The 60948-nt window shown below is 37.0% G+C and overlaps 5 protein-coding genes across 6 annotated transcripts; 4 read left to right on the top strand and 1 right to left on the bottom strand.

The window, feature by feature from the left end:
* Window positions 1–456: 456 nt before the first annotated feature.
* On the top strand, window positions 457–5290 carry gpbar1 (G protein-coupled bile acid receptor 1). Its single transcript, XM_056271480.1, has 2 exons — window positions 457–629; window positions 3733–5290. Exon 2 carries the CDS (start codon window positions 3796–3798, stop codon window positions 4822–4824), a length of 1029 nt encoding a protein of 342 aa, XP_056127455.1. The 5' UTR covers window positions 457–629; window positions 3733–3795; the 3' UTR covers window positions 4825–5290.
* An 11664-nt stretch (window positions 5291–16954) lies between these two features.
* zgc:92380 (uncharacterized protein LOC445086 homolog) lies at window positions 16955–24887 on the top strand. 2 transcript variants are annotated; one of them, XM_056271477.1, is made up of 8 exons: window positions 16955–17388; window positions 18321–18403; window positions 18568–18724; window positions 20362–20526; window positions 21188–21313; window positions 22325–22563; window positions 23061–23095; window positions 24454–24887. In XM_056271477.1, exons 1-8 carry the CDS (start codon window positions 17038–17040, stop codon window positions 24729–24731), a joined length of 1434 nt encoding a protein of 477 aa, XP_056127452.1. In that variant the 5' UTR covers window positions 16955–17037; the 3' UTR covers window positions 24732–24887. The 2 variants fall into 2 exon arrangements, with proteins under 2 accessions (XP_056127452.1, XP_056127453.1); XM_056271478.1 differs by lacking the exon at window positions 23061–23095 and having other exon boundaries at window positions 24454–24622.
* A 721-nt stretch (window positions 24888–25608) lies between these two features.
* Window positions 25609–38021, bottom strand: arpc2 (actin related protein 2/3 complex, subunit 2). The gene is made up of 10 exons (XM_056271482.1): window positions 37804–38021; window positions 35308–35342; window positions 34965–35077; window positions 32396–32441; window positions 32125–32311; window positions 31568–31661; window positions 29673–29799; window positions 28219–28319; window positions 27345–27445; window positions 25609–25959 (listed from the first exon to the last, which is right to left on the bottom strand). The coding sequence occupies exons 1-10, from the start codon at window positions 37875–37877 to the stop codon at window positions 25938–25940; spliced, it is 900 nt and encodes a 299-aa protein (XP_056127457.1). The 5' UTR covers window positions 37878–38021; the 3' UTR covers window positions 25609–25937.
* A 6888-nt stretch (window positions 38022–44909) lies between these two features.
* LOC130105469 (C-X-C chemokine receptor type 1) lies at window positions 44910–47100 on the top strand. Its single transcript, XM_056271479.1, has 2 exons — window positions 44910–45199; window positions 45818–47100. Exons 1-2 carry the CDS (start codon window positions 45193–45195, stop codon window positions 46909–46911), a joined length of 1101 nt encoding a protein of 366 aa, XP_056127454.1. The 5' UTR covers window positions 44910–45192; the 3' UTR covers window positions 46912–47100.
* An 8370-nt stretch (window positions 47101–55470) lies between these two features.
* Window positions 55471–59514, top strand: cxcr2 (chemokine (C-X-C motif) receptor 2). Its single transcript, XM_056271481.1, has 2 exons — window positions 55471–55555; window positions 58338–59514. The coding sequence occupies exon 2, from the start codon at window positions 58360–58362 to the stop codon at window positions 59383–59385; it is 1026 nt and encodes a 341-aa protein (XP_056127456.1). The 5' UTR covers window positions 55471–55555; window positions 58338–58359; the 3' UTR covers window positions 59386–59514.
* Window positions 59515–60948: the final 1434 nt, after the last annotated feature.

The following is a 60948-nucleotide window of genomic DNA, read 5'->3' as shown; positions in this document are numbered from 1 at the left end:
TGTCACAGAACAAGTAAACAATAACCTAGTTAAAAGAACAGCTCGTTCATTTTTCCTAACAACTCATTTTGTGTTTCACAGAAGAAAAAAAAGAAATTACAGGGGTTGGAATGACATAAGGATGAGTAAATGACAAAATTTTCCTTTTTGTATGAACTAACAAATTAATTTCATTAAAAAAAAAACACTTAAATGTTAGAGTATATTCTACTGCAAAGTAATAGTACAAATGTTGTGCAACACTCTCTTTTTAGTTTACTAGTTGTACAAACTACCCCTTCAATGTAATTAAACTATTTTTATGATAGAAATATACAATTAGATATCAGCATCGCATGTTTCCATGCCTCCCACATCTATCTCATAAATCGAGTGTAAACTGTTGCTTCCTGAGTTGAAATACCTCTCTTGTGATGCTTCACGGCCGAAGTCAGAATGAGGTCACTGTCTCTTTAAGAAGCATCCTGCTGACTACTGTGAACAACTCAGATCTCCGTCCGCAAATGCTGGTGAGAGGAGAGGAACACAGAAGAGTTCACATGTGAGAGAACCTCACAGGATCACTGATTCACACATGGCTGGAACATCTCATGCAAGTCTACTGTATGAAGATTAACATTATTTGTGAGGTAAGTATTTGAAAGACATGTTTCTTTTAGTTTCACTGCCTCATTTCAAGTGCACTGGGAAACAAAAGTCTGATTTCACTACTTAAATTGCTTTTTTTATTCAAAAGAAAATTTTGCATTACAAATTACTAGGGATTCACGATATATCGGGCACCATATCGGTATCGGCTGATATATGTTCTTTTTTTAATGTTATCGTTGTCGGGCCGATAAGAAAATGCGGCCGATATATTAAAGCTGATAAATAATAAATGATTTCCCTCAGCTAAGACAATTCAGATGCGCACTGTTCACCATGATGGTTTTGAATTGCTTGAAATATGATTGGGATCACTTCAAAAAAGAAAATACTGTGAAGTGCAACATGTGCAGCACAAGTCTGTGATAGGCTATAAAAAAATGATAATGAGAACATTATAATTATGTGCTTGGGACATGGCTTTTAATGGTGAAACTTTTGTTTTTTTTAACCAGGCTCTCAAAAATTACATAAATTTGGATTTATATTTGGCTTTTAAATATAAAATTTTCAGTATCGGCCAAATTTTTCATATCTGTGCATCCCTAAAAAAAACTACATTATCAACATAATAATTTGAGTAAAAAAATCAGAATGGCTTACTATTTGTATTATTTCATTTTTATATCTGTAATTGTTATTAATGTAATATGATTATATTGTTTGTGCTGATTTCTAGTGAGTGAATCATTATCTTCAAGGGAAAAGTACAATTAAAGATCAAATTCAACAGAAAGCATCACTGAACTTCAGTGCATTTACACCTTGAATGAGAAGGAAAGTTTCCTTGGTGCAAGTGATGGACATTTGATAGCGGTCATGCCACCATTGTTTAATACAACTGGAAACATGAACCTATATGAATATTTAAACATTAGCCGGATGCAATTGTGCAGCACTAACTTTTATGACCTACAAAAAGGTTAACATGTTCTCTCTAATACTTTGGGGTCATGCAACTTTGGTTGTGGTTTTTATCTGCATTCGGTCTTTACAGCATCAACTCCAGCATTAGAAGTAGAGTCATTTTGAGTGATAACTGTACATCATGATAATGAAACATCCGATTTACTAGATGTTTTGACCAGTGGAAAGGTCAAATACTAAAAAAGATATTGAAACTGATCAGATGTTAAAGGCATGAAAATTCTTTAATGACCCTCATATAGTTCCAAACCCATAATAAGCTATTTCCCAGCTTCGCTGGCGATGAGAAAGATCTCACAAACTCATACATTGGAAAGAGTTGTGGGAAGATTTATTTTTGTGTTCTACAACAATAATAATAAGTAATAATCTGTTACATTTAAATAGCGCTTTTCAAGGTACTCAAAGTGCTTTTACATATGGACCACCACCAATGTGCAGCATTCATATGGATGATGCGACGGCAGCCATATTGCTCCAGAACGCCCACCACACACCAGCTTACTGGTGGAGAGGAGACAGTGATGAAGCCAATCAGTATATGGGGATGATCAGGAGGCCATGATGGATAGAGGCCAATGGGCAAATTTGGCCAGGATGCAGTGTTGTTATTGTTAACTACTGTAAAACATTTACGTTAAAGGTGCTCTATGTATTTTTTAGCGGCCTCTAGTGGTGATGTTTCAGATTGCAACAAGAGCGCTCGTGCTCGTGTGCGTGTGCGATCTCAAGAGCGAGCATTCACTACCGGCCACACGGAGACTTTCAATGCAACGGCGAAAGCATCACACCACATGCTGGAAACTCAAGTAAACTCCCACTGCAACGTTACAATAATAGGCTACTTTTATCAGCTTGACGTTGAACTAATGCTCCATGCTCGTACCATGATAACATTACATTGACTGCATTTAGCCGACATGTGATGTTATCTAGCATAAGGCATTTCACTAACTATTCGTGTATCTTTCACAATCAGCAATGTCAACATAGGTGAATGTACAATATGATAACGAAAACGGTGAACTAGACTGACTACAATGTCAGTGTAACAGTAAGACAGTAGGAAGTAACATTACTGTACTGAACGTGTCTGGAAATGTTTATTATAAACAATATGATAGTAGTGGGATGAGTGACGTTAGACAGTATCTAGTACATAAAACAAGTATACATCCTAAAGCACCTACTTTTTCTTATCCTGGAACAGTCTTTTGTATTCATTACATGTCTCATTTAGTTTACCTTGCTATTTCATTAGAGTTTACTAATTCAAAAGCTCTGCCGATGTTGATCCGTGTTTTCGTCCTGAGTCGATCAGAATCACGTTTGGCCTGACGAGCGCTTCAGCAGATAAAACTTTTTTTTGTTTTTTATATATTTGTGGAGTTTGTGTTGTGCTGGAGGCAGGTCGTTTTGGGGTGTTATCAGACTGCATGTCGTTATCTATAGTGCTGTCGCATAGACTGTATATAAGGAGAGAGGCTCGGGAGCGCGCATGCACGTCACATCCGTTGGAATTCGCGGTAAATCCGACCCGGAGACTTCACATATAAATATGAATATTGGCCTTCAGAGGTAATAGCAAAACCCGACAAGTGGATCATTGTAATGTGTGATTACAACCCCTTCACACACAGGCAATAAAAAAAGGATTCATTTTAGAAGAAAAGCTACATAGAGCACCTTTAATTGGAATAAATTAAACGTTAACATAAGTAATAGAGAATATTAAAAACCTAAACTGTACTAAAATTACTAAAGCTAAAACAAGAATTACTAAAAACTAAATTGAAATATAAAAATAAAAAAGACAAACAACACAATTACTAAACCTTTAAAATGAAAATATAAAAATAAAGACTAATTCAGACTATTGATTTAAAAATGGTGCAGTAATGACATAAAAAAAACACTGTTCCACAGAAATAAATAAAAGCATATGAATTTGAAATGAAATGGAGGTGAGTTAACCATGAGAGTTTTCATTTTTTGTGTGACCTATTCCTTTAATTCATTTCAGGAGGGTCAGATGTTAACTCTCATATAAAAGGGAAGTAAACCAAACCGGTAGCACTGAGATGAATGATTACGTGTCCAAGCAACTGAACGGATAGAATAGGCAAGACCTGTTTACTATATTTTACTTGTTTTCAGGACTCTCTCAGTGGATGGAGAAGGTTTAGTCTGGTTTAGTCCAGTGGGGAACAGCTCTCCATCATGGATCCATTCGACAAGCTGAGCAGAGAGAAACTGATCTTCTATCTGACAGTTCCACTCTCTTCAATCATCATCTTCTCCAACCTCTTCATTATCATAGGCATCGCCTGCAACCGGCAGCTGCACAACACCCCAAACTACTTCTTCTTGAGTCTGCTGGTGGCCGACTTGTGCACCGGCATCACCCTGCCTTTCATTCCCCGCATGACACTCGACCGGCATCTGGACTTCAAGCATTGTTTGGTGATGTACATCTTCCCCAACTTTCTGTTCTTGTCGTTCCTCTTCAATCTGGTGATGGTGCATTATGAGCGCTACCTGTGCATCGTCAGCCCGCTCCACCACAGCCAGTTCTGGGTTCACCGCTGCTTTCCCTTGGCCTTATTAACAGTTTGGCTCCCGCCATTGCTATACGCATCCCTCCCTGCTTTTGGATGGAATAATTGGGTGGAACCCAATGCCAACAAGAGCTCCAACCCAAACGAGACGCTATTGAGATCAACCACAGTTGGTAACACTTCCAGAGAGGATGAGGTTTGCTCCTACAAACAGGTTTTTCCCAAGGCCTTCATTTATCTGGAAGTGTGCGGACTGGTTCTGCCGGCCATGCTGTCCATCGTGGGCATGATGGGACGGGTGTTGTGGATCGCACACAAGCAGCTGCAGAAAATCTGCAAGCTCCACCGGGCCGTGGACCGTCTTCAGCAGCAGCAGCTGACGGACCACGAGCAGCAGCTTAACCTGCGCTACGCCAAATGCGTGGCCGCCGTGTCCCTCACGTTCTTGGTCTGCTGGGTGCCGTATATCATCTACCAACTCATGTCCGTGACGGCTCTGCAGAGCGGGGTGAGCTTGCCAAGCTCCTCTCTGTACATCATCATGTCCTGTACGGGAATCGGGAGCATGGCCGTCATCCCCCTGATACTGGGACTGGCCAACAAGCAGTACACTGAGCCCATCCGCATGGTGATGCGCAAACTGAGAAACCGCTGGAGAGGAGGACAGAACAACAGGGATATTGCGCTTTGACGAGTGGACAACGAGTCATAGGATGTTTCAATTGAATGTGTAAATGAAGGTTCTGTCATCCATTAAATACTTTATATAAACTACTGTTTAAAAGTTTGGGGTCGGTAAGATCTCTCATGCTCAAAAAGGCTACGTTTATTTGAACAAAAACACAGTAAAAACAGTAATAATGTGAAATATTATTACAATTTAAAAGAACTGTTTTCTATGTGAATAGATTTTAAAATGTAATTTATTCCGGTGATGACTTCAGTGTCACATGATCCTTCAGAAATCATTCTAATAAGCTGATTTGCTGCTCAAGAAACATTGTTATTATCAATGTTGAAAACAGTTGTGCTGCTTAATATTTTGAAACCATGATAAAAAAAAAAAATCAGGATTCTTTGATGAGTAGAAAGTCCAAAAGAACAGCATTTATTTGAAATGCAAACATTTTTTGTAACATTATAAATGTCTTTACTGTCCACTTGTGTCCTTCCAGAATACATTTTTATTTTTTTCTTACAGACCCCAAACTTTTGAACTGTATTGTAAAAGAACAAAACACTCTATTACTTAGTAATCACATCTATTTATCCCAGGCTCAACAATAAGTTTGTCATTTTGACCCGGGATGTACGACGGAGAGTTTTGTGTTGCCACTGAAAATCTTACATTTCAAGTTGTACATTTATTTTTATGCCTTGCAAACTTAAATGTTCAAACTTAAAAGGTTTTCTGTGATGTGTTCTACGTTGTTGTTGCAAATTGTGCTGATTTGTCACCAAGATAACAAACATTACTTGTCATACTGATGGAAACATCAGTAAAAATATGTTGAAAGCTACAAACCAGTTAATAATGTTTTATGTTGTAAAAATGTGTTTATGAATTTACGGAATGATATTATAGCACATTCTTAATTTTGTACAAAAAAAAAAAGAAAACTAAATAAAATAACATTAAAGGGTTGGTTGGTTTAATGTTATATCAGCTACGCAACTACCACTACCATTATGAAAGTAATCCATGTGACTCCAGTGGTTTAACTTCAATTTTAAGAAGCGAAGCCAGTGCTTTGTTTGTGCAAAAAAAAACATAATTTACCACTTTATTAACAAAATATTATTCTCCAACACACGTTCATGAGAGCACCACAATGCATGAGTTTTGTGTTGACGTGAGAGTAGACGTTGTGTGAACGCGCAATTATTATTTTTGTAAATAAAGTGGAAAATTATGATTTTGCCCAAACAAAGCACTGGTTTCACTTTATAAAATGTATTTTATCTGTTCATAAAATTATCTATCTATCTATCTATCTATCTATCTATCTATCTATCTATCTATCTATCTATCTATCTATCTATCTATCTATCTATCTCTATCATTACAAATTAAGGACATTAAGGACAGTAAGCATACATTCATAATCTAAACATTTCTCACTGAGATAAAGCATTTACAATTAGACATACATTCGACGTCATAAAGTAAATAAATGAACAAATATGAGAACTTTAAATGGACCAATGGTTTAAGATGTGATCATAGATGTGGTCAGCTATTTTTGTGACTGAGATAAGAGTGTTTTTTCAGAGACCCTTTACTAATACACTCGTTCCCAGAAACTGTCCTTCCGCTGCCAAATGCACTAACATTGAATTCATCACGGTTAGGGAAATGTTAAATGATACACTGAGTCTAGAGAAAGTCTTTTGAATATTGTGTGTTTGCATACTGTCTGTATGACCCACAAGACAAAAGGCAAAAAATCACAAAGTAACTGTAAACAAGAGATTTAAAGACAAATTGAACTGTCCTGGTGGTTTGTGTTGCAGGGTAAAATGTGAAATATGTCCAGTCCCTAGAGAACATTTCAGTAACTTCACAACAAACACTGGCCAAGACTCTCTAACGTTGATCATTACTCACATGTGCATTTATATAAAGAAGAAAGTATTTGATTAACGCTTTTAAGTCTATTTGTTCCCCATAGTTTTGAAATAGAAGCTAAGGAAGGTCAATAGTGTACAGAGTAAAAAACCACAAGCACACCCTCATCCCTCCACCCACACACACATGCACAAATTTATCTCTTGCACTTTCGATACCCAACACTTTCTTCCTACTTACTACTCATAGAGAGTTCAGCTTTCAGAAGACAAATCATTAATATTGCTCATACTTGCATTTAGGGACTGGAACCCCTGATCTTAACTATTACATTTCAGTGTAATATATGTATATTATACACACACAGTATATATACTACTTATAGGCCTGGTTTCACAGACAATGATTAGATTAAACCAGGATTAGGCCATCTAAGTAGCTTTTAAATACGTGCCTTAGAAAGAAACACATTACTGGCGTGCATCTTGAGACAAAACAATGGTAGTGACATAGTTTAAGACATATAAGTGTAAGTTGCTTTCAGTTAAAAAAGCTCAAACATGCATTTTAGTCTAGGATTAGGCTAAGGCCGTGTCTGTGAAACCGGGGGATAAACTTAAATATTTATATGTTAAATATCTATATTGTTCCATAAAATATGTAGTTATATTATTAACATAATGGTTTATAAACCAAGTACAATGTGAAACCAATGATTACATTTTTATGAAAGAAAGAAACATCGCAGTGTCCAGACTATACTCAAATTTAAAATAAATCAAAATAATAATACAAACCGTTCAAATAAATACATAGAAATTGAGTATACAGTCTATTTAGCCTTTGACCCTTCAGTCTCTGAGGTTTTGATGAGAGCGGCTCTTCTTGGCTAAGAATAAGGGACGACAGTCACTCTTGCTATTGTGCGCGGATGTTTAAGTAAGCTATATGGTATGTTTATGAATATGAACGGCACATGAGATATGTTATTGTAGAAGAGCATTTTATAAACACCACCCCAGTGTTTTTAATCCAGTGTCTGATGGACACTCTGATTTATTAAATGCCTTATGGTGCAAACTTCAGAATGCATGAGCTTGAAACTATTTTCTTTGTGTCTGTTTTTCATTTTTCATTTAAAAGCATTTTAAAGAGCTATAATTAACAATATTGGAACTTGCCAGTGCTTATTTCAAAATTATTTAAAAGATAAGACCTGGAATTTTTTGCAATGGTATAAAGAATTTATCTATATTCTCTTCATTTCCCCTTTACACTCATGGTCTTTGGGATCACACATGCACTTACAGAGTGATTGTATAAAAATAAAAAAAACATATTTTAATACAAAAGATATATATTTTTTATGTACTATACATTTATGCTGTGATTGTGGGGATATGTGATCCTATTTACCACAAAATTGCTCAACTACATCATCAGCTTGCATTTGAAATTTGCTTGATTAATTATTTCTGGGGGGAACTTTTTTTTTAATGATGATCTAAAAAGTTGTTTCTGGATATGAATCTAGGTGTTATAAGCAGAATTCTGCCACCTGCTGGTTATAAGAAAAACTGTAGGAATTACAGTTTTAGAAATAAAGTTTTGACCATATATTTTTCCAGCAAAGGACCTTAGAGATCCATTAATTTTTCTGGATGTGGCCAACTGCTCCTATCACAACCTTTTTTCTTTTTTACATATTTTGTGTATATATCTGTGATGTGTTTTTTTGAGGTGTCTGTTTTAGCAATAATGCCACATAAACATAAGGGTCAGATTGTATTCACAAATTATTTATATAAAAAAAATATATATTTAAAAATATGAAAATAAAACCAATAGCAATAAGCAGAAATTAACAGGAGTGTGTGTGTGTGTGTGTGTGTGTGTGTGTGTGTGTGTGTGTGTGTGTGTGTGTGTGTTCATAATTATATTACATTGTGGGGACCAAATGACCCCACAAGTATAGTAAAACCTGAAATCACCTACATTGTGGGGACTAGCCAGCGGTCCCCATGAGGAAAACAGCGTATAAATCATACTAAGTAATGTTTTTTGAAAATGTAAAAATGCAGAAAGTTTTTTGTGATGGGTAGGTTTAGGGATAGGGGCAGTGTAAGGGGACAGAATATACAGTTTGTACAGTATAAAAACCATTACGCCTATGGAGAGTACCCACAAAGATGTGTGACTGTGCGCCTGTTTTCGTGTGTGTGTGTGTGTGTGTGTGTGTGTCTGGTCTCACCCCTTCATATCTACATTTGTGGCTTATTTTTATTTTTGCTAAACTCTACAAATGCTGTCTGTGGCAGTCACACCTCATGTGTGTGTGTGAGTGAACATATTTGTTTCACATTGCATTTGTGCTCTAATACCAGGCCTTTCGTTTCGGTTTGAAAGTTTTCAGAATTATGCTGGATTTATGGATTTTATTTTTAAAAACTCATTTTTAGTAGTTTTTTTGTTGTTTATTTATTTATTTTACCTTCAGAACAATCAAATCAAGCTCAGTTTTTGTGTGTTTTTAGATAGATAATGTAACAAAAGTCACAAAATCCCATGCCACTGAGATGAAGAAAACTTATTTTTTTTTATGAGGGAAACATCAAATGTAATAGATATATACACACACTTTTTAAAAAGAGTGATGATTGAATCACAAAAACATGTCATATTTATCCCTAAAATCAATTATATTTGTATTTAAAATGTCATATTAATGAGATATTAAGCATAAGAAATGTTTTAAATATTGTAATATGAATATTTAAAAAAGCATAAATAAAAGGCAGTGCAACAAATATAACAAAACAAAAAAACACAATACTGATGAATAAATATTTTACTATTTAAAATATGTTTCTTTTTCTCCCATTACAGTAATGCATCATGGTAATAAAAATTGGTGAGATTTTCTTATGGCGGTGATGAGCAGAAAACTTAAAGGGTTTCATAAGATTCCCCCATATAACGGTTTCCTCTCATCTGTTGAGAACTGTATTTTATATTCACTTGTATCATAAAATCCATCTGCACAGAAATGGATGCCCCAAAAAAGCAGGTGCATCCTATCTAGCCAGCTTAATTCAGCCCATTTATTGTGCTATGACCTTTCATCTGACAACCACATCCAATAAGATCCAATATTGTAAAGGTGCTTTCATCAATGACAGCAGAAAGGTAGCCACAAACCAGAATTTAAGATTAGATTATTTTACTTATCAGAGAAGGATGAGTGTACTGTTACTGAAAAGGTAACTAGATCAAAATCAGATACACTTAACCAAAAGCAATACTCATCTTTTTTTATTCCTGTTTGTTCTGCTCTCCATCATCTTTATTGCAAGCGGCAGCAACCTCATTCTGGGCCGTCAGTTTCAGGATGTTATCTGTCTCTGTGCTTCTCCGGGTCTCCATGCTCAGAACATTCCGGCTTGGGATTGAAGCTCAGCAGATCTTCTGCTTAAAGAAAGAAATAGAATAGCACTCATTTGCTCACACTTATGTCAGATCTTTTAAAGAACATTCAAGCTGTTTTGCATACATTGAAAGAGCATGGTGATTTTTTGCTCAGCCTGTCATTAAACACAGTACATGAGGAATCAACAGGTGGGAAAATGTGATTTATCTCCCTGAGAAACAGCATATCTCGACAGGCCTGTGCATCTGGGATCCTTTGAGTCGGAATGATTTACGCTAGACTAATACAGAGATTTATACAACCAAATGCCTACAGCTGTTAGATCTACACCTCAGAGATAAGCTGAGCACAACCAGACAGAGCTGTGCAGCGATCTGTACTAAAACACTCTTTTCCTAAATGATAATCCTGCATTTTCCTAGAAATGGAGCCTGTATTTTGAGGAGAGCATGCATTAGTATCTCTCTATGTACACATACATGATAGATAAATTTCTGTGTTTTGCTGTTTGATTCAAACAGTAGCTTATGGGAGTTTAGAAGTCTGATCCATTTCTGAATGTCCTGTTTAAGTCATTTATGTGTTCAGACGTCCATAATCTTGTCATAATTCAGTTCAGCAGTGGATTCTGATGTTCATGGGCCGCTCCATGTTGTTTATCAGTTCATAACAGACTAATCTTTGTTGCTATTTGTGAGACTAAAGCTCTACAGTGTTTAGTCTCCAGTCTCCAGTGCTTTGTTTACTCCTGATTTTTCCGCACCTGTGACAAACGATTCGTGACCTATGGCATTTATGGCATGCAAACAATGGATTATCACACATTCAGTAGTCATTAGATACCATGAAACTACTTCTCTTTCCATAAAATACATTTAGTTATACTTACAAATTATATTATAATCGTGGAAGCTACAGAACTGTGTCAGAAAGCTGTTAAGAATTGTGAGACTGTGAGAGATTGCATATGATAGGGATCTCTGAGGTCAGATAACACAAAAGCATTGCACGAAATAAGTTTTTCTGTTACTGGAAAGAAAAAAAAAGAAAATTGTTTAATCACATGCAATTATCAAAGTTGTTACCAGAAATATACATACATATCATAAAAGATGAGGAATTTGCCATTCCAGATGCAAATATATGATTTTTGAGAGAAAATTCTATCAATATTCTTGACTTTTAATAAATGAGCACTGCTAAAAGAAATTGCCTGGCCTTACATTATCAATCAGCCATTTAAAAGTAAGTAGGCCTACTGCACTGAAAACTGATAAAAATCGGTAGTCTGATTCATTTCAGGGAATCGGATCAAAACACGATTCAGTGATTCTTTTACGTCACGTCGTAATTAAGAAATCAAAATTGTTGCTGCCATAATTTAACTCATAAAACGAAGTAATTTATTTTAATTTAAATTTACAATAAACCATAGCCTAGTCTACTAACATTAATTTACATCACTCGGCTGAAAAGGCTGAGCTCCGCATATTTTAATAAAAGCTATCCGTTTGTGTGTTGACATATTTTATTTGAAACATTTTGTTATTCAACTATTAAAAACTATCAATCTTACTTTTCAACTGTTCTCTGTTCAATGAGTAGACTGTTTGACTCGAGAACAACTTTTACTGATTCAGTAAACTACGATTCACACATCGTTTGGAAAGCTTTTGAGAACCAGTTTAAACAATTTAATGTAGGAATGTGCCCTATTCCCAGGCTGGGAAAACCCTGACGAACTTCTGGCAAATTTGAGATTTGCTCTGCAAGGTACAACTGAGAAGGGTCTGGTGTCAAACCTTACTCCTGTATGATCCCTGCACAGAGAACGACGCACTTCCGATTGGAAATAGTACGTCTCACTTATTTCCGGTTATGTTTGTGGTCAATGAGTTGAACAAACGGTGAGGTGTCCGCAATAAGATTAAAAAATTTGGCAATTTTTATTGACAGGAGAAGGTTACTGTGTGCAGACTTTTCCAAACTTATCGGAACATGAAGTTTGAATCCAAGCCGATCTGAGAAAGCAGCGGGTGTTAAAAATACACCATTATTTCACCACAGAGTTTCAGTGTTCGTCTAAACTAGTGACCGTGACGCTGAAGTGTATGAGAACAGATGAATAACATCAGTACGAACCACGAACATTTATTTATTTGAAATGGATTAAATATTTTAATCATTCTGTGTCATTTTCCATTAAGATGTCCTTCAAGATAGCTGAGTTCGATCGGTTTGGATGGAGGATGGAGGACGGAGGAGCGAGGAGACGAGGAGGGATATTGAGAAGTAAAAGCACCCATGATTCCTGAAGAACGTTTCTTGTGTGTAACAGAAATCAAGCGTTCTCTGCTGTCCTCATGTGGCCATATGTGGAAACGTCACACTTCAAGAGAAGAAATAAAGAATTGGGAAGTTCTTAGAATGATCACATAATTATAAAGATTATTAGAAATATAAAATGCACTTTAATTATTGAATGCACAAAAGAATGTGGGCTACATAAATATACATTCAAACACAAGCCAGCCATATAATTAAGGTATATTTGAACTGAATGGTTGAAGGACGAGAGGATTTTTCATAAATGGCAAATTGGGGCAAGTTGTCATGCATTTAAAAAAAAAAAGTTTAAATATTAGTTGGCCGGAACAATAGTTATTATTATTGTTTTGTGTTTCATAATTTTTTCTACACTCACACTCACTATACAAACATATTTTCATGATTTGTTATCACAACTTTTTTTCTTTTGTCAAATCAACTTAGATCATTAATGTGGTTCAGATAACATAATATTTTGAGCTTCTGTTGATTAAACCAATCTCGTTCTTTGTATTAACTTAATTAAAAATTTTAGTTTCAATGAACTGAATTTTAAGGCAACAATGTTACTTTTTTAAGTTGTTAAGCCAACAATTATTTACAGAGTATACTTGCATTAAGCTGTTTAATGGTAAGTTCCTGATGTGACAACTTACCCCATAAGCTATCGGGGCTTGTTTTCACAAAAGGTCAGTGTGTGTTCAATTAACTCTTTATTTTTTCCTGGGCTATAACGCTGCAGGCCTAAATATTTCCGGTTTTTGTAACATTAGACAATCATGTAATATACAACAAATTGTCATATACAAAAACAATGTGTTTATAGTTACATTTTATATTTTTGCTATGTAATAACTTTTTCTGTTTCATAATTGTTTTGCGGTTTACATGCGGTTGAAAAGCCTTTAGGCTGTTTGGTGTGACTGACAACTTACCCCATAAGCTATTGCTAATGGGGCACGTTGTCACAAAAGGTAAAGCAAAATCTAATTCCTCTTTCTTTAAATCTTAGAATGAAATATTACCTTGGCGTTTTCTTGACATATTTTCTGAGACAAGCAGCATGCTTATATTTACTTTTCAAATATCATTTTAAAATGTTTACTTTTATGATTTGATTTTGAATTTCCACCTCAAAGTGATAACGTTAGTTCACCCAAAAAATGACTCACCCTCAGGCCATCCAATATGTAGGTGTATTTTTTTTTTTTTTTTTTTTACTAGAACAGTAAAGAAGATTTTAGCTGAAACCAGGGTCATTTGGTGGTTCATATGCATGTCAAATGCTCCCGTCACTTTGAGTAAAAAAAAAACAAAAAAAAACAAAGGCTATGCAGGCAAAACAAAATGAATACCCGTGGCCGTGACTCCTGGCGAAACACGATCGGTCTGTGCAAGACACTGACCACTATTTACAACTAGTGATGTGTCGTTCATGAACGATTCGTTCATTTTGAACGAATCTTTAATATGACTCGGGACTACCGAGTTGTCTCAGAGAGTGATTCGTTCATTTTGTGTTGATCGCGCATGCGCATTGAGCAACATATGGTTTCTGAATCTGTACTGGAAATGATTAGTTCATCTCTCTCGAGTTCGGGTTCGGGACGGGTCCGAGTCTTTCGTTCTTCCTGTCAGTCCCATAGAGGCTATGCTGTCAGTACCGGAAAGAGTAATGATTAGTTCATCTTTCGAGTCTCGAGTTCGGGTTCGGCCGGGTCCGAGTCTTTCGTTCTTCCTGTCAGTCCCATAGAGGCTATGCTGTCAGTACCGGAAAGAGTAATGATTAGTTCATCTTTCGAGTCTCGAGTTCGGGTTCGGCCGGGTCCGAGTCTTTCGTTCTTCCTGTCAGTCCCATAGAGGCTATGCTGTCAGTACCGGAAAGAGTAATGATTAGTTCATCTTTCGAGTCTCGAGTTCGGGTTCGGCCGGGTCCGAGTCTTTCGTTCTTCCTGTCAGTCCCATAGAGGCTATGCTGTCAGTACCGGAAAGAGTAATGATTAGTTCATCTTCTGAGTCTTCGGGTTTGAGTCCTTCGTTCTTTTGTCACGTGACGTGTCACCGTATTGAATAGCCTACTAATTCACAACCTTTTTACAAACAAGCACGTAGTTAATGTATAATATAATAGTAGTTAATTAATGTATAATGCTATAATAAAACACACCACAGATGCACAAGAAACATTTAAAGAAACGGACAGGGACAATAATAAGATGGAACTTTTATTTTTCAGATAATGTTTATTTCACATATTTTGTATTTTAATTCCTAAATATAAAACAATATACATTCAGACGCAGTCAATAATACGAATCTAATATTGTATTTGATGCGAGATACCAGCGGTCACGTGACAAAAGAACGAAGGACTCAAACCCGAAGACTCGAAGAAAATGAACTAATCATTACTCTTTCCGGTACTGACAGCATAGCCTCTATGGGACTGACAGGAAGAACGAAAGACTCGGACCCGGCCGAACCCGAACTCGAGACTCGAAAGATGAACTAATCATTACTCTTTCCGGCCCTGCTGTATCACACACGGCACGGCCCAGCAGACAGATCAGAGTCAGGCACTGACGAGTCGACAACTAACGTCTCGAGACACAAGAGGAGGAGAACAAACCTGATAAATATGAAGTTGCAAAGGAAAGAACGTCTCGGATGAGAGGAGGTGAGGTGAACTAACAGAATCAGACTGCAATAGCCTGAACTTAAAACCCAACAACTAATCAATTCATAAAAATTTCGGTTTCTTATAATTTGGCTTTGGCTGCATTACCCTATAATTTATTTTTATTCTTTTTACAAATGTAATCAACATTTTCGTAAGTTCTAGATGTGTTGGGATATTTAACATGCCATTTTAATTATATTATGCTGCTGAAATGAACGAAATGACTCGAAAAAAGATTCGTTCATTTTGCTGAACGAGACTCAAAGATCCGAGTCAGTAAAATGATCCGAACTTCCCACTACTATTTACAACATTATTACCTGTAATCCACTGGGCAAACGCTTGGGCAAACGGTCGACCGTTAGCGCGTTCACAGCACTACGAAGCGCGAGCGAGCTTCCTGTCGTATTATGAAGTGTGCACGTGAGCAAACTCACTTGCTTGACCAGCTGCCTGCGTTTGTTTACATGTTTTTATTGTTCATCAAAGTGGAACTTGCATGTGGATGGATTTACTCCTGGATGCCGCAACCTATTTAAAAAAAATCAAGTTTAATCGGTAAGATTGTATTTTTACAGATTCCCAATGAGCTCCTGCGCATACGTCATAATGCGACAGGAAGCTCGCGCAGCTTTTTGAAGTTCGGGGCGGGAGACAAATGTCTCAGTAACAACAAATGTCTTTGTAACAGCTTGTTACAAAAGGTAGGCTAAACCTGGGCTAAACAGATGAACTCGCTCAGACATCCCTCCTCCTAACCTTCTACATTCATCTTTCTATGTATTTCCATTTCATTTCATGGACAGCATGCCAAACCTTTACCTATATTTTGCCATATGATTCTATGATCAAGCGAACTCACAACTGAACTGCAGGTTACTCATGCATTTGTGAGATTATTTACATACAAATTGTACCCCGACTGATTTCAAATTACATGACGAATTTGTAATTGCAATTACATTACACATTTTATTATTTGACAAATTCTTTGATCACTTTTAGACTAAGGTCAAACTGCGGTTCGTGAAGAAACTGCGGTTCGTGAAGAAACTGCAGGGGATTCATAAGTTGATAGAACTAATAAGTAATCATAAAAAAAGTTTAAAATAAATCATTTTAAAGTAAAAACTAATCCAAATAAATACAAAAAGATGTAATCAATTTCCCAATTCCATTTTTTGTTAACGTATATAATGTATGAAGTCAATAGGCTTTTTAGTAGAAAAGATCAATTGTGCCCAGGAGTAAAACAAAAAGACATGAACTTTATTTAATTTCACGTGCTCTTAAATTGTTTTATAAATAACTTACAGGTTTTATTGTATGAAGCCTGCGCATTTCAGGTTTTTCTGTGTATCTGTTTTACTTCACCTGTTTGTTTGTTTGTTCTAAATCAGGTACATAATGTTGTCTTGAGTATGTGTTATGTTTGATACATTTCAGGGTTTTGTTCTTCAATATGCTGCCTTGTCAAACTCAATAAAAAACTAAATAGAACTAATTAAATTACAGAAAATCAATATGAACAATTTACTGCCATTGTGTTAATAACATGTATCTATCAAAAAAAAAGTAAATGTAGTCTGAGCAGTATAACATGTAATATAATTACAAGTACTCCATTTTTGGAATCTGTTTATGTAATACATAATCAGTTACTACCCAGCACTGTGCAAAAAAAAATTCTCTACTAGTTTGTTTGTTTATGGTCTTTAAGGTTTTGCAAACAATGAGAGAGGTGCAGCAGTAGACTCACATCCCACAGACCAATCACTGTAGAGAGCTGAGTCTATATATAGCTGTTCCCAAACCCCCCTCACACTACTACAGTACCTGCTGCAGGTAAAACAACGGACCGTGTCTCGCAAGCTGTTCAAAGGCACCTCTAATCCGCACCATGTCGTTCAAGGGCCCTTCCAGGAGTTTCTCCAGCTCAAGCCTGTCTGGCAGCATGGGCTCCAGGGGCAGTTTGTTTGGGGGTTTTTCCCCATCCGCTATAGGGAATCTGGCAAACACACTGCGTCCGCATGTGCAGATCAACAGCAGCACTTTTCCCCCGGCAGATGATAAAGAGACCATGAAGGGTCTGAATGACCGTCTGGGGGATTACCTGTCGAAAGTGCGACTGCTGGAGGAGTCCAACAGTAAACTGGAGGAGCAAATCAAAGAGGCTCTGATGAGAAAAGAAGCTGAGAGCGGCAGAGACTGGAGCTCCTATGAGAGGATCATTGCTGATCTGAGAAACCAGGTGAGCCATTATAAAAAGGTTTTGTTAGGTATCCATGCATGCTTTTTTATCATAATGTACACCGACAATGTTTGGACACACCCGATTATTTTCCTCATTTTAGAATGATAGTAAATTAATCAAAACTATGAAATAGCTCTGTGGAAGTTTGGAGTGACCAAAATATTTTCATATATTTGAGCTTCTGCAAAATCTTTAGATACACCCTTTAGATTCCAGCTCTGCTCACTTTCTCAACTTCATGAGATGCAAGCGAATGCTGGACACTTGTTGAAGCTTTTCCTTCACTATCTGCTCCAACTCATCCATTAAAAATCACATTTGAAATTAAAATGTCATTTCAAGTGTGTCTAAACATTTGGATGGTTAAAGCTTGTAAGAACAACTTGCTAACACTATATGCTGCAACTACCTTTAAACTTTTAATGAGAAGGTATTCAATTAATTGAATATTCAATTGGTTTAGTAAAATATAATATTTTTATAATGCATTTTTAGTTATTTAACCAAGTAAAGAGTCACTTTTTTTTATTAGTGACCTCGCCAAAAGCAGCAAAACTGTTGTCAAATGGAAGAAATATTAATAAGAAAACAAAACTGGATGCATTAAAAAGGGCCACAAAAACAAATACTACATGAACTGCATTCACGGAAGAGATACAAATTTTACAAAAATAAAATGCATATACTTATTACTAGAGAAGCTTTGTTTATATATTTTTATGAGATGTAACGATTTAAAAGAAGAAAATACTGAGCTACTATATAAAAGTGTATTTGTTTTGTATTTAATTTGTTTATTTTATTATAGTTAATTTTCCTCTGTTGGTTATCAGCATAAAGTCTAATGGCAATTGTAGATTTTTGGGGGCATTTTGTTTTTGCTGTATTGACATAGTCAATGCGAGACAATGATATCAGTGTGTTTGTAGATCCAGGAAATGAATTTGGACAATGCCAGACTGTTTCTACAGATAGACAATGCGAGACTGGCTGCTGACGATTTCAAAGTCAAGTGAGATATTTATTTATTTATTCTCTTATAATAAAACAATTTAAGAACTGTATTAAGTTTTAACTCAATGCAAATACACAGATATTCCACATCATGTCAATATCCTGTAAGTGTGACATACGCCCTGTAGTCTCTCATGTAAATGCACCGTCCCGTCCGGGCAGGTTTGAGTCAGAGCAGGGCATGCGGCAGGGGGTGGAGCAGGATCTGGCTCGTCTCCGCAAGATGCTGGACGACACTTACATGGGCCGCATGCAGCTGGAGGGCCAGATCGAGTCTATGAGAGAAGAGCTGGCGTTCCTAAAGAAGAACCATGAGGAGGTAGACGCCTTAAACACACTATTCAACACTGATTAAACACCTATGTACTACTCATGTAGCTGGTTTGTTTGATCTGTGTTTAATGAGACTCCAACAGCCTTCTAGTCAGCAATAAGTAGTTAACAGATATTTAACATTAATGTTTAATAAACTTAAAATACATTATTTTATGTGTATAATCAATGACTATAATTAAATTATAGACCTATCATCATTTTTTAGGATGTGCCATTCGCAATGATTAATTATATGAATGTATATATGGCCTACTTTTGTCTGATTTCTGACTTTTATGTTTTAAATCAAAGGTTGATTCATCTAATTTGATTCAAGAACTCTATATTGAAGTTTTTATTTATTTATTTAATTTAAAGGGGTTGTATGTAGAATTCAGAAACCATGTTTAATATTAGCGAAACCGGTGGCCATTAAGTGAACTGCATCCAGGAACGTATTGCTCGTGCGTGCACATGTAACTCACAAGAGACTGAACGGGATTCAATGCACTGATATACTCTCTATGAATTTCTTTTTAATTTTTTGCTTAGAAGTAAGAAGTTGGAAATACCTTTGCAGCAATATACTGTTAACTAACATCCCAACGCCGTCCACGCTGCTGAGAGCGGCGATTAGATGAATATGTTAATGTAGTGTTGCGCGCTTTCCTCAATAACAAAATAAACACAGAACAAAAATGACAGCGGTGAGAAAGCAGCAGTTAAAAAAGCATCTGATCATAGCAATGTGGATATGGTTGACTTTGTACAAACTCTGCAATTCACCAGCATCATGCTGACAGATGAGCTAATACAAATGAGCCTAAACTGACTGCTGATATTTTGATTATGAAGTATATTTTTTTAGACTTTAGACTAGATCTGGCTATGTGAGATTATTTTAATTAGTTAGAATGAATCCCTTTTCTTTGGATGACACATTGACATTACAGGACAGAATAGCTCTTTCGCCATTTTCCTGAACATGCATTTGTTTCATGTGTCAAAGAGCGAGCGTAAACGTCACGTCCTTTTGATTTTCACGGCAAAAACGTCCTTCACAAAAAAAATCTGTACAGGCTTTCATAGGCAACTTAGGAAATCGGGGAAGGTCTCGTTTTACAATCTGTTCACACTTTGGCAGTAAAAAAGTGATTAATACATGGAAATTTCCTCATATAGCCCCTTTAACTTAATGTTTAATTTAAATGTAGGCCTATTTATGTATTTAGAAATGCCTATGGGGAAATATATGTATATATATGGGCAAAATGCTTCCCAAACTAAGACGTGCTAAAGTTGGCAGTCACCATAAAATCAATAGGTGTGTTCGTCTTGAAGCGGTGCTGCGCAAACCGATCGGTGTATGACATTAAAGTACCACTAGAGAGATTGGAAAGCATACAGAGCCGTCTGCTCTCTAATCGTTCTCGCAGTACTTTGATGCCGTACACCGATCGCTCTGCACAGCGCTGTTTCAAGTCGAACACACCTAAGCCTACTGTCAATAGATCTTCCCACCTGGTTTTCAATGCTTTAGGGCAAGCGTTAAACAAACTTAATTATCTAGTAGCCACACTGTTTCCAGATCCTGTTATTATAAACCGTATAACTAAAGTCATTTATCATTTTATTTCACAGGATGTTGCTAACCTGAAGGGCCAGATCAGCGACTGTCAAGTCAATGTGCAAATGGAGAATAAAAGCAGTCCAGACCTCAATGAAACCATCAGTAACATCCGCAAGCAGTATGAACGAGGTGTACAGAAGAGCCGCGAGGAAACTGAAGCCTGGTATCAAAATAAAGTAAGTTGTATTGTGCTTTTGTTGTCTCACTTTGTTTTTCCAAATTGTTGGCACTTTCTATTAATACACTATGCTTTGGTGTACCATTAGAAGGCACTTTTTATGATGTAGGTACTATTAGATCTATTAGCTAAACTGATATTTTTAAATTAAAATGATCCTAGCATGAATATCAGATCATTTTCAACACATAAATTGTAATTAATATGTAGATTTTGGCCTGTTTGCCATCTCATTAATCTCTAAACAAACATTTGCTCTCAGTCAAACTAGCACTTGGAATCATATTACCCTTTCTGACCTACTTTTATTTAAAAAAATTTAATCCATCCAATTATTTATTATCTAATGATTTATGGTTTATTTAATTAATTAATTATGCTACAAAATAAACTAAGGGTAGTATACTATGAATAAGGGTACTACTTTATATTTAGAAATTCAGCAAAAATGGAAAATCGTATGTAAAATCTATGTAAAACATTTGTACCTCCAAAGAAATGAAGCTTAAGCACATCCTTTCATTTAATTTTTGTGAGTTGGGACCCTATTTTGTACCCTATGGGAAAGTGCCTTCTATTTAGGAGAGCTTTGTGCATAATTATAAGGCGGCGGAGCTATACTATCATGTGTCCTGAATATCTTGTTCCTCTCTATCCAGTTTGACAACATCACAGCTGAGGTGACTCAGAACACAGAAGCCCTGCAGACATCAAAGACTGAGCTGAATGAGCTGCGCAGGCAGAGACAATCTCTAGAAATTGACCTGCAGGCTCTGCACAACATGGTACGGTACACAAATGACACTGATTATCTGTTTGACAAATCATTCTGCATTCTACACAGTCAGCACTCTCACCTGGCAAATTGACATGTGCATCATTCAAACGATTATGAAATGTCCCATGCTTGTCTTCATGCATGCATGTCATCTGAATTTACACATTATCTCTGTGCACCCATGTGTTTTCTAAACCATGAGAAAATAGAAGCTGACAAACAAAGTGGTTTGTCAAGATTTTTTGCACCTAAAGCAGTCATGCACAAAAACAATCACAGAACTCTGATGCACATAATTTTTATTAATATTATTTCCCACATTTTGGAATAATAGCGAAGATGTCTATAAATAACACAAATGGAAACATAAAGAATTAATTTAAAGTCATTTAAAAGGTTATTAAGATTATGAAAACTTGTCCAAACTTTTCTTCTTCTGCTTGGTGCTTTGCATTTTTGATCGCTTGAAATGTGATTGCAAAAAAATATTCCGATGCCTGTCTCTGTGCATGAATGTCATCTGAATTTACACATTATTCCTGTGCACCCAATTGTTTTTTAAACCATGGGAAAACAGAAGCTGTTTTTATACAGTGGTTTGTCAAGATTTGTTTTTGTTTTTGAACTTCGCTGAAGCACGATCCTGCTCAAAACTTAGATTGCATAACTTGGTAAAATAATTATTTAATTATCTTATTCTTCATAATTGCTTTATTATTATTTCCCACATTCATTTTTAACTCAATGCATTGTAAATATGATATTCCATATCATGTAAATAAATAAATACGGTTTAATTTTCCACATTTTAGAATAATAGTAATCTATGAAAAAAGTAATAATAAAAACAATACAGTTAATAAAATAAAATGTATTTAAAAATATATAAAAAAAAATTGTCCATAAAAATAATTGCAAGCATTTAAGTAGAGGCCTTTATTTCAAAAGGTTATTAAGATCATGAGAAACATAAATTCGGTCAAGCGTGTCTAAACTTTTCTTATTCTGCTTGGTGCAGATTCGTTCTCTCGAAGATTCGCTGCATGAAACCGAAGTGCGTTACGGTAAGGAGGTCAGTGGACACAACTCTCAAATCCAGCAGCTGGAGGGTGAGCTGGGACAGGTGCGTGCCCAGGTGGAGCGTCACACGGCCGAGTACGAGGCGCTGCTCAACATTAAGTCCAAACTCGAGGCAGAGATCGCCAGCTATCATCGTCTTTTGGAGGGTGTTGTTGACGACAAGGGGGACAATAACAGGTAATATGGAAAGTTTGTGAACAATGATACAACTACAAACAAATACAAAAGATACAAAAGCATGTTTAATTATGAAAAGCATTTGGTCACAGATTGCAATGTGCACATCACACAATATTGCTGTTTCCATACAGCATTTTCCCTGGTGAGCTGCCCATGCAAATCTAGCATATCTTTCCATGGTGAAGTCACGCTATAGTAACAAACACAAGGCACAAACTCTTTCCCTACAGGCTTGTGAGAAACGTGTCCCAGCAAGCATTTGTCTTTTAAATCAGACATCACTTAAACACCATAGACAATGAGGGGGTCACATTCCCTCCCCCACATCCCACATCCCCCGGGTTTGCAGAAAAGTGGTCGCTCAACGTGGGTTTCTCAGTGGACGATCCTTAAGATCTTAACTTCGATCCACCCCAGTAGTGTTTAGTTGCACCCTTCCCCAGCAAGTACCTACATTTGTGCCACTCTCTCATGTTTTCTCTTCCCTCCCACAGAGAGGAATTTTCTTTAGAGCAGGCGTTGTATGCAGGTGAGTACGTGACGTGTAGATTTTAGGCATCGTTCAGTTTGAGTTAACAAACGCTTGCCTAACCCACATCAAGCTTGTCTTCATACTAATCCTCACTCACTGCTCTACGGTCTAACACAGACGAGTAAACAATGCTGAGCCCTCGCTGGACAAATATACATGCATCAGTCACACTGTTTATGTTTCTCACTGCTAACCTCATGCAAATATGTTTGAAGATAATCATCTTTACAATTTGTTAAAGAATCAAAAGGGTCATTCTACAAAACAAGTACTATTTGTGTCCTTCATATACATATGTGCCTTTTTCAGCCAAAGGTCTAGTCCTGTCAAATCAATTAATCGCATCTTACATAAAAGTTAAAAGTTGTTGTGAAAAGTTAGTTTATGTAATATGTGTCCATATATATATATATATATATACAGTATATACACATATAAACACTTTTATGTTAGATGCGATTAATCGCGATATATATATAATTTTTTTAAATAATTCAAAAAAATTATTTATTGTAATATAATTGTGAAAAAGTAGATATTTGTAAAAATATCAACATTAAATTCTCAAAGCACATTTTAGCTTTATGAACTTATAATGTTGCAATTGTGCAATGCAATGTATTATCTATTTATAACATAATTTTTCTGATAGAATTGACAAAAACTCACTTGCAAAATTACCTTTTCAAACTGCAATAGGCACGTGATTCATAGAATGACCCAAATAATATTGACTAGCCAATTACAAAAGTTGCTTTCTCAACTAATATATGCAAGCATCAGGGCTTGACATGAACTTTTTTGCTCACCAGCCACTGTGGCTAGTGTTTTTCCAGAGTTACTAGCCACTCAGCATTTTCACCGGCCTCAATTTTGACATTGATACCATGGGGAAAAACTGCCATATAGATATTTTTAATATTATCTCATAATTTGTTAGCAGGTATATTAGGCTGCTGTCACTTTAAGACCTGGCGCACGGATCCATTACACTGTTACACATGCGTTTTCTTTCTCAACTGTTTACGTTCATTTGTAAATTAGTACCGTTAACGCAGCTGGTATCCTGTATCTGTTCTGCAGAAAATGAGTATCGGAAGGGTTTCAGATATTTCAGTATCGACCTATATTTTTGACAACACTACATTGCACTTAGTTTATTATTTCAGATGCCTTTTTAAAAGATTACAATTTGGTGGGTTAGTGGGTGTTCATGTCAAGCCCTGTGCAGCAGTGTTAAACATTCATTATTTGTTTGCTTCTAATGTTTTTAGAGAAAAATGACTAAGCTACATAAATGTTGTAATGAATTACTAAAGACTGACTCTAACATCCAGCCTATGTTCTGTCTCCAGCTCCTCCTCCTCCGTCTTCCGTAGGTCTTAAGAAAGCCATCATCATCACCCAAGAAATAGTGGACGGAGAGGTGGTCTCTCAGAGCGAACTTGAGCAAAATCATACTAACCACAACAGCCAGGACGTTTCTGGGGAGGAAGAGGTGTTAGCAGAACTACAGGAGTTAGTGGAGGAACAGCAGGAGTCAGTAGATCAAGAGCTGTTGGTTGAGGAAGAGAAGAAACCTGATGAACATGAGGAGGAAGATTCTCTAAATGTGGTGGAGGAGAACGAGTGACTTTCTACTGCTGCGTCCTACATTTCTCTTCCTAATCTTACAGCCTGAGGGGTTCTTCATCTCTCTTTCTTTCCTTCTTCCTGCTCAGTTTATTATTGTGAAGACCATGACTCTCTTATCATTCTATTGTGCCACATTAAAACAAGTATGAGCCTCTTTTTCTGGTCAGTGTTATTTTATAATGTACATTTAGGTTCGAATTTTTATGAAATATGAATATATGAAATTAATACTTGTATTCAGCAAGGCAGATTAAATTTATCAAAAGTGACTGAAGACATTTATAATGTTTCAGTAACATGTAAAGCCTGTATAATGCAATATTTTAATGCATTAATTATGCTTTGTAATGCATGAATAATTGTAATCAGTTATAATACTTCTAACCACAGTTATAATACTTGTGTTTTAATGCATTTCCATGCAATAAATAGACATGACAAACAACCAATTTCAGATGTAACAAGGAATCTGAAAATATTAAAATGCATTTTAACTTTGATTACAATTCTTTATATTTAAAGTGTTTAAAGTTTTACCAAGATCTCTATTTTGGTTATTTTGATCTCCTGGAAAAATAAATAACTTTTTCCACAAAAATATGAAGCAGCACAACTGTTTTCAACATTGATAATAATAATAAATGTTTCTTGAGCATCAAATCAGCATATTAGAATGATTTCTGAAGGATCATGTGACACTGAAGACAAACTGTAATGATGCTGCAACAGGAATAAAAATAGAAAACAGTTGTTTTTAATTGTAATAATATTGAACAATATTACTGTTTTTACTGTATTTTTGAGCATAGAGACTCAAAAACATAAAATAAAAAAATCTTTTAAATGATTTCACCCCAATGAACAGACAAAGAATCTCTTGTATAGAAGACTGATTTATTCATGACCATTTCATGATGTCCAATATTGATGCATTTGGCGAAACGAAGGAAAGAGGAAAAGGAAAATACTGCATGACTATGTCAATAAAACACTGTCAGTCAACAGAGCTACACAGTGAAACATAAGAGTGTATCAAAAAATCTGTTTATCCAACATACAAATAACATTTATCCTATAAATGCAAAGCGAGGAATTTATTTGTCTCCCTGTTGAGGTGCAAATTCCACGTGGAGGATCGACATCACTGGCCAGAGGTGTATAATGGAGTCCACGGATGCTGGTCTCGTGATTGCACATCATGTCCTTAACGAGAGAAGGTCTTGCCCCTGAACAGATCATGTGAGGGTTAGATTCATGTTCCCAGGTCAAAACAGTGGAATAAATGTGATAGGCAAATCATAATGTTATATTCAATGGGCCAGATTTACTAAAGTCAAATTAGCGCGAGTGTGCAATCCCATAAAAGCACCGATGGGAGTGGAAAGTTCTGACCGTGATCTACTGACGAAATAAACAACAAATCAAAGAACACAGACGCAAACACATCATTTCCATAATGACCAACGCAATTTACCAAGAGCAGCGCAAATTAGCGTTTGGTTTTTGGGGCGAATACGAATAAATTGACTTGTGCAAACCTTCACCTTGCATGATTCATTTAAATACTCTCCTTCCATAAATATTGCATCTGATAGGAAAACTCCTACAAATGCATATGCAATAAAAATTGATTTTACTGAGGGAAAAAACTACAAACCCATGAAGCATAATCAAATTAAAAACGACGGAAGAATATAATAGTACTCAATTCATTTTAAAATGTTTATTATATGTATAAAAACAATATATTTTAAGTTTATTGCAAAATATGCATATACACAAACATTTCAGTATTTTGAGAGCATAGGGAGATCGACTCAAGTCATTCGCAGTGCCTTATGGGAGCGTTTTGCTTTTTTCGATGCTCTGGTATAATTTGAGGTATAGCATCATGGGTAATGTAGTTTTTCACTAGGAATCCCACTGTTAATCATGATTGTTTTAAAAATAGGCTGAAATAATGTGGGCTCATGATAATACCATGTATTAACAACCTCATAGCTCACAGTAGGGCTCTGGTTTATAAGTTATCGTTCAAAATCAAGTTTTTATTTCCAGACCCAACTTTTGCACTCTATTGGTGGATCTTTTTTCATGAAAATCTGTAGTGTTGATCGGCAATTAAACAGGTTTTTCGGAGTTCATGGTCAGTCTGTTTTGAAAGGTTTTTACGTTTTTGATAAAAAATCTATTTCTTTTTAGTTCTGTCCTACCAACATCATAGAAGTAAACTAATAGCTTTTGATTTCAGAGAAAAAGAATTTGCAACATTTGGCCAAGTTTCAGTTTACACAAGCTCAAACAACCACCAATGTGTTTAAAAAGTACACGCTAATCTGCTCTGATAAGATCCACCTCTAAGAGTCAGCGAATGGTGCAACACCTCTGTGTAATTAATAAAGACGAAGAGTCACAGCCAGTAAAACACACACTATCACAAATTAATCTTTTGCAAGTATGTGCCTCTGGTATTAAATAAAACCCAGACATAAGCACCAACATCAGCACAAATGGAAAAAAAGCCCATGAGAAAGATTTCTGTTTTAAAGACTTTGAAGTGCGGAAGTGCGGTTTCATGTGAAGTGCGAAAAATTGTGAAAACAGCACTTACGAAATAGTTTTCATCTCTTTCTTCTCAGCGTCTGGGCGAGCTCGGTTGAGTACCTTGAGGAACTCTGAGGTCTTGGCCCTCATACGAGTGTGGATGTAGGCCTAACACAGGAGAAAACACACCGATTATTCATTAACATCATAGCATTTTTTCTTCACACTGACAAAAGCCCCCAGCATATTCGTTTCATCTGACCAAACAAAGGGTCGAATGGTTGAATGGCAAGTATGCAAACTAAGAAGCCCATTACAAAGCTTTTTATAAACTCAAAGGCATTGCTCAAACCCTCATAAACACAAAGGCCGTGTTTACACCTGGTATTAAGATGCGTTTCGGTCGATCGGATCACAAGTGGTTGACACTAAAAACAGCTGTAAAGAGGATCTAAAACATTTTGAGCTTGTCCACTTTCGACCACTTCCAGAGGTAGTCGAAAACGCATTCGACTGGATTGCTTTTGTATGTAGTGTAAACGCACATGTGGTGGAATGAGTCCGAACAGCCACAAAAGACCGTCTACTCTCTACCGTCTACCTACTGACCTAATGCGTAACATTATGAGAAGCGCGCTAGCCAGACGGGATTTAAACTGTATCGACTGAAGACCCACCTGCTCATATGTAAATTAGCCAAGATTATTTCGTCCATTAGATCAAAAGATCTGAAAAAACCCATATATTTACCCGCCCATCAACCCTCCCCTCGAAAAAATCAGGACAGAAGTGGTTGAAAGTAGACGAGAGGGATTAAAACACCTGGTGTAAATGGGAATGTGTCTCCCTCGTCTACTTGTGATCCGATCTTAATACCAGGTGTAAACAGGGCCAATGAGTCGTTGTTGGGTCGACTGAGGCGTTTCTGAGGAGGGTCTCACCTTGGAGCACTTTATGTGGTAGTGCAGATAGTCCCGGAAGGTGTGGATGAGGTTGATGGTGTTGTCTCTGGTACTGGCGTTGGTGTGTCGGGGGAACAGCACTGGTTGGAAATCATTTCAAATAATTTTAGGATTTATATTTAAACTAGATTATGACATTCAGTGTAAATGTGATATTTGGGTAACGTATACATACTATGAATAAAAATACTGCAAAAAAAAGGTTACACTTTATTTTAAGGTGACGTAGTTACATTGTACTTACTCAAATAAGTACTGAGTAATATTAATGAACTAAATGTACTTACTATAGAGTTACGGTTAGGGTTTGGTTTAGTTACTTGTAATTATGCATAATTTACTGTTATTACTATAGTACTATAAGTACATGTAGTAACGTGTAACTACGTCACCTTAAAATAAAGTGTTACCAATATAAAAGAATACATATTTAATATTTCTAAAAATATATAAGTATTTTATTTATGCATTACTGCAAAAAAAAAACATGTTTTTTGTCTTAGTATCAATATCCTTACAACAAGATAAATTTACTGATGCAACAGCATAAGATATTCAGACTCGGTTTCATAGGTTGTGTCTTTATTACGAGAGTATTTTGCCTTACTGCACTGACTGATTCTTTCTCTTGTTCTTAACTTGTTTATACTTAAAATTAAAGAAAAACCTGCCAGTGCAGTAAGACAAATTATACTTGTATTAGACACTATGAAAACAAGTCTGAATATCTTCAGTGTTGCTTCTTAAGTAAATTAAGAAAAGTTCTTTCTGTTTAAAGAATTGTTAGACATTTCAATTGTAAAAAAGGGAGAAAAACGAATTAAATACTTAAGAAGTCATTTAAATCAATGAAACTTGAAAACAGATGTGTAATCCTAAAGGTATAACGTCAATCTGAGTAACTAAAAGCAATTTTCACAGAATACAATAATCTGTAATATGAGGTTTGCATAGGTTAACACTAAAAGTACAGTATTTTCAGTTACTGCTGCAAGCTAAACTAAATAAGCACTTAGTAAACATTGCATGTCTCCAAATACTTGGCTGCATGAAAAACTGAAGTAGAGTAGCGCTGGTAAACGTTGTTGTCTTTGATAAAAGGGTGTGGTGCTTTTTTTATTCATTAAGAGGTTTGTGTAACCGCCATGAAGAGAAGCTGGGCGTTTGCTCTCTTGAACCAAATGCAAATACACAGTGCACCTGCCACAGGTAAGCAGAAGCGCTTTGTTCTGGCCACGTATTAACATACAAGTCATCACCAAGTAAACCAGACAAGAGTCTATAATTAACTTTGTTCCAACTAGCAGATGTGGTTGATAATAGTGTTTAACCAGCGTCCAAAATGAACACTTCCTTAGTGCCATTTGTGAGTAAAAATAACCATTCTCGACACTAAATTCATGTTTATGTGTATGTGACCTCATGTTACAAACCAAAAGTGATGTAGCCGATGTTGTCTCCCACAGTGGCGTCAGTGTCCTTCAGCTCCAGAGGAGGCTCTCTGTGACTGAACAGCACCTGCGGAGCCGTGTGACTGGCCCTCCGGCCCTCCTTAAACTCCTGAACACAGAGAGAAACAGTCATCGGTCTGTCAAAACGCCACTGTAACAAACACAGCAGCTGTCCTGGTGGGGGTTTGCACTGCTGACATCATTACGTGCAGGTGATTTTGTGAAAACAGTCAAATTACATTAGAAATGCGTTTCATTTGTAATGCATTTAATTCATTGGATTTTCCCAAACATAGACATTACATGGTCATTCATTGTAAATTTTCCATTTACAGTAGTGGCCAAAAGCGATGTCCAGAGGGGATATTTGTTTTTATGACCCTGCAAGTTTGACTAAACATTCAAATTATTAGGAAAATATTTGATATTTTAGAAATATTTGAAATATAAGGGAAGAACACAACACTAAACTTGGTTAAGGCACTTATCTGACAAAATTATTTGGCAAAAAAGGCAAACTACAGCTACAGGTTTTATTTCACTATGCAAAAAAAATGCATGGAAAAACAAAGCTCAGATTAAAAAGCATACGTAATACATAACAATCAGCTATTAATATTATTTTGCTGGTTATCTCTTGTTTTTGCATGTTTTAATCATTTCTTTGTATGACAGCCTGGCCAGAAATTATGTCTGCACAATTTCATTGAGTTATCACAAGTAGAACAACTGACTTTAAGCACAACTATGCAATATGCTTACAAAATCTCTAATACATTTTATAATATTTAAATAAATGGTGAAGATGTCAATTTTCCTAAGGCCGGACATCACTTTTGGCCACTATTGTACTTTCCAGCAAAAGTAAATTACATTATACAAAATAGAAAACAATTATTTTAAGAATTATTTTTTACTGTATTTTTAATCAAAATAAAATAAAAGTAAATAAAATAAAAAGCCTTGGTAAGCATAAGATAATTCAAAAACGTTTTTAAAAAAATCCAACTCCAGCATTTAAACAGTAGTGTATACACTAAAGAAAATCATATTCTTGGTATTAGTCTTGCTTTTGCAGTTAAAATATCAAAAAAAAAAATAAACCATGGTGCATAAAATATTAAGACTTCACTTGCTTTTAACTTGTTTATAAACAAATGAAAAAATCAGCTGGTTCAAACTAAGAAAAAATACATTTGTATTAAACAGTCTATGAATCACATCTGAATCTAAATCTCATCATTTATAGACATCAGCAAATATACGGTAACTAAATTGTATATATGCATTTTATTTATATATATATATATATATATATATATATATATATATATATATATATATATATATATATATATATATAAACAGTAGCCCCAAAACATATTTGGACACTTCTGGACACTTAAAAAGCTAACTGCATTACATATAAACTTTATTTTGTGAATGAAATGAGTGCTTGCTGATTACTTTCTAAATGCCACTTGCATTTATATTTTTTATATAAAGCAAATATTTTTGATTGTGGCTTATTTGTCCAAATACTTTTTGGGGTGACTGTACATGTCTTACAGTGCTATACAATAATTTAAAATGTTGAAACATGCATACTGCTCTAATCCAATGAGCTCAGTTTTGAGGACAGAATAAATGACAGCATTTCATTCTGTAAATAAATACAGGAATGACAGCGTTGGTTGATGACGTACAGTGGTTTAAATGGGAAATCATGACACAAAATGGCTGAATTGCAAAACACCCAGAGGGCATGTGTTTCAACATTTTAAGCATACAGAAATGATTGAATGGTGAGTAAATACAGAAACGGTCGAGATTGAACCTGAGAACTATTCAATAGAAATGGGACAAAATGAGCGAACCTGCATGAACACTTTCCCGATGATGACATCGTCGTCATCCTTGAACACTGTGCTGAACACAACAGTTACTCTGTCTTTCTTAGCCTCAATATACCTGAAAAACACAAACACAGGTGAGATTTGAGCTGGATTACAAACTGTGTGCTAGGGCTGTCATATCTATATGTATATGTTTATCTGAAGTAATTAATATGGTTAAAAGATTTGCGCCACTCAATTTCTTCAGAAAATGTAAAAATCTAGTTATAGTTCATCATTTGGTTATTTATGCTGCTTTGAAGCTGTGAAGGAAATTATAATGTGAAAACAATGAGAAAATGTATTTAAATATATATATTGCTATTTACATAGTAAAAGTTGTATTTTTTTAATTGTACTGCATTCTACATTTCCCTTACAGCCAAAAAATTGCAAAAATTATACTGTTTTGTCAATTAAATGCAAAAGAACAACATTTACTCTTATTATTCAATTAATCAGACAAATAAAGACTCGATTTTTGGATTATCAATAATTTGTCAGTTGCAGGCCTAATGAAGAAAGATGAAGTCTCTTACATAGACTCGTCATCCCTGTAATGGACAACAGCCCTCTTCTCTCCCTCACGACCCTCCTCCTGGAAATTAAAGTACTTCTCGAAGACAGAAGCGAAGCAGTTTCTCTTGAGAATGCCCGCCTGGTGGATCACCTCCTCTTTGTTGGGCGGAAGTGCCTCCAGGTCAAAGAGCAGTGAAATATTGTACCCTTCAGAGAGGAACAGCAACAAACCGTCAAACCAAAATTCTTACAGTAATAACAAAAAGTGAAAACAGCAGCCGTTTGGCTTACCATCTTCTGGTGCCACGAGGAAATTTCCATAAACGCGCTTCAGCAACTGAAACAAAAAACAAATACAAAAATTTTTTTTATTTAAAATCTCAAGTCAATGTCTATTTAAAAAAAGGACAAAAACACTGAATTAGAATTATAACAACTGCAACAATGATTATAGATTAAATTTTGTATGAATGTACAAGTGAAAGTGTATATCTTAGGCCCTACAGTTGATCACTATTTCCCACTTTTTGACTAAAGCCTGGTCATTTTTGACTGAAAAATATATATTTTTAAATGTTTTACTTCATCGGAATGGTACGAAACTCGGTAAAGGTTTTAGTACATGCTGTGTAAACAAAAAAAAAACATGGCCATGATTCAAAAAAGGTTAAATGGTCCTTAAAACAAATAGTCACACTTGTATTATTGTATTATTATTGTATTATTTTGTGGAAATTAACGGGAAGATGAATTTCATCTAGTGGAAATGTTTGGTACTGCACCAAAACAAATTCTTTCTGAAAGCAATTTTTTTGAGATATCAACCATAAATTTGGAATACAGCTTGTTTAGATTTATGGCTTTGATTTTCTCACAGTTTTAGAGTAAAAAATGTTTTGGAAGATACATATTTCATATAAAAATTTAAAATGTAACATTTTATACTTGTTTTCAAGTTCACTTTTTTACACTTCAGCAATAATCTGCCAAGTGTTGTCTTTAAATCAAAAAGAGACCAAACTTAAGTCTGTGCTCCAAAGCATTACAGATTTATGACCGTTTAATTTGGTAATTTCATTTTAAGGTCCATGCTCAAAAAGTGAATATATTGGATTATAACTACTGCATAAATATAATGTAGTACCATACAATTCCCTGAAAAAATATGAAATATTAAATAAAGAACATTATCAAACTAAAATATAGTACAATAATTTTCATTGAAATAATTTTTATTTATTTATTTTAATCTGTCATTGAACAGCACCAGAGGGTTAACTAGCTCATTAAAAAATACAAACATCAGGTCCTAAAATGTCTGAATGTGTAACAATTATAAAGGAATTAATAAAATGCATTTTTAAATAAAGTATAGAATGTCACAGGGCACATCAATATCCAAAAAACTATTTAATGTCAACTAACCACGTATAAAACGACAGGCACTGGCTTGTTTCATTCCTGGCATTTTCAACATGCTTTTCCCTGTATTTTGTCTTTTGTCATCCGTTTTAGCCTGTTTGTCAGTATATAGACAAGACATATTCAACAAATAAAACAGGAAAAAAGAAGAAAAAAGATTGTATCTGTTTGGACGGCATGAGCAGACAGGAAGCTGAGGGCCACTTCTACTGCTTCCTCTATTTTGCATTGGTAATTCGTTTGATTTACATTGGCAGTCCTGAATGGGGCTGGAACATACTTTGGATATTTATTTGCATTGGCAGGGAAAAGGCTTCCCATCAACCTCAACTCCATGAAGCCTAAAGATTCATGATAATCCTTCCCTAAAAACAATGAATCAATTTTCTGAATGAATCAAAAATCCTGCAGATGCAACTGCAATGATCTTGAAATATGCCAGAAAATAATGATTCAATTGAAAATTCAAAACAGCAAATCAACTGAACACTGGCTTAGAAGGACAAGGAACCAATGTTTCTTTTTTTACAACATGTGACTTCCTCCATCCAAAGTGAGTCATAGACACTTCCTGTTTCATAGTGAAACCACAAGCCATTTAAAACCTTACATGGTGATTAAATGTGATCACCCTGGACTGAATCATGTAAAAATCGTAGGACAAGAACAGTATGAAAGAATGACACAAAAGACCGTGTGAAATAAAGCTACTTTTCTGCAACCTCACAATTGCATAATTGTCCATAAAAAACCTGAACTGTACTTTCGTAACAGACAAGAATTACAATATATAATCTACAAAGGTTGCAATCTTGCAACCTACTAGTCCATTTGCTCAGTGAGCTATGATGATGTTCTTGTGAAAAACTGCATTGAATAATGTTGCAACTTAAAAAGGTAAAACTCACAAAAACAATAAACCAGGTCATATTTCATTCAAAATCAAAGTAATTAAAATACACTTCCATTCAAAAGTTTGGGGTCAGTAAGAATTTTTTTTTTGAGAAAATGATACTTTTATTCAGCAAGGGCACATTAAATTGACCAAAAGTGACAATAAAGACATTTACAATGTTACAAAAGATTTAAATTTCAAATGAATTCTGATTTTTTGAACTTTCCATTCATCAAAGAATCCTGAAAAGCATCATGGTTTGCACAAAAATGTTAAATAAAAAATGTTTCTTGAGCAGCAAATCGTCACATTAGAATGATTTCTGAAGGATCATGTGACACTGAAGCCTGGAGTAATGATGCTGAAAATTCAGCTTTGCATAACATTTCAGAATATTTCTGTTTGATCACATAAATACAGCCTTGGTGAGCATAACGACCCCAAACTTTTGAACGGTACTGTATTTTTTGCATAAAGATAAAGCCGATTTTTAGGCTGACCCTAATACTGTTATTGACAGGTTTGGTGATTTTCTGCTCGTACCTCATCGGCGCCGTGCTCCTGAAGCTCCTTGTAGAACTTGAGAGAGATGCTGACCATTAGTTTAGTTTTGTCTCCATTGGGGTTGGAGATGTGGTAAAGCACACCATCGAAGTCTGTAGCAAAAATATAAAAGGGTCCCATGCCAATCATTTATTTTGCTTTTATCACTGACACTGTATATATTTTATCAATAATAAACATTACTGTTATTGTTACATCCTTTACAGTGGATGTTCAAGCTCAAAAGAACGCTTAGTAAAATACATGCATAGTAATAACACAGTTTGGAGGACAATAGAAACACAGACTTCCACTGCTGATGTCATTCATATTTCAACCTTACCTGCAAATGTAACTTCTACTGCTTCAGGCTTGTTCCTGAAAGAAAGAAAAAAAGCATTTTGTGAGTCTGCTATCTGGAAATGAATGACAATCTATAGGCCATGTGGGCACTAAGATAGGAAAATCAAGGTACTGTCACTTTAAATACAGGGCAACAATAAGGAGAAAATCGCTATTATCAAGATATTCAGCCTCATTACGGATTAATGAATGATTTAATATTTAAAAGAACAGTTCATCCAATTGATAGTACCACATGAAACACAAAGAAACAAAAATAAAAATAAGAAAACGTGAGAAAAAGTAAGGGATAATGGACATTATTATGCAATAATGACTGTACATTATTCCACTTACTGCACACCAACTTGCCAAATAAATAAAGAAATAAACACATTGACATTAAATATTCATTGTTGAAATAATTGTATTAGTTTGTACAATGCTAATATAAGTTATTTATATGGTGTGGTCATGAACAGCGGTCATTATTCAAAAATAGTTTACCTGAATGTTGTGATTGACCAATCAGAATTAAAGGGATAGTACACTCAAAAATGAAAAATTCTGTCATTATTTACTCGCCCTCAAGTTGTTACAAACCTGTATGGATTTCTTTCTTCTGTTGAACACAAAAGAATATATTTTGAAAAATATGGTAAACCAAAAACTTGATGAACCCCATTGACTTCCATAATATAAAAAATATATATATAAAAAAATTACTATGGAAGTCAATAGAGTCCATCAGCTGTTAAAGGTGCTCTACGTAACTTTTAGCGGCCTCTAGTGGTGATGTTTCAGATTGCAACCAAATTTTACAAGAGCGCTCGTGCTCGAACTCATAGACAATACCGTCTATTACGCAAATATCTCGGCGAATACTTGACGGATTCGGCGAGCACCGAGCTCGTTGGGACCATCTAGTCGAGCTGAAAAGAACCATATAAGTTCCATAGTTTTTGGTGGTGTTTTCGCGGAGATATTAGCAGAAAACTATCGGGCGCGCTGCAAAATTGCGGACGCCGGTGACGTCACGATCTCAGAAGAAAATCGCTCGTATCTCTGGAACGCAAAGACCCAGAGAGCTCAAATTCGGGGGAGGAGGTCCCAGGGGAACCCTTGCCCGAACGCTAGAGTGGCGGGCCTCGGGGATGCCCCCTACCGGATCGCCGTTCGCTGGGACCCCCGATTTCAAACGGCTATAACTCGGGGAGCCGGGCGAGTTGGACCTCGGGGGTGGGCTCGTTCGAAAGGCCCCGTCCAGCACTACGAACGATTCGAGTCTTGGGAATATTGATCAAAGATTGACTGAGATATAAGCCGAAAAACGTGCGCCTTTAACCGGACGTAACTCCCTGACCGTCTACAATAGACTGTACATAAGGAGAGAGGCTCGGGAGCGCGCATGCACGTCACATCCGTTGGATTTCGCGGTAAATCCGTCCCGGAGACTTCACACAGAAATAGGAATACTGGCCTTCAGAGGTAGCAAAACTCGACAAGTGGATCATTTTAATGTGTGATTACAACCCCTTCACACACAGGCAATAAAAAAAGGATTAATTTTAGTAGAAAAGTTACATAGAGCACCTTTAAGTTTCTAACATTCTTCAAAATATCTTTTTTGGTGCTCAGCAGAAGAAAAAAATTAATACAGGTTTGGAATAACTTAAGAGTGAGTAAATGATGACAGTATTTTCATTTTTAAGGTGAACTGTACCTTAAAGTATCCCATAATGTAAACAATGACAGAATTTTTATGTTTTTGTGACCTATTCCAAGCAATAACGTGTCATTTCATTTACTTTTATTTTAAGTAAAATAATTTTTTTTCTTAAATAAACACAAAACGGAAACAAATCAGAACTTCTTTATATTTATATGCTTTGACGATGAGTCACAGCTGTCTATGGTCACAGCAGGCGCGTGGCCGTTCCAACCCGAGCGCAAGCACGCGCAAAGTCACACGTATTGGAGAAGAATGAAAGGGAGAGAAGTTCCCGAGGAATCTGCAATGCTACTTCATCCTGGCCTGCATGGACGGGTCTGATAGTTGCTTATTCTTGCAGCGACATGTATTCGACTGATTTACACAAGACGCTATGAACAGGAAGTGTCTTCAGTCTCCACTGGGACTAAACATTTATAGAAATCCGGTCAGCCGAAACATGTAACGTTATAAAAAGATCAGAATCACTCACGAGATTTGTTTTAGCACTTGACAAACTGATCCAGTCTCACTCACACATAAATAACGTTAATTGTTTTCTGTGTGACCTGAACAACCTGGACACACCCCATACAGGACACTTCATTACTCGAACATGGACAATCAACAAATTACCTCACAGAACCGAATCAATCGAACACGAATGCATGCGTTATGTTATTTTATCCGTGCAAAAGAAAATATGTCTCTTGTCAACGCATGCATGCATCAGATGAGCGATGTTTGATGTGAGTTCTGACTCAGACAGGAAGATCTTCCTCTTACCCATTGCTCGCGCTGTCGAATTTGAGGGTGAGAGTCTCCTCTATGATCCGATTGTTGATTTCCAACAAAATCATGATGATTTAAATGACTGTTTAATGGCAATGTGGACTTAAAAATATAAGAGCAAATATTGCTGTTCTACAATCCTTCTACAATCGTTTTGGTTTTCCTGCTCCTAGACTTCTGGCCGCTTCCGCATTGACTCGAAAGACCCGCGGGCTGCCCGCGTCACTGCCTGTTCGTTTGTGCTAATCATATCCTGAAATTAAATAAGAAGGGATTTCTACTCTTTATTCGTTCTTTCTGAAATACTTAAGATATTTATTTTATGTTATAACATTTATTAGTTTATTGGAATCACGCTGTTTGGGGGCATTCTCTGATATTTCCAAGTTTTTGAGTGTGAAAGGCCTGTTGATACAAATAGCCTGCTATAGGCTGCTGTACTGTATACTGTCCAGTTTCTAAAAATTGAAATTGCATCCAAGAAAACTGAAAAATTATGTCTTTTGCAACAATATGTGTCTAAAATTCGATCTTTTGTACCTCATGAGGAAAATTTAGGAAAGTAATGTGAATATGGTAGGCTAAGGTTGTTTTGTTATTGTAAGACTAAATTTGTCCTGCCTGAAATTTGAGTGAGTTTGATGTTTAGATAATTTCATTCAGTTAAGGCAGTAGCAATATAGTTTGAGTCAGTGTTTATTTTGTGTCATTCACTCTTAAAATTAAAGGTTCTTTATTGCCATCCATGGTTCATGGTTCTTGTGCAGTAGAATCTTTCCACTGCACAAAAGGTTCTTTAAAGTGGAAAAAGGTTCTTCAGATTATAAGACTGTTCTTCACAATAAGAAAAAAAAAATTATTTTAAGATCTGTTGACTGAAAGGTTCTTTGCGGAACCAAAAAATGGTTCTTCTATCTATGGCATCGAAAACCTCCCTTTGGAGCCTTTAGGCCTATTTAAATGAGTGATAACTATTCTTCAAAGTTCCCTTTCTGTGTTTTATGGAAAAATACCAGCATGCGGGTTTGGAATAACATGAAGGTAAGTAAACAATGACAAAATAGTTGGGTGAACTATTACTTTAAGAATTATGATCTTGTTCTATCTGGTTCATTTGGCTCATTGACATTCGTGGGTGACACTGCAGAGATCTTTATTTTTAATTGGAAAGTACCATAAACATGCATCAGCTTCTGAGGATCTTTGATGAAACCATTCATCATGTGCCATTTACACACACTGTAATCTGAGAAGGACACTCCTTTTCCATTCTCTGTCCATAAAATGTTTACATAAAATGTTTTTACTTTCGAGGAATGAAGTGGGGGTGGGATGTCTCTCTATTTGCAGGTTATTACAGTTTACAAAGAAACTTGATCTTTCAACATAAAATATATAAATTGGAAATGGATGAAAAAATGTTCATTTAAATCTCTGACGTTTGATTGCACACAATATTTTGATTGCTGAGATAATAAAAAGACCTCATTTGAGATTTTCTGCCCTTATATGGGTTATCTTGTCCTTGCCATATTTTAATATGAATGCTGAACTTGTATTACATTCCGATGTAATACAACCACTTTACATCTCATCTTGCATTCCTTGCCTTATTTTTCACAGAGAGACGCATTTCTCCCTGTCCTGAACACAGCCGAAAATGGTCTTTGTCAAGAAGGGCTGGACTAGGTTCACGCTGCTTTACATTTCACAAAGTCATCTAATTTAAGCTCATCTCATTGTACTTGATCATCTTGCTGACAATAAGGTAAATCTAAACAGAATTCTAGCACTTATTTTTAGAATAACTGCATTAAGTCATTTACAATTATTACATTCAAATATTCAAGTTTAGGGGAATATGTTTAAACATGGCTATATACGCATACACTGCCCAAATATATAAAGAGTCTTTTTATGTTTGGATTTAAATAGGAAAATGCTTAATAGTCTAATTGGTGTGACGTGCGTGTGCTGGAAGGAAGACAAAGACAGAAAACTATATTTCCAAACTTAGTTTAATAACAGGTAATCCAAGAGTACACAGACAGGCATTAGCTCAACATAACGGTGACCGGACACTGAGTGATGGTGAAGGGGAAACTTGAGTACTGAATGCAAACGAAGTAAGGACAATACACAGCTGATACACATGAACTGCTAATGACGGTAACCAAGGAGACAGATTAGTGCGGGAATCTGAACAAATAAACACCTGTGACAAACCAATACAAACAGAAGGTCCATGAAAACTCAAACTAAACTAAACATAATTGTGACAATTGGATCAGTATTGCCGTGATTATTATCTATCATGTTATATGTTTGGCAACAGTTATTCTAACCCTAATTGATGGAGTGCGTATCCATATTCCAGGATAACAATATCAAGATTCATCAGGCTCAGATTGTGAAAGAATGGTTGGGAGGAGCATGAAGAATCATTTTCACACATGGATTGGCACCTTAAATGAATTGAGTCCAGACCTTAAATTCTTTGAAAGTCTTCTGGATGTGCTGAAGGAGACTTTACAGAGTGCTGGACTTTTGCATTGACAATACAAGTTCTGTGCCAAAAATTGATGCACCTCTTGATGGAAATAAATGGTGTGATGCAGACTTTCAATGAATTTAAATATACCTCACTCCCATCCGGGTCACGGCACCAGTGTAACCCCTCCAGATCTACTCATACTTTTCTAAGGTTCAAACCAGCGTCACCGGCATGGGAAGTGGACAGACTAAGGCCCTGTCCACACGGACACGGGTATTTTTATAACCGTGACATCTTTTACGCGGTTCGGCCGTTCGTCCACACGAAAACGCACTGAAACCGAACATTTTTGAAAACCCCTGCCAGGGTGAGGATTTTCAGAAACGCCGGTTACAGTGTTGTCGTGTAGACAGTGAAACCGGGGTTTTTGCCTTGCGACGTCAGAGTGTGCGGAGTTATCCGCTGTGTTTGACGTCAGATTTGTGCTTCTGATTGGCCAACGTGGCTTTACGGTTAAGGGTTATTTCGCCGCCTGCTGGCGTGGCATGCTCTTGACCGTGCTTGATAGCGTGTTTTTGCGTTTTCATGTAGACGGAGACCGAGCATGTGTGGACGGGATTTTTTTTTTAAAACGCTGTAGGAAAAACTCTGGTTATAAAAATACCCGTGTCCGTGTGGACAAGGCCTAACAAGGACGCTAAAGACCACAGCTTCTAATACAAAAGTGCGCCTCCTGAGGCCAGGGGAGTGGGGTTTACTCGCACTTACTACAGCTAGCCTCTTACACCTCAAAATATAAAAAACAATATTGTATAATTTACACCTGGGGCCTATACCATGAAGCCGGTTTAGGTGGCTAGCCAGCTATGTTTCAGCTTAGTTTCCACCAACCCTGGGCTTTAGGTACTATGAAAGTAGCTCGGCTTTAATCGGTGTTCGTTGCCAATGTTTCCTTACGCTGCACGGCTAACCTGCTCCGAGGCAGGTTAAGTTCTGGATTCGAGATCTCAGACTGAAGTTTGACCAATCAGCTGTGAGCAAAGAAACATATAGGTGACGTAACTAATTCCCAGTGTTTGTTGCAATGGCTTTACATTTTCTTTCAAATCCTGTGGACATCTCAGCGCAAATCGTTAGACGAGCACATCGTAGAGAAAGAGTTTTTAGCCGGACAAAATCCCCTTGCCTTTCCTGATAGTTACTTGTATGAAAGATACAGATTTTCTGCGGAAGGAATATCTTATCTTTGCGAACTTCTTGAGCCGCACATAAATAATTTAACACATCGAATTCATGCACTTACTGTACCATAAATGGTATTGCGTTGCGTTTTTTTTGCAAGTGGTAGCCTACATACTTGCACGATCGGTGATGCACATAATCTAGGGGAAAACACGGTTTGTCGAACTATTCGCAAGGTGGTCCTCGCTTTGCAGGAGTACATTAGTTTAATAGTGTTCCCCAGACATTTATTGACCATGTAATAAGAGAGGGTTTTTATAAAATTGCCGGTAAAATATATTGATAGGGTGACATCACGTTTTTTTTTTCTTTCAAAAAGCAAATTTCACAAATGTACTATATAATACAGTACATGTTAAGCATTATTTTAATCTCATGGTAGGATTCCCTATAGAGTCATTGGAGCAATAGCCTGCACACATGTTGCAATCTCCACTTCTCTAGGAGAACATGAGGCAGATTATGTTAATAGAAAGTCTTTTCACAGCATTAATGTTCAGGTAGAGATTATGTGAACATGTGAAATTATTATTTTCTGTGAGATGAATCTTTAAATTAATAGTAAAATTAACAGATAACAATCTACTTTCCGTGAGTATGTTGTGTCAGCGCTTTGAGGAAAGCTAGTTAAATTTGGTACAGTACAAAACACTGTTAATTTGAATTGGGACAGCAAAACCTACACAATAACCCCCTATCATGACCCTCATGTGTCAGTAAAACCATAGTAAAAGTTAGAGATGATCTTTGGCATCCTAAAGGCACGTTTCAACTGTCTTCGGCGCTTAAGAGTCACCACAGTGGGCATCACAGATCGTGTCTGCATGTGCCATTCTGCACAATATAGCCACCATAGAAAGGAGCCAGAACCACCACAGAAAGCTTCTCCCCGATGAAGAGAAAGAAAGCAATAGAAAGTTGCATTAATAAATATTCATGCTAAAGTGTTACTTGGTTAAATAAGTTCACATGCTGAGATCAGTTTAATCTAGCTGTTGCATTTATTTTTTAAATGTGGAGCCTCCTCAGCTCACAGTCAGGCTCCTTTAGTGTGCAGTCTAGCTCTATAGGCTCCTTTAGTGTGCAGTCTAGCTCTATATGCTCCTTTAGTGTGTAGTCTAGCTCTATAGGCTCCTTTAGTGTGCAGTCTAGCTCTATAGGCTCCTTTAGTGTGCAGTCTAGCCCCATAGGCTCCTTTTGTAAAGGGCCCTGACTGAGTCTGTTTCCACCTGAAACATAATTCCACCACAAACATGATCATTACAAGTTTTTGGGAGGCTAATCAACTCACAAAAAGTTCCTTGAAAGTTCCTTGACAAACACCTGATATATATGTCAAGGGTTTTAAATCCTTACCTTGTTCACATTTCTTTTGAAGCCTGTTGAGGTAGAGGCTTCAGTTTCTGGGACAGGTTGTGAAAAATCCTACAATAAAAGAGATGTGTAACTTGGGCCAGTCCCTGTTTTATGCCACACATTCAAATGTTTGCCTTAATAAAAAGCCCAGTGCATTCACCTCAGCAACTGTCCCAGAACACAGACAGAGTGTCTTCATCATTTCCTCCTCCCTGATAAATAAAAGTAGGCCAATATGTTTCTGGTGTTCTGTCTGCTGCATACTGACCTCTGTGTGGGAGACTGTGTGTGTGTGCTGGCTTCAACAGGGGCACTGCATTTCCCTCGACTGCAGAGACTTACAGTCAGCCATATTTAAAACTTAAAATAGTAATGTATCGCACACGTACCCAGTGTTACTTGCTTCGAGGAGCCGGCACCAGGGTCAGATTGTACAGCACCTGTAATCCCATCCATAATCGGCCGTCCCTTATTCCTATCAGAGCCAACTCAGTGTATTCTGGAGGAGTGGCCCTCCACTGGTTTTCTGAATGTCACTCTTTTTTCGGTTTGCCTCAAACAAGTGTTAATAAAAAAATAATAAAAGGTTGTGTGTAAATACTTACTAGGCTACTTTGAATTATATTTTTATATTTTGTCTTTATCAGCTGCCAAGAACGTTTGGAGTTGCATCTAAAAATCAATGAATATTAATCTTTATTAGTATACATGCACATTTTTTTTATATATTATAAAAATATAGGCTATATTTCACACACACATACATTCATATATATACATCATTTTACATGAATAAAGAATATTTAGCTTACACATTAACACAATCAGCAATCTTTCTCCAACAGTCTTCTCTTGCTTTGGCAGCAGAGACTGTATTGTTTTGAGCTTGTAATACATATTTAAATTCATCGTAATTCTGAATGATTATCTCTATCGCTCTCGCTCTGTCCATTTCGAACGCGATTGGTTGTTCGGTGCCAACGTCACTTTGGTATGTGCAGGCGCTCGTGGAGTAGGCCTAATCATAGCTTAAGATCAAAGCCTGAGTTGACAGAGAAAGTTGATGAGCTGCGTCATGGTACCAATAAAGCCTGATTGCATCGGTTTGGTTTTGTCAACTCAAAACTAATCCTGTAACTCCGAGTTTGTTCAGCTACCTTCATGGTACAGGCCCCTGAAAGGATTGCTCTGCGTGTTTGTTTACACACCACATCAATATTCAATCAAGATCAAAACATGTAAAAGTTTATGGTTACTTTTTCTGGATTTAAAAATAGCTGTGAAAATGAAATTGGTCACTTCTCATGTGAGCTTGTCACTTGTTTACAGCATCTTTTGGACAAACGCAGTGGGACCGAGTTGCTCAATTTCCTGGATAAATGTTGGTAAGTGATGATTTGTGGCCTCACATCTCTTCACATGTGACGCATCTTTCCTCCGATGTTGAACAATCACTTCCATATTACGTATTTTAGGTTTTTCTAAATTATGTTTATGGTGTTCTTTGATCAGCTGAATCCTTGTCATTGTATCAAATAACATTCTAGTGATTCGTTTAAAATTCTAAAATGTTATATTCTTGTCTTTTTACAGTCACACAAAATGTAATAGGAAATAAAACGCATTTAAACTAATAAATAATTTCATTATTTTCATCTTTTTTTTTTTCAATGCACATGCATCACAGAATATATTTTATGACTGTTATTTAAATGTAACAATTTTAAGACTGTCATGTATAAGTAGAAATAACCCCATTAATGTTCCTATTAATATTCACAACCAAAATAATGATTTAAAACTGGGTTTCAGAATTTGTATTAAATGGCCTCATGACTTTGTATCATAAATATTATGATTTTAGTCCACATGATTCTTAGTTTCACTTTTGGTGTTTTGATCATGTTTATGTCAGATTGAACACGAGTGAGGATCTTGTGACCATTCAAATGTCTCAAATTTCCCCCAGCAAACATCTCTTATCTTCTGCTTTCTTGTAGCCACATAAAAGCAACATCACCAAACATCCTAATCTTCTGCATCCCATTCTGATATTGTAGACATAAATGTGAGATCTGCTTGTAAGGGAAAGACTATTCCAGATATGTCATGAATACCGTGAATACGTTTTTGAGAAGAATTGGAGCATCTTAGTTGAGATGGTTCACTTTAGGTAACTTTTAGGACTTAGGCAAACAGGATATATCAACATCCCTCCAAAGAGTATAAAGGAACCTTCAAGCACACAAGTCTAACATATTATACCGGGGATTTTCAAAAAAGAAGTTAAGATGACTGGTAAGTGCCATATGTTAATTGTATCATTAATTTAGAAGTCAATCATTTGAAAATCTGATTATCAAAAGCTTTTAAAGCTTTGACACTTAAGATGTTTAATGAAAAACAGATTTTAAGTGATTTTAAGAAATTGAAGTCAAAATTATGTGAAAAATGAATTTTACTAGTACAAATATTTCCATGTAGACATTCAATTAATATGAGCTAATATAAACAGCATGCAAAAGTATAGCATTACTATTAATATAGTAATAGTTTTAATAATAACAGTAAAATAGTTTAAGATAGCATGTCACATTGCAGAAAAACATTTTAAATGTTAACTGCCCACCCCAAAAAAAAAATCTAATTTAGAATATTTATTAATGTTTTTTTATTTTTTTTATTTATTTGTTTGGTCGTTTGTTTGTTTGTTCTTGTCTTTGAAATGAAAAAAAAAAAATATGTTATAGTGAATTTCATTAAAAAAACTGGTGAAGAAAAAAATCTATGAATGTTTAAGGGTTTTTATTTTTTATTTTTTTTATACTGTACAATCTCAACTGTAAACAGAGAGTTTTTATTTATTTATTTATTTTATTATTACTAATACATTGCTCTTCTACTTGTTCTCTACAGATCCGAACACCTCTTATCTTATGGGGACTATCGAGGACTTCAGTGAATTCTACAATGAAGAGTTCAACTATACAGAATACCAGAACGACACTGAATTTGTTGTGGATGAGAAAACGCTGCTCTGCTCCTCCATCAATATGGTGGATGGCATCAACATAACATTCTGTGTCTTCTACATGCTCATCTTTCTGATGGCTATTCCTGGGAATCTGATCGTAGGCTGGGTCATCGGCTCTAATAGACGTTCGCTTTCTTCTTCAGATGTTTACCTATTCAATCTGATGCTGGCCGACACGTTACTGGCTCTTATTCTGCCCTTTTCGGCGTTTTCCGTGATCCAAGGTTGGGAGTTTGGTGATTTTTTTTGCAAGTTAGTTAGTCTGGTGAAGGAAGTAAACTTCTACACCAGCATCTTGTTTTTGGTGTGCATCAGCGTGGACCGCTACTTGGTCATCGTACGGGCTACGGAGTCCAGGAAGGCTCAGAGGAGACTGTGCAGTGGGGTCACCTGTGGATTGGTGTGGGTTTTGGGCTTTGTGCTGTCCTTGCCATCATTCTACAATGAGGCATTTTATGACAAATTTTCTAATAAGACTATTTGTGCAGAACGCTTCGAGACGGACCACGCTGACGAGTGGCGACTGGCCACACGTATCATCAGGCATCTGCTGGGTTTCCTTCTCCCTCTGGTGGTCATGTTGATCTGCTACAGCGTGACAGTGGTGCGGCTCTTGCGCACACGCGGTTTCCAGAAGCACAGGGCCATGAAGGTGATCGTAGCCGTGGTAGTGGTCTTTCTTCTGTGCTGGACCCCCTTCCATGTTTCCACGATGGTTGACACCCTCATGAGGGCCAAAGTGGTTCACTTCAGCTGTTTCACACGGACATCGGTGGACATCGCCATGTTCGCAACTCAAAACTTTGGGCTTCTGCATTGCTGCGTGAACCCAGTGCTGTACGCCTTTGTGGGTGAGAAGTTCAGAAGAAGGTTTCTGCAGTTGCTCCATAGAAATGGACTTCTGGCTCGGATCTCCGTCTCTAGATCTAGTAGGTCCTCCTCTCTGACCTCAGAAGTCACTTCCAGCTTCTTGTGAGCTACTGCCAGGCAATGGACATCAATGTATGTGAATTGCAAGACACTTAGTGCACCTTTCCATGTTTGCTTGAAATACAACAACACTGTGTTAGAGCAGGGGTGTCCTATTGTGTTCCTGAAGGGCTACTTTCCGTCAAAGTGTAGCTTTAGCTCTAATTCCAAACATCTGAACCAGATAATCTTCAGGACTACTAGAAACTTCCAGGTAGTTGTGTTGGAACTAAACTCTGCAGGAAAGTGGCCCTCCAGGAGCAGGATTGGAGACCCCTGTTCTAGAGGCTAATTGCCATGATGCGTTGGCTCCATCTATTGGTCAAAAAGAGCAAAATCCATGATCCATGAAGTGGTGACATATTTTTGTAGACAAAAACCCAATAGGATTTTTTTCCTTTGGGCTGTTGATGATTACAGAAAATAAGCTTTGTGGCCAACAATACACCCTTTGTTCATCATGATAATCTTCACAAATTCTGAAAAGCTAAAGTTTGGCTATAAATGAAATACACCATGGTCACATGACTTAAACGCCACCACCATTCAGCTTCCGACAACTCTTTAAGGTTACGCTTAAGGAGACTAGATCGCTTTATATGATGAACAGATTTAATTTAGACTTTTATTCACATATAAACATTGATCAGCGGACATAAACTAAAGCTCAACCGAACCTGCGTAACACGAGAATGAACCTCGTCATTGGTACTTGCTGAAGTGTAAACGTGATGCGTAACACGAGAATGAACCTCATTGGTTCTCGCACGTCGAGCGAACATGCTTGAGCTTCCATCTACCACAACTGATGTGGGAGTTGATGAATGTTAATATGTGAATAAAAGCCTAAATTCAATCTGAAGATGAACGAAAGTCTTACGGGTTGATGAACGAAAGATGAACGAAAGTTTTACGGGTTTGGAACAACACGAGTGTGAGTAGGCCTAATTAATGACAACATTTTGGGGTGAAATTTATTTCATTAAAGGTGACCCTTTAATGTCCCCGTAAAAAGCTTTTTAAAAAATCACAAGTTGGCTTTTACTGATGTATTTTGTGTCAAAGATTGAAACGTGAAAATATCTTGAACTTGTGTTCAGCACAGACCTTATTTCAGGCTTTTAACTAAAAACCCATTCAAAAAAACCTATTTGACTTTTGGGACGATGGAACCGGAAGTGCTAAACTGTCTGGAGGATGATAACGCAAGTGAAGAAACCCATTGACTTACATTGAAGGATGGACCCGCGCCACCTGAGAAAGCATAATATCATAAAGACTTAATGGTGATGAACTCTTTTGACTTGACTTGCCAGTAAACACTCGCTATTGCATATACTAGGCCATGGGTTTGGAGAGAGGTTGATGTTAGCGACATTGCTTACACCACAACATACAAAAGCTTTTCATAGTCATGTTTTGCACAAGGCAGCTGGTCTGTACAGTATCTGGTCAGTAAGCAAGATGCTTTTTATTTGAGATTATTGTCCAAAATGCACTTGCTCAAAATGCATTATACTTCTTTTCATAATGCATAATGTTATTTTATTTTCTCCATTAATTGTACAGAATTCTTCATTTCATTCAGGGCATTCTGGAGGGGTATTATATTATTGTACTCATGATGCGTCTGTGGTGCGATGGTTTATCAGCCTTAAATGAATGCAATAATAACAAAACCTCTCCAGGACTTAAAATGGATACTGTTTGTTTTTTTGTGCTCATTTGTAAGTTTTAAAAATAAAAATGCTATGAACACTCTTGTGTCCCTTTAATATAACGTCAGCTCGATCATGTTGCACAATAAACTCAGAAACGGCGATCAGTACATACTTAATTAGGGGTTTATTTTGAGATAATGTCTCAAAAGTGGCTGTTGAGGTAACTTCTGTGTTTTGTGTCATGTGATATGTGACAATGTTCAAACCGTCTATGGTTCAAACATGTGACTTTGTTTGTAGTTACTTTTAGATATGGTTTTGTTAGTTACAGTATAGTTTTTTATTTAATCAACACATTTTTATATTTTTCAGTTTTTAAAGCAGAAGTCATAACTACTTCACTGTAAAAAAAAAAGTTGCTGCCTTAAATTTGTATGTACAATCAACTTGGATGTTTACATCATTTCAACTTAAATTACATTAAACTGACTTAATTTTTTCTTTAATCATGTCATTTTTTACAGTGTTACACATATTAGAGTCACATAATCAGTGTCTTGAATTGGTTTGTTACCTATAATCTTTGTGTATTTGTCTCTTGTCGATTCTTGAGCACAACAGAGAGCAAACAAGATGTGCACTGATTGACAGACAGAACCCAAGCCTAGAGGCTGAGGTGAACATGTTTTAGTAAGGTTTTTATGTAGCATCTTTAACAAGCACTCGTCAAGTTAGACATATTACGATTGGCAAAGTTTACTAACTAGATCATTGGTTCTCAACCTTTTTGACTCCAATTGTCTACAAATTCGAAGCCCCCCTAGCCCTAATTTTTGTTTTCAAAATTTGCACAAGTTCTTAATAAACCGTTTCTTCAAACAAACAGTTGTTGAGGGGGTGAATTAAAATAAGAAATATCTTATTTTAATGAGTCTTTTGTCTTTTTAAAAAATCATTTTAAATCATCTTGAGGCCCATTTGGAAGTTTGCTGAGGCCCTGGTTGAAAATCACTTTCATAGATAAACTTGAAATCATTTTCAGAATCAACAGCCTTTCTTTTATCACAAACCGTATCGCCCGCTGTGGGACGTCTTCTCACAAAAAGTTCAAAAAAATTAAACCGTGTGAAAATGCTAGTTGACTATGGAAACGTGCAGCCATTCTGGTTAATTTATTTTAAGATAAATTCATTTGGTTATTAAATGTTATTTTATTTTATCATCATTTTAATAACCCTGCTCCAATTAGAAAGCGTCAGAGCGACAATTTTAGTAGTGAATGGCCATAATCACTGTAGCAACTGCTATGATTTGTTACATCCCAAAGAAATAATTCCGCTTCTCTAAAAGGGTACAACCAAATTCCCTTAAAGGCAAGGCTGGGGAAACATCAAATTCACCAAAGCTATCCACCAAGCTTATGATTAAATGTCATATTTGAAATCACCAATGCAATCTGACAAAAGAAGTATGTCTGAATTCACAGTAGGCTACTCATAGAAGGCAAAAAGTACCCGGATGACCTACTTCTTCCAGACAGATTCTGAAGTGTGCATAGGATGGACACTTTACTATCCCATGAGGCCACCGGGAGAGGATTTATGAAGGGCAGAGAGGCGACGCAACTGATGGTGGTAGGACATGTGATAATAACAACATGGGGAATATAGTATGTCCAGATTACATTCATACTACACACATTCGTACTATAAAGAATGTACTTTTTTAGTGGACGCAAAGTAATTACTTATACTTATAAAATAAGTACCTACTCAAGAGAGTATGCGATTTCGGACGCAGCCAGTGACAGCAATCAAGCTTCTAAAGGGCAGCTACAATGACACTATTGCTGCGTCTCAATTCACCTATATACTACGCCCTAAAAATATGCACTCTTTTTGTGAAGAAAAAGTACATTTTGATTGTGTAGCGGAAGAGTAGACAAGCTTTGGGACATACTATCACGTCATACAATTGCGTCTTTAACTGTTGCTCTCTGTCTCATCACTGTCACAGTAAACTGGCCTGTCAATCATCTTGTCAAGAATAAAATCCTCCACATTTCATTTCATTACCGTATCAGAGTGAAATGCAGAACCTTGTTGATCTGCAGTCGCGGGTCTTTCGTGTGGAGACTCTCCTCATATTAATGCATAATGATGCATTTAAAAGTTAATGGCCAAACGAATCTTTAGAAATTAGTCACTCAAACCTTTATGTGAACCTCTCACCATCGGTCGTGCACATCCGCCATGTTTTGCATGACCGCAATGGGTTGTGGGCAACATTAGCCTTTAGAGTGTGCACGGATCCACACTTCGAAAATCTACCGGAAAAAGTAGACCATCCGACTTCTGACATACTCCTTTTTAACATACTATGCTGTGGGACGCACGTGTGATCTACAGACGACACGCAAATGAAAAAGGAAGATGGCGCCAGGATGCGTGGCCAGCCGTCTGCCTCGTCTCCTTTTTTTAATGCCAATAACAGTTTTGCTTTGTGGTTTCTGCCAAGTAACCCCTGCTTTATTCGTGTATGATCGCCAAGCACTGTTTAATATCAGATCAGCGTGCTCATCACTGTTAAATCACGAATTTGAAGACAAAAACCACAACTCCCCTCCTCACCTGGCACTTGTGCCTACCTACCTGTGGCGCACGCCAGTGAAATTGAAGAGGAAACGGCCTCGAAGACGCGGAAAGCGAGGTGGAGTACTGGTGAGAATTCGATCACAGTGGAGGTCTGATAACTGGATTAACTCTCATGCCCGAGAAAATGGATACTCGGCGCTTCACAGAGTACCGGGTCTGTGGTGGATTCAGCTCCTAAACCCCAGCAAACTGGACGCCGGAGGCACCGTTGCTCAGGCGCCGCAGGCGCAGCCGCGGTGTGGACCAAGGATGCCTCTGGGAGTTGAAACGCTGCTCTGCACCGGGCCATCAGGAGCAGACTCTCCACTTTGGCCTCCTCAATGCTAGATCCCTCACCAATAAGACGTTCATTCTCAACGACTTCTTTACAACACGCCAGTTGGATATATTTCACCTGTGTGAAACTTGGCTGCACGTCGGTGAGTGCACTCCGTTCTCCGAGCTTACACCCCCGGATTGTTCGTTCTTAAACTCCCGACGTATCACTGGCAGAGGTGGAGGGCTGGCATCAGTTTTCAAGTCAAGTTTTAATTGTAGACAAGTACAAACAAACTCATTTTCAAGCTTCGAATTACAGACATTTGTTTTAAATGCCGACGTTCCAGTTCTGTGTGCTTTAGTCTATCGCCCCCCAAAATTTAATAAGACTTTCATTGAGGACTTTACAGAATTTGTTACAGAACTAACTCTTAGCTATGACCATTTTTTAATAGCCGGGGATCTGAATGTCCATGTGTGCTGTAAGTCGAATCAGTTGGCTAAGGATTTTCTAGATGTGGCTGACTCTTTTAATCTTACTCAATGGGTGGTTGGGGCCTCTCACGAGAAGGGACATACATTGGATATTGTGTTGTCCTTTGGATTAAGTGTAAACATACAGGAAGTCTGCAATTCTGGGATCTCGGATCACTTTGCAGTACTGTTTTCTGTCACATTGCCTGGATCCTTGGATAAACCGTGTGCCCCAGCGCGCCAGGTGCGCACGATAAACAGCCAGACTACCTCGTGCTTTTTATGTGCTTTTGATGGCTCATTGTTTCACATGAGTAACATAGATGATGTAAATGTTGATCAATGGCTCTGTGTTTTTAACTCGATGTGCTCGGACTTGCTGGATGAAATAGCTCCCCTGGGAAGTAAAAAGTCTAAACCAGCATCGGAGCCATGGTTGAATGAAGTCACGCACGCATATAGACGTGCATGTAGACGCGCAGAGAGGAAATGGAAAAAGGACCGTTTGCAAGTTTCCTATGAAATATTAAGAAACAGTCTGGCGGAATACCAGAAAGCTGTTAAAGCTGCAAAAACTCAGTTTTTATCCAATCTTGTTTCCAGTAACAGCCATAAGCCGCAGCTCCTTTTTAAAATGTTAAACTCTCTTTTAAACCCTTGTGATTGTGCTGACGTTGAATCTTCAACTGAATTATGTGACAAATTTCTGTTGTTTTTCCATGAAAAGGTGTGTGCGGTTAGGTCCTCTCTCACACCCTTTGTGTCTGAGCCTCAGATACTCTTTACAAGTGCGGCTGTGTTTGATCACTTTGAGACGGTGTCTCTGTCTTTTTTAACTAAAGTTGTTCAGCAGCTGAGGCCTTCAAACTGTCCACTTGACACTATCCCGTCTCGCCTCTTTAAAGAGGTATTTCCGACACTTGGTCCTTTTATTTTGGACTTTATTAATTCTTCACTGCTGTCCGGCTGTTTCCCGGCTGCTTTCAAACATGCTGTGGTCCAGCCCCTGTTGAAAAAACCAAACCTTGATTCCACAGTGTTATCAAATTTTAACTCCCATTTCTGTCTAAGAAAGTGGAGAAAGTTGTATATGACCAACTATACAGTCCCACCTTGATGAAAATGGAATCACTGAATTATTCCAATCTGGCTTTAAACCCCGGCATAGCACAGAAACAGCCCTCTTAAAAGTTTTAAATGATTTGTTTTTAGCTGCTGATGTAGGCAAATCTACTGTTCTGGTGCTTTTAGATTTAACAGCCGCATTTGACACTGTAGACCATGCCACACTCTTATCTCGCCTAGAGCATTACGCGGGCATTAAGGGTACTGCCCTTCAGTGGTTTAAATCGTTTTTATCTAACAGAAGTTTCTCAGTTCAGCTTGGTGACCAATCTTCTTTCTGATCACTAGATTTCGGCCTGCCTCAGGGAGCAATTTTAAGCCCTGCTTTATTCTCACTGTATATGCTTCCGCTTGGGGCCATTTTTAAGAAACACAATGTGACTTTTCACTGCTTTGCAGATGATATTCAAGTCTACCTCCCACTGAGCACAAATGACTTTACTGCAATTAAAACTTTACAGGACTGTCTTAAGGAGGTGGTATCATGGTTGGACTCAAATTTTTTAAGTCTTAACAAAAACAAAACTGAAATTGTAGTCTTTGGGAAAACAGACTGTCTGCAGGGCTGGGACAGTGCCATCGGCCCACTGGCTTAATTTTCTCGCTCAAGCACAAAAAATTTAGGAGTGATTCTTGACTGTGGTTTTAAATTCGACAAACAGGTCAGTGCAGTGGTAAAAAGCAGCTTTTATCATTTAAGACTACTCAGTAAAATCAAGCCCTATCTCCTCAAGAAAGACCTAGAGAGAGCAGTCCATGCTTTCGTGACATCGCGGCTGGACTACTGTAATTCGCTGTACTGCGGACTCGAACGGCGCTCTCTCCGCCGCCTCCAAGGGGTGCAGAATGCGGCTGCTCGGTTTCTGACAGGGAAAAGAAAAAGGGACCAAATTACCCCTGTGCTGGCCTCACTACACTGGCTGCCTGTATCTTTTAGAGTGCAGTTTAAAATTGTACTAATAGTTTTTAAATGTTTAACTAATACTGCGCCACTTTATCTTTCGGATATGCTGTACCTTTATGCCCCTGCCAGAGCATTAAGGCAGAGACTATTTATATAGAGACATGCCACTTCATCAATCCTTAATACAACTATATAGGGAAAACCCGTAACGCCAAAGATGGCGGTTGTATGCACATGCCCCGCCCCTCCCGCTGGAAAGCCAACCGTCTGCTTTTAACAGTCAAGCCGGGAAACATTTAACCCTATCGTCTGGTTCCACTGACGCATGCGCACAGTTGAGGTTTGCGACAGCGCAAAATACGTTACTGTTTGAAAAGGCGGCAGATTTGATATGCAGTGTATGTGTGAGTTGTGTAATATCAGACATCAGAAGTCTCCCGCAGATTGGTAGCGGCTCCCTGATGCCCGCAAATTAGTTCAAATCTCCCCGAATCTAGAGCGAGCGAGCAAGAGCTCACACACACTGTGCTTCAAACTGTGTAGCGCGCGCACGACCGAGGGAGAGAACCCTTGCGCATGCGTAGTAAAAGTATAACCTGTGGGGAAAAGGCGTTTTAAACCTTATTTTGGGGCAAAGTCATCAAACTTTTTCAGCGATTTTTATCATATTTTACTGCTGTTTCTATAGACCAATTTTCAGTTGGTAAACATGTAAATGTGGCTCAGTGGTTCATGTTGGTTGTCTACAAACCGGAAGGTTGGTGGTTCAATCCTCGGTTCCACCTGACCAAGTGTCGAGGTGTCCATGAGCAAGACACCTAACCCCAGCTGCTCCCGACGAGCTGGATGGCGCCTTGCATGGCTGACACCGCCGTCGGTGTTTGAATGAGTGAGTGAATGGGTGAATGTGAGGCAAATTGTAAAGCGCTTTGGTGGCCATTGGGTCTGTGAAAGCGCTATATAAATGCAGTCCATTTACCATTTTAAAAATAAGCGATAAAAAAAACTTCTTTGTATATCTAAAGTATTTGGTACAACACACAGGGGGTTGTATAATTTTAAAGCTCTTTTTTATTGTTAATTCCTAACCTGAAGTGCAGTTAAGTCTGAAACCAATACAGCTGTGTGTGAATTTGAACCAATGAGATGGGCAGAGCTGCCAGAGAGTCGCGGTCACTACTTGAAAATACTATTAGCGCTTTAATGGCTATGGACACATATGTACCAGTGTATTAGTATTTGTGTATTGTGTGTTTTTTTAATATCACACAAAAGCAAGCCAGAGTCAACATGACCTACTGTGTATCACTAATCGCTAATACATGAACAGTTTTTAAGCTGTTTTTTGTTGTCTTTCTTGTGAAACCGTGGTAGTGATAATATCTCTGCTCAATTTTTTTTTTTGATTATTCATGCAGGAAGGAAAGGGACGTGGCAGTAATAATCAGTTGTTTTCAAACTCATTCTCAGAAAACTGTGAGAAATCAGTCAGTATCTGAGAATTTCCAATGAATGATCCCTAAACCCAAGATTGTCAGCCTTGAAAATCTCAGTAAAATCACAGAAGATAAAACGGTAAGAAAATACAAAATGTACTTTTAATTGGGTTAAAGATTAATGGATGTGTCAGTATGACTTACTGTGAAATATTCCCTTTAAACTGTTGAAGTATACTTTTAGATTTATACATTTAATAAATAACATACAGTGATTCACACATAATGTACAGTAAAAATAGTCTGTGTTTGTTCAGCTTTTAATTGGGTTAAAGATTAATGGATGTGTCAGTATGACACATAAAAAAAGTATACTTTTAGATTTATGCATTTCAAAAGTTTAGACATACCTACTCCTCCTTATTATAAGAATAATTAGTCAAGTCAAAATGTATTTATATTGCGCTTTATATAATACAGATTGTTTCAAAGCAGCTTAAGAAACAAGAAGGTAACGCTTTAGATTACAGCCCGGAAAGTACTGTGTAATTAAGAGGAATTTACAGAGTAACTTTCGGTAATTATAGTGTACCTATAAAGTACTTGCATGTAAGTATAAGGGAACAATATGTAAGTTTGGGGAATAAAGGGGTAACAACCAGGAGAATTAAAAATATATTTATACTGTAAGTATTATAGAACTAAGGGGTACTTATTCTACTATATGATACAACAATCTTACATTTGGGAGCAATTTAGCGAGAACATACACTGCATACCTTTTTGTAATAATTGTGTACCAAAGCATTACAAACTGTATAGGCTTTTTTAAAATGACAGGGTACATATCTATGCATTTATACTTTTATTTTATTTATTTTTTATAGCAAAAGTGCAGATGTTTAAGTTTGGGCTAACATGTTTCAAGGCAAGAAAAGCTAAGACTATTGCAATTTTTCTAAATACTGGGAAATATATTTTGTTTCATGTGGTTACAGGGTAAGTGGTGCTTGTATAATAAATAAAGGTTTCCGAGTCAGTGATATAAGATTGTGTATGCATTTTTATTGTACTTACCCTGTAACTACATGGAACAAGAGGGTAACAAGCACCACTTTAATTTACAGCCCGCAATGTCACACTTACCCTGTAACTACATGGAACAAGGGGGTAACAAGCTACATGAAACAAAGAGTATCTTTCCCCAATATTTAAGCAAAAGTTGCAATAGTTTTCGTTTTCAGTGCACTTTTGTTAAAAAGATTACATTTTAAAAATTACAGGGTAATTATCTATTATATCTATTTATAAAGCCTATACAGTATGTACTGGTTCACCATTATTTCAATAAGGTACGCAGTGTATGTTCTAGCTAAATCGATCACAAATGTAAGATTGCTGCATCATAATAGTAGAATAAGTACCCCTTAGTTCTATAATACTCGCAATATTAATACTTTTTTAATTCTCCTGGTTGTTACCCCTTTATTCCCCAAACTTAAAATATTGTTCCCTTATACTTATATTGTAAGTACGTTATAGGTACACTATAATTACCGAAGGTTACGCTGTAAAATTGCTTTAATTACCCAGTACTTTCCGGGCTGTAATCTAAAGCGTTACCAACAAGAACATAACAGTTAATGTTGAAAATATCTTTAATAATGAAATTTGACAATTTCAGTTGTAAAGCAGGTCTAAAAGACAATAGACATTGACATTGAAGTGTGAAATGTATGTCTATCCCTCACAGCTTTGCTTTCATTCTCGTTCAAAATAAAAGATAGCGCTGCTTTGAAAAAGGTCTATCGTGGGAGTATTCAGCTCAGTTTAATTCAATAACTGTGTGATTACTGCAAAGTCCGTTAGTTATGAAGCAAACTCAATTCAACTATAAAGCAGCTCTACATAACATAATAGTGTCATTATTCAGCAGGGGCGGACTGGGACCAAAAAGTGGCCCTGGACTTTCTGGCCCACAGCAGCCCACCACATCCCAAATCAAAACACATTGGCCCATTATTGTGCAGAATTTTTTTAACACCACTTATAGCATAACAATATAACACAATACAAAAATAAATGCTATTTTTTAAACATTTATTTTAAGTAACACAACATACAGTATATTAGGTCATATTTGTAAAACCAAAGGGAAACAAACAGAAGAACATTAAGACACACAACATTATAAAACTATCAAGACAGCATATCAGCTAGTCAGGGGGTGCTAGAGGCATCAGAGCCTGCTGAACTGCTACTCTTCGCGCCAAATGTATAATCTGTTCATTTGAAGCATTTCACAGCACCTCTATATTCAGCTCAAGTCAGTTTAGTGTTGATTCGGGTTAGTTCAATAATACTAGTACATTAACAAGCTTAATTCGGCTAGAAAACTACACAGTAAGCAATTTTGCGTTTAAAAGAAACACAGTCCAGACATAGGCTAAAACAAGGCCAAATGTGGGCTGTCAGTGAAAACTTAATAGATGTCTAAACCATGGCCCAAGAATAGACTAGTGATCAGTTAGATAACAAAGATATGAAATGAGTGGAGAAATGAAACCAAACACCTTGTAATCACTGTTTACTTTGCTTACATGATGGAATATCATACATCTCGCAAGTTATTTTGGCAAAAACGACGTGTAACCAAATTCAAGGTTATTTTGGCTAGAAGTGGCTTAATCATAGCCGGACTATATAGTTACAGTAACCTAGACGGTGAAATTACGCAATTCCCTGCTGGGATATGCCATAGTTTACACCAGTCACAATAAATAGTTTACATTTAATAAATAACATACAGTGATTCACTGTATCTTTTAATACCATTATAACTTTTGATTGGTAGTGAATCATATTTTGTACACTTCTCAATCTGAAAATGCTGGTCCTAATAAACTTTTTGTCCCCTGCAGTTGGCAGCCAAACTTCTTAAACATGGAAAATACTACAGATTACATGTACCCTTTTTTTATGACTCCCTGCCCGGACAACTTTCAGCATCTGAACAGCACGGCTTTGGTCGTAGTCTACATCGTCGTCTTCTGCCTGAGCTTGCTGGGCAACACTGTGGTGATATTCGTGGTGTTTTGCATGGAGAACCGCAGGACGTCTACTGACGTTTACCTGATGCACCTGGCCATAGCCGACCTGCTCTTTTCTTTGACCCTCCCGTTCTGGGGCGCATACCTTCACGCCGGCCACTGGGTGTTTGGCACGGTTATGTGCAAACTGCTATCAGGCATACAGGAAGCCACATTTTACTGCTGCGTCTTCCTGCTGGCATGCATTAGTGTTGATCGCTACCTGGCCATCGTGAAAGCAACCCAATTCCTCAACCAAAAACGCCATCTGGTTGGCATAGTGTGTGCGTTGGTGTGGCTGTGCGCCATTCTCTTGTCCATTCCCGTTATGTTGAATCGCGATGCTTTCACGCTCGATGGCACTGAGTACTACACTTGTCATGACAATTTGACGGCGGAAAGTATGGACAACTGGAGGTTGAGCCTACGGATTCTCCACCACACTTTGGGATTCTTCCTCCCGCTTGCCGTGATGGTGTTCTGCTACGGTTTCACCGTGTGCACGCTCTGCCGCTCGCGCAACAGCCAAAAGCAGAAGGCCATGCGGGTCATCTTGAGCGTCGTTCTGGCTTTTATCGTCTGCTGGTTGCCCAATAACATCACAGAGCTCTTAGACAACCTGATGCGAGCCGGCCGAGTGACGGAAACGTGCAAGCTGAGGGACGACTTAGACGTGGCCTTGTATGTCACGCAGGCCATAGCTTTCGGACACTGTGCGATAAACCCCATCTTGTACGCCTTCATTGGGAAGAAATTCCGCAACCAGCTCCTGATTTCTCTCTTTAAGAAAGGCATGTTGGGAAGAGGCGTGCTGTCGAAATATCGAGTGGGGTCTGTTCATAGCACTGGGAGCACAAGGCACACGTCAGTCACACTATAGTCAACCGCAGTTCTCTTATGAGGGTACGAAAGCCTTTTGCTTCTGGTAAAGAAATAGTTTAGACAAAAATGCAAATTTGGTCATTATTTACTTATCCTTGTTATAAAGATACAGAGTTTGTAACATCATAGGGGTGAGTAACAGAATTGTTTTTTTTTTTGTTTTTTTAGTAGGCTACACTGGTCTTTTGCTTCCATGTAAACTAAATTTTTTTTTTTTTTTTTTTTTTTTAAGTACAGCAGTTTCATTTACAAGGTATAGACTACACCTTGTTTGTGAATCCTCCTTCTATCTGAATTTCCTGGTGATAATGATCATAATTTTTTTTTGCTTGGCTTGAGGTGACACTGTGGGTTCATATCAAACATTATCTGTGAAAAACACTTTGCAAAGGTTGCAGATTCTGTCAGAACAGAATAACCAATGAAAGTAGAGATAGTCTTTTTATATTTTTTCATCAGTATTTTTACCTGTGTTGTTTTGGGTCAATACGATTTTTTTTATGTTTTTGACAAAAGCCTCTTATACACTCACCAAGGCTGCATTTATTTGATCAAAAATACAGTTAAAACAGTACACTGTAAATATTTGAAGTTCAAAAGAACAGCATTTATTTGAAACATCCATATTTTGTTACATTATAAATGTCTTAACTGTCAATTCTAATCAATTTAATGTGTACATGCTGAATAAAAGTAATAATTCCTTTAAAAAAAATATTAATGACCAAATGTTTGAGCATAGTGTGTTTAAACTTTTTGTTGTTGTTGTTGCTTGTTTCATGGCATGTTATTTTTCTTCTTACTCTAATAATGTAAAAAGCAAATAGCTGTGTTGACTCTGCTTCACTGCAGCTGTAAATAAAGTTGTTTCAGAAAAAATAAAGTTCTTACACTTACATTAAACTCTGTTGAGAAACCAGTCTGCTCTAAGTCGTGCAATGACATGATTTCACTAATGTCTCCACTTCCCCTCGACAACAAAACAGAGAGAAGTGAAGCAACGCATTTTCTTCCTTTACAGGTCACAACCCTAAAAATATTACAACATAATGCACACACAAACAGACATACAAAATAAAGTTATCCTGTATGTGCCACTAAAATACTGATAGTGTTAATAGATTTTATTCTTTAAAAAAAATATATTTTTTATAGCTATGCTGACTAACTGTTAACCAATAAAATGACACCTGTACAAGTGAGATGTTATCCATAGATGTGGTTTGCATAAATAAAGTCTTGAGAAATGGAAACACTTTTGAAACACAATCCAATTCTGTTCACTTCTGTCTTTGTGCATAAACAAACTCTTCTCTGTTCTTAATGCTGTATCACATATACTCTTTATCCTCATTACACCTGTTATGTGTGTGTGTGTGTGTGTGTGTGTGTGTGTGTGTGTGTGTGTGTGTGTGTGTGTGTGTGTGTGTGTGTGTGTGTGTGTGTGTGTGTGTGTGTGTGTGTGTGTGTGTGTGTGTGTGTGTGTGTGTGTGTGTGTGTGTGTGTGTGTGTGTGTGTGTGTGTGTGTGTGTGTGTGTGTGTGTGTGTGTGTGTGTTTGTT

Source organism: Rhinichthys klamathensis, unplaced genomic scaffold (assembly GCF_029890125.1).
Source record: "Rhinichthys klamathensis goyatoka isolate OS25496 unplaced genomic scaffold, OSU_Roscu_1.1 h1tg000320l_1, whole genome shotgun sequence".
NCBI lineage: Eukaryota > Metazoa > Chordata > Actinopteri > Cypriniformes > Leuciscidae > Rhinichthys > Rhinichthys klamathensis.
The sequence above is the reverse complement of the archived record's forward strand: the minus strand, read 5'-3'. Positions and strand labels throughout refer to the sequence as shown.

Coding starts and splice junctions, on each gene's coding strand:
- gpbar1 (XM_056271480.1), top strand. CDS start 3,796: ATGGATCCATTCGACAAGCTGAGCAGAGAGAAACTGATCTTCTATCTG.
- zgc:92380 (XM_056271477.1), top strand. CDS start 17,038: ATGTCGTTCAAGGGCCCTTCCAGGAGTTTCTCCAGCTCAAGCCTGTCT. Junction 20,527..21,187: donor AAGCCTGGTATCAAAATAAA/GTAAGTTGTATT, acceptor CTCTCTATCCAG/TTTGACAACATCACAGCTGA. Junction 21,314..22,324: donor TGCAGGCTCTGCACAACATG/GTACGGTACACA, acceptor TGCTTGGTGCAG/ATTCGTTCTCTCGAAGATTC.
- arpc2 (XM_056271482.1), bottom strand. CDS start 37,877: ATGATTTTGTTGGAAATCAACAATCGGATCATAGAGGAGACTCTCACC. Junction 35,078..35,307: donor AGTAGAAGTTACATTTGCAG/GTAAGGTTGAAA, acceptor TTTTTGCTACAG/ACTTCGATGGTGTGCTTTAC. Junction 31,662..32,124: donor TACAGGGATGACGAGTCTAT/GTAAGAGACTTC, acceptor TGTGTTTTTCAG/GTATATTGAGGCTAAGAAAG.
- cxcr2 (XM_056271481.1), top strand. CDS start 58,360: ATGGAAAATACTACAGATTACATGTACCCTTTTTTTATGACTCCCTGC.